We start from the raw sequence: 70258 nt of genomic DNA on the forward strand, positions 1-70258 counted from the left end.
TTGGGATACATACCATCGGTGTACATATCATCAGGGTACATACCATCGGGTACATACCATCGGGATACATACCATCAGCGTACATACCATCAGGGTACATACCATTTGGATACATACCATCAGGGTACATACCATTGGCGTACATACCATTAGGGTACATACCATTGGGATACATACCATCAGGGTACATACCATCGGGGGTACATACCTTTGGGGTACAAACCATTGAGGTACATACCATCGGCGTACATACAGAGGGGTACATACCATCAGGGTACATACCATAGGGGTACATACCATCGGGGTACATACCATTGGGGTACATACCATCAGGGGTACATACCATCAGGGTACATACCATAGGGGTACATACCATCGGGGTACATACCATTGGGGTACATACCATCGGCGTACATATCATCAGGGTACATACCATCGGGGTACATTGCACTGGGGTACATACCATCGGGTACATCCTATCACTTTACATACCTACAGGGTACAATGACCCTCAATCAATTAAGCCACCGAGTCTGACCACCTTATCCATCTACATGCATCTTACATGGAGGTTACATAAGTATAGGTTGGGACCAAATTCTTACCTAGAATCCCCACTATGTACACCAAAATAGTCTTCATCCTACACCAAATTACCAACCTTTTCCTATGAGGTACTTGACGACATCCTGTCTGGCGGCAGCAGTAGCGAGGAAGATGGGGGTCCGGTTGTTTCCGTCCCAATGTTCATGTCAGCACCATGGTAGCAGAGAACTGTTATCGCCTGACATGTCAAAACACTAGTATTAGACATCCATGACTGTTTTAATGTTACCTTCAAGAGTAGAAACGTCTGTAGCCTGTGTTTACATGTATTTTTTCAAGCTATTTTAGTTAATAACAATTCAGATTAAAATCTCTTGATAATAAACAGTCCCAGACTCATAATGTTTTAGCACAAGCTGTCATAGGAAAGTTTTATCATCGTTTCCTATAATTTAGGGCATATCATTTCTACACACCCCATTCCCCATAGAAATAGAAGTGGCACCAATGTGTCCTACAGTGAAATATTGTTTACTTCATGTCATGAAACCACCATTGTAAAGTTATGTTAGCGCTTCTATGAACAAGAACGATAGAGTTACATGGCAGAAAACATTACAAAGTTAATACAGTTACCAGTAAATGAGTAAATAAGACCTCCCTCTCTACACACCACCAATGCATAAAGAATAAGTACATTCTACATTCCTTCATCACTCATGAATATGGTGTAGAGGTGACATGTCATTTTTTCTTAACGAATGAAATGAGGTCTGGTATAACTCATAGAAGTAAAATGAGCTGTACCCTGTGTCTGAGTTCACAGGGCTATTGTACATGCTGCACTGGATTTAAGGCAGGAAATGATGTCATGCAAAGTATACCGAGTGATAACTGGTCTAATATAACCAACCTGTATTTGGATTCATTGGTTAAAAATAGGGCCTACACTGTATATTATCCCAATGTATTCACGGGCACTGGATGAATGTAGTACATCCAAAGCTGGAGTGAGTGAATGAGTATTGTTTTATGCCGCTTTTAGCAATATTCCAGCAATATCAAGGCGGGGGACACCAGAAATGGGTTTCACACATTGTGCCCATGTGGGGAATCGAACCCGGTTCTTCAGCATGAAGAGCGAATGCTTTAACCACTAGTCTACCACACATACCTGTAGGTATTGATAATACTGTACACTGCAAAGCATTTTATATTGGAGTCCTCACCTCCATGTTTGAGTGCAGCACAGCCACGTGGAGCGGACAGTACCTCTTCATCTGGATGTTGCGGAACAGGGAGGGACACTTCACCATGCACGCCTCACCTGCAGTACAGTACATGCTGTAGTATATGTCATCGTCATGGCTACCACCAAACATTCAGCACTTCACTAGCAGCCACTGAAGGGAACATGAAACAGGACTGAAATGTTTGGTAAAACAAATTCTGGAGCCAACACAAGCCTCTGAGTTTTGAATTATTTAGCAGTGAATTGCAGTAATCTAGTTGGTATATTATGATATATAAGTTACAAGAGACATTTGGTTGTTTGACTGTGCTGTTCAGAGCTGATTTTGCTGATATTGGGGATGTGAAAGAAATATGATTTGCAGGCATGCTCCCCACGTGACACGTTGCTTTGAACAAACGCTAATGTCTATTGCTGAGAGAGATATTTAGATGTAAAACAGTTCGAACATAATTTCCAGAGAGATTCAACATATTCCTCAAGTGATATGTTGGATAGAAAGATAATGCCAAGGTCTCTTGATTTTTCAATAGAAAGTCCCAAGGTAATCTTTCAGTGTTTGCCATGACGCAGAAAACCTGCGTATTTGACGCACAAATTATCTCAAATACTAGGGGTGGGTATTGCAGAGAATATTCATATTGCGATATATTGCGATGCAAAAGCTTGTATTGCGATATGCATTGCAATATATTGCATGAAGTATTTTTAAACAAAACACTACTTATAATCGAGTTACTGCTTGATTTATAGAGCAAAAACACAACAAAATCACTATGCTTGATTAAGCTTTAATAACAAATTTTAATCATGATAAATAAAAATGTGAATAATATTTGGCACAAATGAAACAAGGAAATATCCGAAGATTTCCGAGTGTTACGACGTTTTCCGAATGCATGTCAAAATACCGGTTTTCGATCAGCGTATCACGATACGTATCCTTTTCATGTCTGAACCGGTAAATACCGGTAAACCGGTTATATTGCGCAGCCCTATCAAATACACAGTGATTTTAAAAGCTCGCGTCATTGTTGATGCATTACTACTGGGCCCTTAGTTCTGATAATCTAAACTTCGGTTTCTGTGCAAGAAGTTTAATGTTTGCCAGTTAACTGCTCAGTTAGGAGATAAACATCATGTGTTGGCGAATTTCCGGGTGTTATTGAGTATTTGAAGCACGGGAATTCATTTGGAACCGACGGCGTCAACACAAAAGTAAACCGAAAGGTCCACACACGTTTTTTGTGTCTGCTCTCATTGACATCGAGTACGGGTACAGCAGTGAAATGTCATCAGCCGGCCGTTTCGGCTGTCTCCCATGGTAGCATCTGGAACTGCTCATTTGTGACGTCATTCGGACTTTACGTCACAATATGATTTTAATGACGTCATCACAGCTGATGACGTAACAATACAATGGTGTGAGCGATGTTTGTATGTATCAATACGCAGAGAATTTCCGGGAATCAAATACCATTTGATCACGTTTTTCAACCAATCAGATTAAAGAACACAGTGACTTTTGGTTTACAATGCTGATTAAATACCTGACCTGCTTTACCTTGTTTTTTTGGCACTAGGCCAGACCAAGTTTATTTCTTGTTTTGCGGATCTGCCTGTCGTATTTTTTCAAGAATAAGATAAAAAATAAAAAATAATTTTCACCGTTAAAAAAATTAAATCCTAATGTTTTTAGGGCCAAAAATGTAAACTTACAAGAAAATTGTTTTTAGATTGTTTTTTGCCCCATATACACTTCATAAACTGCCAAAATAAAATACTTTTGACTGTTACTTTGACTGGTGATTTTATTTTTTATTTTTTTTCCCTCCTGCCTTTAGGTTTTCTGAGGACAAAAATCTGCAAAACAAGAAAAAAATCTGCAAAACAAGAAATAAAATTGGTCTGGACTTATTAAATAATCACAGCTGATTTCTTCATGAAAGTGACAAAACTGAAGTTGACTCCCAAAAACATGTCCATGACTCCCTCTCATGACACCAGGGAGTCATGATGACTCCTAAACATTTATGCCTAGGCAAACACTGATCTTTAGCTCATGTAGTATTGGTTTTAATGCATGACCTGGCTGATCGTGTATTATGACCTCAACCTCGCTGCTCATGCTGTCAACAAATGTCTACTTGCATCCACAGGCAACTGAAGATTATATTTTCTTTTGTCTGATGATTATAACAAATTATTCATTTTCCAAAACCCTGTTAAAAAAGCACTTATTCAATCTGCTCTCTTCATGATGGCAATAAATCGATCAGTGAATGATTTAGATTACTACACAGGGTAAATATTAAAAGATCTACTTCTCAGCTGGGCACCAAACCATGAAAAAAGCATGTTTAGTCTCCCCATAACTATTATACCAACAGTGTTACCACATTGTTTTAATCATATTTGACAGACTTCCCCCAAACACAAGCAGTATCTACCATTAGATTCTCAATAAGTAGACCTAAATAACACAACATGATAAGTGATCTCTGTCTGAAGTGGGAAAAAGAAACGTATGACATCCTGTTACAGCCGACCTGTGTGTACCATGTTGACATCGGTTCCATGTCTCAGCATCAAGCTAATCTTGTTCACATCGTTAAGTCGGACAGCTTTGAATATAGTGTCTTCTTCCTCAGTGGGGAGTTTGACAAACTCATCACTGATTCCTTTTGAAGCCACAGAGTTAGCCTCGTCTTCATCTTGAAGCAGAAAGGGTGGAGGGAGTCGGTTCTGTAACTGTTTTAAAATGGGCATTGAAGATGCATTCAAGAACACACTGAAATTCTATATTATCTACATTCTATATGTATCTATATATACATTCTATTGATTGCATAATTCTTTGGGCTTAAATATATTTGAAGAAACAAAACTATTCAATTTAGACTTAATCACACCAACTGATGACATAACAAATTTTGTTTCATTTGTTGCATTAATACTTACAAAGTTTCCAAGATCAACCATTCTTGCAGGCTATTCCAGGAAGGTACCTGCAACAGAAAGTGTAGACTTGCACAAGTCGCTAAGGCAATAATTAACAGTTTAAATGATAATTTCTAAAAAATATAAATACAAAGAACACAGTGTCCATCAAACAGATTGGTGTCCTCAGAGTGCTATCTGCTTATCTAGACTTGCCTCTTTAAAGGTTAGAATTACTATGATATCCATAAATGGGCTTAGCATTCAGTACAGCTTTGGAGCAACGTTACAGAAAGTGTAACAGCTGTTCATGAGGACAATACACAGTGACAAGAGTCCACTGTCCGGTGCTGGTCTACAAACAATAGCTATTGTGGTAAAGGTGTGTGGATGTTGAACAAGTACTTTCATATTCCTTTTCGATTTGATAACATTTGGATAATGCTGAGAATACAATCACATCTTGTGTAACTGTACAGTTTGGGTTACTGTGTGTACAGAAATGTTAATGTTGTAACACTGTTTTAATGCAATGTACCTTTTCCTTACATGCTGACCATAGCACATCCTCAGTTTGTGCTCTTCCCTTCTTTATGCATATCCAGGGGTGGAAATAACCCATTGCCCGACGTCTGAGTCCAGTGTTTGTATATCACACTCTACCAGTATCCAGTTGACTTTCCAATGTTAATTATGTTGTTTATTTTAAAAAATCAACAAGAAAACGGCCGGTACAGTGGAAAAATTATCAGGGCAAGTGATTTTACATGTGCCACTGTACCAGAGTACACTAGCAATCTTAAAGTTATTTCCACCCCTGATATCTCGGAGCAAATAGCTGCAAAACTGCTGAGGCGGCATTAAACAATATTTACTGACTCATTCTTCATTCTCGTCAACAACCTATACATAGTTATTTACACTTTGTACATTTTCCTGGGATAGATGTTTCTTCCCAATTCTGGATATGTTACATTAACTACTATTCAAAAATAACTTGTGTATTAGCTTGATATGGTCAGTGGTGTCCTCAGTATACTAATTACATAACCCATCGAAATAATTAATAATCTTAGTACGTACAGTTAGTCAGTAGTATGTGTATTAAGTCACTTATCTTACACAAAATCATATCGATATTTTATTTTATTTATAACACTACATTGCAACAAAAATATTCATTCCTTCAAAATATGTACCCAACACAACAAATTGAAAGAATGCTATCTTCCATGAGTAGACCTTTTTTTTAAAAATACATGAAAGAACCTGTTGTAGTCAATATAAGTGCAGGTGTTTAGAAAGTATGATAAATCGTTATTTGGGAAACACCTTCACTTCAGCGCTGGATATCTATATTTAGCTAATCTGCGTCATTCAAGGCGTGGACACACCCATATAAGGAAATTGAACAACACATGAATGGGCGCTGTCAAACAGGCAACGATTACGTAAACAGGTTGTGTCTCACGTTGGCAAATGAATCGTAAACAAATTAAAACAATACCATCTACTGACAGTTGTCAGTCACGTAATGTTCCGCAATCTCCAGAAATTTGGACTTGAAAAGGCGGAAATTGGGCTTTCATAGTTTCGAGTTTTTTAATCAATTCATAAAATGCTGCCCACATCGGATGTATACTTGCTAATGGTTGTTTGATGGGCACGTTAGATGACATACTTACGTGACCATTTGTAGGTGGCCCCCGTGTAGGTGACAAACAGGTACAGAGTGAAAACTTCGAAGGTGTTCTCGTCTGCCGCTTCTGATAACAGTATTCTGAAACCGGATTGGTTCTGTGTACACAACCTAAACCCAAAGCAGATTAATAAAAAATAGTACTGATATAAAACCGGAAATAGTTTGGATGGGATTTTATGTGTGTTTCAATTTGCGGAAATAGTTCACCCTTCATGAAAGTTCCTTCCGATTATGCAAACACTGTAAGACTATATTGTATCTATTATATGTCTTCATTCCTAACTGTCTCGATATTTCAAGCACATAATCATTTGGCCCAACATTTGTGTCTGTAGCTAGATGTTTGGTTGTGTACTAGTGAATGGTAAGTTGGCTATCCGGCAACCAGTTTTTGATGATTTGTAAGTGATTGTCATTCATAGGAGGGAATCACGTTACCTTTACACGACCTTGTGAATAATATAATGTTGGCCTGCTGGTAACCAAACAATTTTGCCTATGAAGCCTTCAAAACTATGGCTTATATTTATGTATTTTACTGACGCTTCTTTCAGTAAGCCATAATTTCTATGTGATAAACATAAATGTTACTGGGCCCGTAAACTGGCTCGTTCGTTGGATCACATCACTGCTGAACGCGTAACCAGGTGAGTCCATTCCTGGCGGTTGTCTGCTTGGGACCACTTAAGCTGTTCACAGTCCATAAAGTGATGCTGTTTGCCCCTTTTCTGCCCCTGTCTTAGGAAGCCTGTCAGATCTTTTCATGTGAACATACCTTCTTATTTTCCGGGTTTTTTTCACACTGATCTGGTGTTCATTCTGTGTGTGCAGTCTGACAGGTTTCCTGACTTCTTCATTGTTTGAAAAAAAGTCTTCTGAAGAATTTCAGTTACCCTGCTTGAATCCTTGCCATAAATACGTAACTTTTACTAATCTAACAGAAATAACAGACATTTTGATGATCAATCCAGTTATCTAGTGTATAGATACAACAGCTGGCAGTCTGAACATGGATTCAGCCATCTGGTCTATAGATACAACAGCTGGCAGCTGACAGTCTGAACACTGATTCAGCCATCTGGTCTATTGATACAATAGCTGGCAGTCTGAACACTGATTCAGTTATCGAGTCTATAGATACAACAGCTGGCAGTCTGAACACTGATTCAGCCATCTGGTCTACAGATACAACAGCTGGCAGCTGACAGTCTGAACACTGATTCAGCCATCTGGTCTATTGATACAACAGCTGGCAGCTGAACACTGATTCAGCCATCTGGTCTATTGATGCAACAGCTGGCAGTCTGAACACTGATTCAGTTATCTAGTCTATAGATACAACAGCTGGCAGTCTGAACACTGATTCAGCCATCTGGTCTATTGATGCAACAGCTGGCAGTCTGAACACTGATTCAGCCATCTGGTCTATTGATGCAACAGCTGACAGTCTGAACACTGATTCAGTTTATAGATACAACAGCTGACTGACCACTGATTCAGTCTATAGATACAACAGCTGACTGACCACTGATTCAGTCTATAGATACAACAGCTGACTGACCACTGATTCAGTCTATAGATACAACAGCTGACTGACCACTGATTCAGTCTATAGATACAACAGCTGATGGTCTGAACAAGTAACCATAAGGTATTATCATTCTCATTGTGTTGTTACTCGAGCTGTATATAAAATGCTTTTACAAAGAAAGTGAGATCTATCTTTCATTTGTTATCTTAAATGAGACACGTTTAAATAAAAATGACAGGTTTACTGAAAAATGACATTTATTTTATATTATCACACATTCTGAAACTGTATTTTCCATATTCATTCTCATATATACAAGACATGATATAAGTACATGAGTTCACTGTACACACTTTCTACAGTTTGTACAGATTGTGATGAGTGCATGGAGCATGTGACGTAGGCTGAACCTGTCACTACTACATGTACTGCAAGTCCTCCTTGATAAAATCAGATACATTGTGATCACAACAACATGAATAGGTGGTCAGAAGTTATGTTATCAGACAGAAAAGTAAGCCTTTCTGGTTAGAGATTATAATCATATTCCCAAACATACCTACATCAATGGGCAATGACTTTAACATTGTACATAAAATATTGTGTCTGTTGTAAAAGAAATTTGAACCACTCACCATTATGAAATCATGCTTGATGAGAACATTTGCTACATGTTTTCAGGTATAAAATGATAAAAGTGAAATTTTGTTCATGCTTCAAGTACCATGATAACATATAAAATAAAACAATGATGACATCTTATTGTATTGGGTAAAATGAAACAATTTTGAAATTTTTTATCATATGAAACATTACAAGTGAAGGGCTCTTCCTCAAATACAGCAGATGTCTGTACAAAGTGTCTGTACAAAGTGTGGTGATAAGGAGTGGATGCTCCACACCTACCAGGGCTGGTCACCTCAGAAATGACCAGTCAAACTCAGTGATAAATGCCCTATGTCCCGCTTCTGGCACTGTAATGGCTATTATGTGCCCTACGAAGCTAAAGAAGTAAACAGTAAGCAAACCTAAATGCAAGTTTGAATCACCCTTAAGTTACATTTACATGTGCTGACTGACACTGTGAAAAAACACTCAGAAGAACATTCTGACGGATCAACTTACAGACTTATCACCGGCATAGAAAATATTTGAATACTTCATAGTGAAAACAGACTGTGACAAGAAAAATCAAAGCGAATACCTTCCTATAATGACAACTTGAAATGAATTAATGTCAGGCAAAGTACACCAGCAGCATGTCTGTATTTAACAATGCAAACAAGAGTCATCCTATCTGATATACGCTACACAACCTTTATATTATTTACATGACAGCACAAGGGATATCACTATCAAAGGCTGGGACATTGTATTCAGTCTTCTGACCATGTATCAAGTGAATGAGTTAGGTTTTACGCCGCTGTTACCAATATTCCAGCAATAGGCTACCCCACGGCCCCCTGTGTAAAGTGAGGTCTATAGAAATTAACAAAGGAGTTGGTAGCAAGTTAACATCAATGTATTTCCAGGATCACACATGAAGGAAAATTGCCCTAAAAGTCTTTGTGAATAACAAATTACAACAAAAGTTTCTTTAAATCAGGCAAACCCTTATGGCACTTCACACATAAACAGTACAGACATTAGTTCAATATTACCCTCATTTTCCCTGTCATAGTCAGTGTTCTGCAGACATCTGCTACTCATGAATGTCATGGCATGAATATATATGTACAAATCTGATAAACAATCTGATCCAAAACTGTCTATTTTGGTCACATTCTCTGTCATGTCACCGAAACCTCTTCCTATGGAGGTGTGAGCAGCAGGGACATCCTGTATACAGTCCCCAACCAGCACACGAAGACCCTAGGTTCACCAGGTGCACTGGTCTGGTATAAAGGGATGGCTTTATTGGGTTAAGGTTCATGAACACATGGTATAGAGTCTTGTGACCAATGGTTCCAGAAGAGGTAGAATCATCAGGAACATGTCACCCTGTCCCCATAATTGTCACGTATGTGTTATTCTGTTCACGAAGGCTCTGACAAATTTCAAAACCTGATTGATTAACATATCAAAATTAATAGAATCATGTGTAATAACAATTTGAAAATATTTTGCTTTCAAACAGTTAACTTGATCAGTCACAACTTCAAATTAACCCTGACACATTTAGAACATGTTTAAACAAGATATCTGGCCCCGATTTCTCGAAACAAACTTAAGTTTTTACTCAAACTTCAAACTGAGTTTGACTATTTGAAACAGCTGAATTTTAACTCAGCTGCATTTTTATAATGAAAAAAAGCCCAAACAACTTCAGTATTCTATTCACAAAACTCAAATTATCTACTATGTTTGAATTTAATATGGATTTCAGTTCATTCTGGGAAATGAGTTTTCTCAAATTTGAGTAAAAACTCTGACTTAAGTCAAAACTCAGACTTAAGTTTGTTTCAAGAAATCGGGGCCTGATTGATGTTCTTTATCAATAAATTCATTAACACTAGATGAATATGATACTCATTAGTAATGACAAATATAATAACACATAATTTTGTTTTGAGTATTTCCAATCATGATTATATTCCTCACTTCTGAGCATTATATTTGATATGGAAAATATTGTCTGGCATTAAAATCAGTCACACAATACACTTTATAATATCTCAGTTGTGCAAGAAACAGGCTTCTCCATGAGCGATCATATATATTCATGGTGTACACTGTTCTGCAAGTAGTATCCCACATCACAATACATACAGACACACGTGTCAGTTTTCTACACCTACAAGGGTAGATCTTTGTATTTCTATTTACATATATACATTTATTTTGTTCTAGAAATAATAGCAAGACTTTGTTATCATGAATATAATTAAATAGCATATTAACATTGGTTTTTATTCCTGCATGGCACCTTTGTAAATGCCCCAGCAACAAGCTGTTATCATGGAGAATTCCTATATTCCACAATTGACATGTTTTCCATAATGTAGGTATTGATTGTAAACTGTTTTAAACATATGCACCAAGATCTCCCTTGAACAACATGTTTACCCCCCCACCCCAATATATACATTCATGTTTAGTGAGAAAGAAGAAATGTTTCAGTTTCTTGTTTCATGGCAGGCGACGTAAAATTCTTTCAATGTAAATTAGCCATTTCAAAAGTCAAAACAGTTAAAAGTCTCTTCAAATTAATTGACAAACAAATTTGATTTCAATGACTATTTCTAAACATCACATGAGCAATTCACACCTATTAGTAACTTAATAAAATTGAGCATATTTTGGCACTTTTTCAAACTGATTATGTATTCCATTCTGTTAACATAATTACAGGATACTTTTGTGAACAAGAATGCCAAGTAACATTGCCGCATACACCTCATGCATATATGCTAACACATAATGTGTCCAAGCTCTCTCACAGCCTATCCCTAATAGTTGAATGATGAATACATGAATAACATTGCATATAAAATGGTGGTGGCAGAATCACGTCCCTAAATACAATTCACGATTTGAAATACAAGATAATTCTTGCATATAAACTCTTTTACAACAGCATAATTGTAGAAAAGATTATTTACAGACATATGAGACATAATGAAGTGTGAATATTTTCTTATGTAGACAGGACAGTGATAAAGAAGAGGTTGTTGTGTTGGGAGATCGACAGACCTGCCAGTGATTTCATAGCTTCTTTAGATAACATAGTATAGTAACTCCATCTAGGCTTTCTTGGTTCACATGGTTCATTCTTGCTTGGTCAGTGCCTCAAACAATCGAAACATAATATCTTTCAAATAAAAGTACAATTATTAAATTCAAAATCAGTATTCGAATGCTGTGAAAGTCGGTTAATCCAGAAGCTACCCAATCACATAATCCGTCAATAATAAATTTCTGTGTGAATAATGGGTATGGGGTAGTTACAATAATGGGTATGGGGTAGTTCCAATAATGGGTATGGGGTAGTTCCAATAATGGGTATGGGGTAGTTCCAATAATGTAAACACCATTCAGAACATTTCTGGATGAACTGAATTTCATGAAACTACTTACTTGAAAGCTGTTTATATATATAAAACTTGCAAAAGAAAGTTAATTAAAATATGTTTTGCATAAAAAAATACTTTTTTCAGAAAATCAGTATTGAAATTTTGGGTAAATCATCTAAAATATTAGGACTATTTCACATGTAAACCAAGAAGTATAAAGTGTGGCCTGAACATTCTGTCACACAAGGTTCAGCACCCTTGTAGTGTTGTATACAACCAGCAGTGCGGGACAATGGTTCTTCCTCTTAGTGCTGGTAGCTGTTGGTTGATATATCCCGTATCAGTCAGTACATTGTTTCGATTATGCTATGTGTTCCATAATATATCTTCCAACACACAGCAAGAGTCTGTCATTGTGAGGATCCAAATCTGGACCATCAACCACAGGATCCAAAGCTGGTCCATGAACCACAGGATCCAAAGCTGGACAGTGTTGGCTGGTGACTTGTCACAACAAGAACAGGACTTATACAGAAATTGTCACTATATTGCACCCAGTTTCCTGTGACGAGCTTGTGTCCTTGCACATTTCTGCATGTTCCCATCACCTCTCAGCGTTATTTAGGCTTTCCTCACCATGCTTCATATGACGTACGTGAACAAGCATGTCAAGACAGACTGTTGACAAACTCTGGTCGATCAGCTTCTGCGGCAGCCAGCCCTGTAAACAAACAACAGGGTCCATATGATTTTACTGCAAGTAAAACTATTAAACACCAGTATCAATGAACAGTTGCCAATGATGAAATATGATCATATATTTAACAAGGGCAGTTGTGAATATTGATAGCTCAGCACACATTCTCTCATTTCATTGAAGTACTTCTTTTTAATTCAACTGATTTCATTACACACTTGTTGTGCCTAAGAAAACTGTCATCATTTTAACCTAAGCATAAATGAAGTAATAATTATTCAATTGTAACTATTGAGATCTTTGTTTCAAAGAAAAGGTCTGTTTTGCTCAATAAAATAGGGATTTCATAAAATTGTTTATTGAATGCATAATGGGTCCCATGAAAGAAGAAAGAATTCAATATATTTCTGTGAGTCAAACTTCTAAACCTTTGCAATCTAAGCAAATTTGTTTCAGTTCAAGTACAAATAGACTCCATATCCCGATGCCACACTGCCCCCTTACAACAGGCATGTCCATTCCACCTGTCTAACTGGTCTAACGGGCATGTGGGTGTCTCCTGTACAACAGGCATGTGCTGCCCCCTGTCTAACGGTCATGTGGGTGTCCCTTGTACAACAGGCATGTGCTGTCTCCTGTCTAACGGGCATGTGGGTGTCCCTTGTACAACAGGCATGTGCTTCCCCCTGCCTAACGGGCATGTGGGTGTCCCTTGTACAACAGGCATGTGCTGCCCCCTGCCTAACGGGCATGTGGGTGTCCCTTGTACAACAGTCATGTGCTGTCCCCTGTCTAACGGGCATGTGGGTGTCTCTTATACAACAGGCATGTGCTGCCCCCTAACTAACGTCATGTGGGTGTCCCTTGTACAACAGGCATGTGCTGCCCCCCGCCCAACCGCTAGCATGTGGGTGTCCCTTATACAACAGGCATGTGCTGCCCCCTAACGAGCATGTGGGTGTCCCTTATACAACAGGCATGTGCTGCCCCCTGCCTAACGAGCATGTGGGTGTCCCTTATACAACAGGCATGTGCTGTCTCCTGTCTAACGAGCATGTGGGTGTCCCTTGTACAACAGGCATGTGCTGTCTCCTGTCTAACGGGCATGTGGGTGTCTCTTGTACAACAGGCATGTGCTGCCCCCTGTCTAACGAGCATGTGGGTGTCCCTTATACAACAGGCATGTGCTGTCTCCTGTCTAACGGGCATGTGGGTGTCCCTTGTAACAACAGGCATGTGCCCCCCGTCTAACGAAAGCATGTGGGTGTCCCTTATACAACAGGCATGTGCTGTCTCCTGCCTAACGAGCATGTGGGTGTCCCTTATACAACAGGTATGTGATGCCCCTGTCTAACGAAAGCATGTGGGTGTCCCTTATACAACAGGCATGTGCTGTCTCCTGCCTAACGAGCATGTGGGTGTCCCTTGTACAACAGGCATGTGCTGCCCCCTGCCTAACGAGCATGTGGGTGTCCCTTATACAACAGGCATGTGCTGTCTCCTGCCTAACGAGCATGTGGGTGTCCCTTATACAACAGGCATGTGCTGCCCCCTGCCTAATGAGCATGTGGGTGTCCCTTTACAACAGGCATGTGCTGCCCCCTGCCTAACGGGCATGTGGGTGTCCTTGTACAACAGGCATGGCCCCTGCCTAACGGGCATGTGGGTGTCCCTTTGTACAACAGGCATGTGCTGCCCCCTGCCTAACGAGCATGTGGGTGTCCCTTGTACAACAGGCATGTGCTGCCCCCTGTCTAACGGTCATGTGGGTGTCCCTTGTACAACAGGCATGTGCTGCCCCCTGCCTAACGGCATGTGGGTGTCCCTTGTACCAGGCATGTCTAACGGGTTGGTGTCCCCTGTACAACAGGCATGTGCTGCCCCCTGTCTAACAGGCATGTGGGTGTCCTTATACAACAGGCATGTGCTGTTCTTGCCTCCTCACCTTGAGGTTTGTGTTGAGCAGCCAGACGAAGATACACTGATCCGGCTCCCCTGGGACAGGTTTGAAGCCCCAGCCTCCTGGACCGTTCTCACCCCTGAAACACACACACACATTTTAAGCCAGCCCCTAAACAATGGGATTAATGAAACACACACAGCACTGTTAAAGCTGCCACTAACACAACAACATGGGATTGATGGCCGCAACAGAATTTCTAAAAATGTCAACATCTATCAACATGGGTGACATGCTGCCACTCAAAGTGAACCACAAAGATGTCATTTGTGTCCTGAAACTACACAACGTCTCATCTATCTTCTGAAACTGCCTGTATCTGGGAAATTCTTCACTCAGTGACTCACTCATTGTCCAGGGACCAAATTTCTAGCAGTGTATGATGAGTGAGTGAATTGGGCTTGACACCAACTTTAACTGTAATTTCAGTTGTATCACTGCATGCCAACTTGATATGAGAGGAAAACATGTTGTTATGCAGATCTCAAAGTTCTGCCCTGTCTAATATATTACTAACAACTATATAAAGCAACAAATAGTCAGGGCTTCCTGTTATGTCTAAGGGGCATATCTGTGCCAAGGAATCCAGGCAAGTATGACTGTGCAAAGCAAATTGCAGCACCTTATCATCCAAACAAACTTACATTCAGGCAACAACACCTTGAGATATATTCATCCCAACACAATCTAATTTCCAAAGATCTTTACACCCCATAATTCCAACAGAGACACGCAAATTTCCAAGCATTTCTTAATGTGTATTGCAAGAACTCACCTGACATATTTCTTTTGTGGTGGCATTTCTGGATGTGTGGTAGCAATGCCTGCTGACATGTAAGTGCCGTCCTTGACGCCCCAGTGTCTCACGGTGACGAAGTCCCTGCTGGTGATGAGGCCGCCACCACCCTCAGCAGCGACATTGTAAGAGACATCTGTGTTGTCATTTATGACTTGCAACGTCTGCAAGGAATGGGGAATCTTTAGCTAATGAAGGAGTTTATAATAATATTGGAAGATTGATTGTCTTGTGTACACTTACAAATGGTGACATACCTGAAAGTGCTGATTTAGCAGAAAACACCCACTCATTTAATCCCTCAAGGCCACCCATCACCTACACACATCTGATAGGGAGGGTCATAATGATAACCCCTGGTTTGCCTGGCCCAGGCCCAAACAAACATTCCCTCACTCACTCTTACCATAATCATGTCCCTGGTAGTAGTCAGTGAGTATGGTTTTCACTCTCAGCATTTCAGCAATATCACCAGAAATGGGCTTCACACGTCGTACCATGTGGGTGTACCATGACACTCCTGTAATGTAAAGGTTAAGTTGGTCCTCGTCTACTCACCCTGCACTCAATCACAGTGGGGTTCCAGTCCGGCTGCTCACTCTGATTGGTCACTATCTCACGAAACAGATCAGCTGGACTCAGCTCCACTAAACCCTGAAAAGCACAAATGTTCCGTTAGCAAAGATATCAGGAGAGTCCAGTAGAACAAGGCATCAGAACAGCCCAGTAGAACAGATAACAGACTAGGTTACCATAGTCTGATAATGGAGAATGTCTTTACACACACACACAATCCCACATTTTCATTCTTCATAGTACAAAGGGATTTTCCTCCCAAAGTGTTGATAACAGCCCTGAAGTGCTCTTCATATTTTGTGTAACACTCTCCAAGGGTTTTAAGAAAAGTAAGATTCTTTATGGAACATTCTGCGTTCTAAAATGCCAATCAAACAGATCTCCAAGTGTTTGTTTATACTTGTGTAACCTTCATTAAGTGTTGTCCATTTCCTTGTTTGACTCCCAAAGAATGTAAAGGACACCATAAATTATTTGCATCATGACAGTCAAACCAATGTCAACACTACACTATGCCTCATTTGCAGGCTTCAGACACCTGTACTTCCTGACTCCCTACACCCCCCATAAGTGGCCAAGCCTCACCTGCAGCCTGAAGACCTTGCCGTGTGTGGGCACAGTCCTGCTGTGAACGCACCCTCCTGTGGGGTCAGTCCCAGCTTCCTTCTTCCATTCTGAGTCGTCACTAGTGATCATGTCCCACATGTTGTTCCACGCACTCAGGCCGATACTCAGGTAGTCTACCTCCTGCAAAGTCAGCACACATTCAAACCTTTTGTCTCAGATTAACTAACCTAACATTAGTTGTATTGGACAGAAACTTCAAATCTCTAAGCTTCAGTGTTTACTAACTTCTTGGTATGTCTTATCTAGTTGACACTATTTGGGTATTTATTGAACTTTGTCCCTGTTTGTTTGTTTGTTTAACACTGCACTAAGCAATATTGCTGCAATGATGTTTGTAAATAATGGACAAGACAATCATATGATAGACATTATGAGCATTGATGTCAGCAACTTGGATACGCATCAACCAAGTCAGCAAGCCCCACCATTCATTCCTGTTAGTCGCCTCTTACAACAAACATGGTTGCTCTAGATCAAATCTAAGTAGGATCTTCACGGGGACAGTAGAAGTCAGCCTATTGTTTAAGGAAGTAAAAAATCAATGCATGCTGTTATGAACAACAGATGATATCATATTTTATTGTTTTGAACAATATATACTGGACAAAAATAGTTAGGGATATATGTAAATTTTGAAATTATGAATAATGATCTATTTATTCATTGACACACTGATAAAATATCAATCAGAAAAATACCAATAACCCTAACTTGACAACACAGCATCAAACTAAGGGTATGATATCGTATTTAACATACAATTTGGAGAGCTTGGTGCTTTAAACCAATATATATTCATCTGGATCTGTTCTAAGGACAAGTAGACATCATCCTAATTCATCATTCACTTGCATACTGTCAGCGCCACTTTACTTTAAAAAAACTTACCAAACTTTCAATTATTTCTCAACTTTTATTTTACTGTGAAGCCAAGATTCCCCCCATGTACAGTATAACTGGATGAAGGGTTTGCATAATTGTAGAACAATGTGATACTAAGGTACATATTTCCTTAAGGTTTGTAATATTCCGTTTGATTCTCTGATTCAACAGGTGATGATGTCAGCATATAGCTCTCACAGTGTAGTCAACTGGCAAAACTAACATCAGGGCTGACAGACTTGACGTGTGATATGTGGCTTATCACGCGGGGCTTCGCTGAGAAACAGGTCTTAAGGGGGAATTTCGTGCTGGAATGTTTAAATCAAATACAACTGCCCTCAGGATATGGTTGTACTACCAGATAAATTGTCATACTGTCTATCAAACTGCATAATTAACAATTTCCTGTATCAGGGTTGCTCATGATGTACTCAATACCCCTGACATTCCTGTCACCTTCACAACTTGTCACCTAGACACAGGCCTACATCACCATGACAACACACCATATAGACTGTCCTACATGAACAAATCCCTCCACAGCCTCAACTCATGAACAGCCCGGTTTTGCTGTACAGTAAACTCTACATAATGAGGTGACGTGAAATTGGGTTTAACGTCGTGCTTGAGAATATTTCGCTCATATGACGACGTGCATGCATGTGTATGTGTAGGTGCGACTGCTTGTACTAGCTCAGACTGAAGCTGGTTTTATAGTGCTAGCCCACTGAGATACCATGCCGCAGTGAAGCATGAATACCCCCACTCAGACACATTATACTGACTCCGAGCCGACCAGTCCTTGATGTACCCATTAATGCCGAGCGCCAGGCAGGGACCAACAAGTACCATATGTTAACGTCTTTTGGTATGACGCGGCCGGGGATCGAACCCGCGACCTTCCGCTCTCCGGGCGGACGCTCTAACCACTACACCATGGAGGCGGTCCTCTACATAATGACCCTTACTGAACAAAAGTATAATCATTGCAAAGACTGGTTACTGTATTAGAGACTTCATAATCCTTTAATGATACATAGACATCTTCCGATGTTTAAAAATACTTATTCTTCAAGTTTGTTGTTGACAAACTCTACGTCTCAACATTTGCTAAGGACATAAATAGCGTTCTCAAAATTACGGTCATAAGCAAATGGTAAATAGTATAATTTGCTTTTTGTTGTATTCATCATTAACAATCACTTGCTTTTATGCATTATTCAATGTTCCATTACAGGTCTTCGGAACAAATATTAGACCATCTAACATTCGCCAGTAATTTTGTGTCATATTTAAGCTGAAGTTCCTGAAGGTACTTAAAAGTTGGACACACATGAATACATGACACGGTTTTATGGATAACAACTTCTTTTTATTCTTTATACAACGTTTCAGAGCTAACTCTTGCTCCTTCAGGTGAATGAAGGAGCAAGAATTAGCTCTGAAATGTCGTATATTACGTGTCATGCAGTTTCAAATTTTAAACAGGTTGTCAATGGCACTATATAAGTATGTGAAGAGAAAAAGGAAGTCATTTGTTGGTTAATACAGGACGATACCTCCCAATACCCAAACACTAACATAGTGCCAGGACTACTCTCCAAATCTTCTCACATATAATTCAATTCCTACAAACAGTCCTACTATTTGTAACATTGCCCTACCTGTTTGTTGCTCTGTCCTGTGGCGGGGACGCTGTAGAACCGGTCACGGGCCTGCTTGTCAGTTTCTTCATCAGACCCTGTAATGAAACAACACCATTGATGACAAGCTCACTATATCCATCCAAGGGTTCAACATCAGGGCCAGTCCATGTCTTACAACTTCTCTCTCTATAATACAGGTGAAAGTAGGAGTGACAGTCAAGAGTAAGTGAGTAAGTTGAGTTTATAGCTGCTTTCAACAGTATTTCAATTATATCAGAGCAAGGTGCCCAAGGGACACAACTGTGCACAGCACCTCAGACCCTGGACCATCCATGCTGCTGTCAATCTCCAATGTTTACACTGATTGAACTCATGAGCAGGGTTGTCAAACAAACCCAACCGCATGATCAGGGTGAAGCTTGACTCATAGTGAGTGAGTGAGTGGGTGAGTATGGTTTTACGCCACTTTTGGCAATATTCCTGCAATATCACGTTGGGGGACACCAGAAATTGGCCTCACACACTCTGCCCATGTGGGTTATCAAACCCAGGTCTTCGACATGATGTGAAAGTCATGCCAAACATCTACATAAAAAACATTGGTGTACGTTGGTGTTTTAAGAGAGACTGGTTCTATGCAACTTTAAGCACATTCTAGTGTTGTCACAGGTGAAGAAAATCATGTGAGGGTTTGAACCATGGCCATTTCATGTTCTTTGTCTTTTTCAATCATAAATAAACTGAGCATTATTCTGATCTATGACATGGCACTGACTGTTACTTCTGATAGTTTGTTTATCTGTGCAACACCAGGTGCCTTATCAGGAAAACAATCCCTCCTCTGGCCACCAGTGGCAACAACATAAAGTCTGATCTTGACACAGCGTTTACCAGGAAGGAAATCCATATTTAATACGTTCAGAATTACATTCCTGAGTCTGGTGGATTTTTGGGAGGTACTAGGGCACACTTTGATCAGTGTTGGTCTAAACTATGGTTGACAGTAGTCGTTGGGCTAGCATTTCCATGTTAAGTTAGTGAGTTCGGTTTTACACCGAGTTTAGCAATAATCCAACAATATCCTAGCGGGATCTTTAGATATGCGGACACATCGTACTCCTGTGGGGAATCAAACCCGTCTCTAGGATACCCCAACACCGTTATAGGGCCTGGCACTGACAGTACAATAGTCTGTGACTTTAGCCACTGATCCCAAGCTAGATTCTACTGATTTCTGTTCAGTCTAATCAGCACAGCTACTAATGTTGAGATAACAACACTAAACTATATTGAAAAGACGCTAGGAGCCAAGTACAGGGTAGTGAGTTTTTGGCACCAACTGCAACAGGAAATGAAAGACTGGAAGTGGATCACTAGGGAAACATGACACCTGTGAACAACTTCCTGCTAACACTGTGGATTGTGAAGTTGGAGAGTGTTCAAAACAAATGCTGATAGGTATAGTGTGTCTGATAACAAGAAGTCCATGAGACAAGTGAAATCATCTCAAATGCTAACTCAGTCAATGATGCTGTTTAAGCCATTATGTTGATGTCTTGTTGCAGGTGATCCTGAGACTTCAGTAACTATTTTGAAGATGTACTGTAAACAAATAGAATTAATCCACAACTTGGTTTAGGTCACAGAAATCACTTGAATCTGTTTATTCCAGTTCCAGAATTAACAGATTCAACCCATTTCTTTATTACAGAGCAAAGAAAGTAGACCACATCAATTATTAATTCCAAAGCTAGTAAGTCTACCAGATATAAGAGCATCCCATTCAATATACTGTTTTGGTTCAAGCTCTAAACGAAAAGAAATTTTTGCGGAACATATGCATGAAATTGTCTTCAGACACAAACCCCACCACCACCACCCACCCCACCCCACCTCCCCCATATTCATGACTATTTCTTCTGTCCTGTATATTTAAGTGCGATACATTAGATCGTCCAAGTGTTGACAACACAGCAGTGGAACTAATTGCTATTGACAAGGCATTTTCCCATAGAGTAAAGTGTTATCAAGCATACAAATCTCTTTCCTGTGTTGCACAAGACCACCTGCACCATGCTAGATGATAGGGTAATAATAACATCCCTTGCAGCTGCAGCGTTATCCAGCGTATCACACCCTTGGGGTAGGGAGCTAAATCTATGTATCATGTATATGAGCCTTTCATCCATTATTCACATCTCCAACTATTATTATGACACTGACTCTGTGAAACAATAAATATCACATACAGTGATTGCTGTATACATGTATAGTAATTGTAATTAACTGAGTGGGTGACTGATTACTGCTGGTTAATACACCAGCAATCAGCAATCCACAAGCCTTTTAAGTGTCACTCAGTATCAGTCATGTTGAATGTCTAGCACCAAACAGAAAACAATTTCTCTTTTGGCTTCACAAAATTCATTAAACCCCTCACATATACTGAATTAAAAGACAGAGATCATGAATACTTCAGTGGACATTTTTAACATAATTGTGTTCACAGTCTTCACAACAAAAACATAACCTCCCAAAATAATTACAATCCCTAACTTTTTTATTGTCTGATATAGTAAAAGCATTTTCCAATGGATAAGAAATGCAGTGATTTCATTGAGGTCTGCCATAGACATACAGGACCCCACATGTGCTTCCAAGTATTGACTAGCAGATCAGCACGGAGGCCACGAAGTAATCACTGCTGAGGTGTTTGTTCCCGTGACTGACTGATTCTAATAAATATCTTATAACAAAGCAAGGTTTGATACAGCAAGGGCTTGGCTTCCCCCACAACACTGTCCTTTCAGAGAAACATAGAGCTCTGTGAGAGACTAGTCAGTGTATTGATACTGGGTGGGACAGTTGGAGCATAAAGAGATGGTTGGATGTGACGTAGTAATGCAACACTGGAACACTGGGAGCATGACGTAGTGTACAGTGTACAGTCACTGGTATACTTGGAGCATGACGTAGTGTACAGTGTATAGTCACTGGTATACTTGGAGTGTGACGCATCTGCAGTGAGCAGCACTGTCAACATTATTACCGGTAATGCCTATTGACACTGATAACACTTGGTGACTGACAGCGATACTGAAGACACATACTAGATGCTATCACTACAGGATAGTTTGGATGGATAGATATGTTAAATTTAAGTATTCCTACACCCCTAACACATAAAAATACAGACGTTTGAAATTGTATTAATATCTGAAGATATCTCATAGATAAATGTACTGAATCTAGAGTTGAATGTTAACTCTTATTGCTGTGTTTTGCTGTGCAATCTAACACTTTGATTACAACTGATAACATCATGGTTTCTTGCCCAGATCAGGAAGTTTTCAATCGAAAAGGGTCAGGGTGATATACAATCCAGTGAGTGAAAGATTTTTTAACAAGACAGGAACGCAATCCGCCCATAACGTACAACTGCCGCGACAGATGGAGGGGGATACATGTGGTGTGCTGGTCGTGGGGACACACCCACTTACTATACAGCTTATTTCGTGACAAGTCTTCATGTGCATACAACACACAATGCACAGTTTAGATCGTGGAGTGTTGAGGCACCTTGTAGCAAATAGATGTGGACTAAACAAACAACTTGACACTCACAATGATTTATATGTGAAAGGTGTAAACTATTCTGATAGTTACATATATCTAGGTATATCAAACTATCTTGGTTGGTAGTATAAGTATCTACCTGTATAAAACTATGTTGGCTGGTAATATAAGTATCTACCTGTATAAAACTATGTTGGTTGGTAATATATGTATCTTAGTGTAATAAACTATGTTGTTCAGTAGTATATATAACTGTATAAAACTATGTTGGTAAGGAATATGTATATAGAGCTGTATAAATCTATCAGATCAATATAGCTGTTGTGTGTCAACAGTGATTTAATGACTGTAAATACAACAAACTCAAACCTGTAATTGTTGTGTTTACCGCTGTATAAATCGTACCCAACCCTATGGTGTGGACATGTGCTCTCACTATCAACCACTGGTATGTGTTGCATGCCGTTCATCACTAACTACTTACTAAATTCCTTTCATACATCCACCCACACACAACACTGTTTCATCAGAACACAGGTAACAAACTTACTCCTAAATTGCAAGACAGTCAAAATCATTTTTAGAACATTTGACGTCAAATCAAGCTCGCATCCCACATACCATACTGTTGAACTAAGCTGATCCTAGCTGAGAGCTATCAGGATCAGTTTTCTGCAGGATTTATCACCTTCGTGATGGGAAGGTTGACGTAACAAAGACAGCTGATGTGGAGGAGTGACGGGAAGGGCAGCTTACTGGGGTGACCAAGTCCATCACTGCACCTGACAGCTGGAGAGCCTGTGTCTGGCAGCTAGCCTATACATCAGTTCTACTCTCACAGACTTACTCCTCTTTTCTTGATCAGACACTCATTTTTGCAATGGTAAGGATACAAAGAGAATTGTGATGACAATGATAGCTACAGTTGTCAAAACTGATTAAGGAACGGGTTTCAATCTTTCATTCGGATATTTGTAAATATACCAGAGCACCGCTTCTCAATGCGATCTTCGTGATAAGGAGATGATAATGTCCATACTTTAACCTAGGATTATGATCATCAAAGAGCTTAGATCACTTTGTGGAACAGGTTCCAGTATCCTAATAATCAGGTACTGATACTAACAGTCTGAGCTCCTTGCTATAATCATCAAATTTAATTTTCTTTAAGAAACTGTCCAATAAATCCAATTGGTCTTTTTTAATCCCCTTAATGCCTATCAAGACTTCAAGGAACATATACATGTCCCACTTATATAAACAGAGTCTTGGTTCCATTACAGGCACAGTTATTATCTATGACTAATTACAGGATTCCGTAATGCTATTTTCCTTCTACACTGTCTGGATTCACCTACGCATTACATCACTGAGAGCCATCAGTCATCAGAATGAGATCCAAAATAGTACTAATGATGCCTCAGTTTGTCCAAGCCTCAGGAAGGAAGGTGCATGGTGTGTATAAAGTAATTATCACCCCAGATATAACACAAATATTCCCCAGGGCAAAGCAGTCCATGCAAAATGATACATATCCACTTTTGGGGGATGAGTTTTTCAGTCTATTGTTATGGCCGCACTTCCTGATGCTGCCCGACAGTTTTATTAGAGCTGTCATATAATGACACCTCCTGGTGGGAGATTGGTGGCCAGTCTATCCTCCATTAATGAAAATTATACAGAGGGAAATAGTTCTACATGTCAACAAATATATGACAGAGAAAGAACAAAACTATATCAGTTTCTTTATCGGTGACAAACTGAGTGGTGAACGTAATGTGCATGAAGTACCACTGATATATCACAAGGGTTGAGATTCTGTTACGATTCTCCACATTGTGACACATGCCAACTTATCATGTTTTTGTTCATGACCCTCCAGCAACCTTTTCTAACTTTTTAAATAAAAATCACATTTTGTGAGACATATTACATAAATCTTTGACAAGTGAATCATCCACTGCTTCTCCAGCCCTTGCCCAAGATATGTTGATAGTTATATAATATACAACCCACAATGGGTTATTTCCAAAGACAGGGATAAAGTATATATTGCAAATAGTAACTTTTTGTTGAAATAACTTTTTCCGGAAAAGATACATCTGACACTACATACTCCATAAATAATACAACTATTTCATATCTTATGCATGGAAACAAGGAAAATGCTAATTAATTCCATCACAAAGTCAAATCTATAACTGTTTGGAAACAACCAACAACTTCAACAACCAACAACCAACAACTTCAGCAACCCAGGTTATCCTGTATAAATGTAGTGTTATTAGATTACACAATCTAACTTCGGCAACCTTGGCTTCACAACCAATGAAACATCTGAATGTTTTACTGAAAATCAATGCTTATGGCATACTCATCAATTATACGTGTAACCTGGCACAAGCCATCAAAGTTGAAGAGTGTAAATTATTTACCCCAATCACTTATCACCCACACAGGTCTCGACAGTGATACCATGGTACACTACGGCATTACCTGTATCAGAAAACTGGAAAAACCGTTATGTCTTCATGACCTTTGTGAATAATGACTGTATTGCCTGAGAACATAATGTGTGTGAAGGTGATGTGAGTGGGCGAGTGAGGGTTCAACGAAGGACGTAGTGCAATTACAGCAATAATTACGTGGTAGACACTGAAACTGGTCTTTTGTAATTGTCGACCCATGAAGATCCGGGTTAGAACTAGAATCTTCAGTAGCCCATGCTTGTCATAAGAGGCAACTAACAGGATCGGGGAGTCAGACTCACTGACTTGGTTGACACATGTCGTCGTATCCCAATTGCGTAGATTGATACTCATGTTGTTGATCACTGGATTGTCTGGCCCAGACTCGATTACCTACAGACTGCCGCCATATAGCTGGAATATTGCTGAGTGCAACACAAAACTAAACTCCCTCACTCGAACACTTATGTAATGCTGCAGTCTGAGTTGGGGTGCTATGCACCTGGATTCCCTTACAAGTTAAACTTACAAATTGATCCTTCACATGGGAATTTGAACTCCATCTTTGGCATAACCAGTACACACCTTAATAGGTAAGCACTTAGTATCTGAAAATATATAAATGTAATTTTGATAAAAACAAACAGCTATATCTAAACTGACAAGGAACCCCAGTGAGATAGGACATTTGAGGATAAAATCCAGATCAGTTCCATTAGTGCTTTTGCATAACAGAAGGTGAAAAGACTGTATGATAATCACTGCCTTCACTGCCTCTCTTGACATTTCAAAATTTGATATCATCATAGCAATTAACTGAAAGCTTAAAAGAAATGATATAATAATTCTTTGCTTTCAGTTTTTCATGATCTAAAAAGAATTGTAGTATATTTGTACCCTGACATTAAGAACTCTTATCAAGAACAAAACGATTGAATTTACGTTAGAAAAGGATTTTTCTGATGACAACATTGCCACAAAAGAAACCATTAATTCAAAGTGACTTTTTTCTTTCATTGTGTCTCAACAAAGTGGTGAAAGTAATGGTGCAGGTACATGAACCCAAGCATATATACAGATAGAAACCTCTCTTTACTGATCCCTGAACAAAACCTAATGTAAACATAAAGCTCAACCAAAGCCACATCACTAATAACTGATTAACCAAATAGTTTGTGTTCGTTTGTCGTTGTGTTATGGTAGAATGGTGATAGTGGTGTTCATAATTACGAGACAGACGTGTTGTGTTTCAATGTAGATGTTTAAAACGTTGATTTCATACCTGTCAAATTTTCAAAGTGGATTTGAAAGGAACAGACAGGTATCAAATCTACATTTGAAAACTAAATTGGTGTACTATATTCATATATTCTTTAAGTGATTTGTAAGGGATACAGCAAGATGTCCACATGATGGTGTTGAACTCCATGAATCCATCTTTTGACGATCAATACAAGAAGTTTTCCTACTCCCAAGATATCGATCCATTAATCACTAAAATAGGCTATGGCTCCATTGGTTGAGCTGCTACTCGCTCAAGGTCAGAGTGTGTTACCTTAGTTGTGATAATAGACAATACTTAGTCTTTGAATATATATAATTTTGACAGAAATAAACTATTCCTTTCATTTCCTTGTTGAAATCTAGACTTGCTTCATTTAGGGCTTTAGCATTGCAGAAAGGGCTGAGCGGAAGAGAAATTAATGAACTTCAGAGACTGTGAGCTGAGACAGACTATTGACAGATGTACCTAATTCATCTTCTTAGCCTAGAGAGCAGAAGTGCTGACTCAGGAGTAAAACTATGTCAAGCTTGTGGCTATCCAGGTCAGATCTACATATAACTGGGGCTGCAGACAACCAACCATCCTCAGCTTCTACATCACGCTATCATATTACCATGGATACCAAACTCACAAGGTTTTCTCAAATCAAGTATCATCTGGTTATTGACTGAGAATTCTTTTGTTTTAGTTCAACACAGCTGTAGAAGATATGTTGTGCTAAAATTGACTATTTCTATTCAAGCTTTGCTGATAAAATTATACATTTCTGATGTATCTGAGAAAGTTATCAATATATAATGTGCCAAGACGAAGTTTACATCTTGGAACTATTCATCTGTCATTTAATTCATAATAAAAAGCTTAGGGATTATTTTCCCCAAACACAATCCAAATTTGCCGAAGTTGTTGAATTTATGTATTTCATGTTCATTAAGAGAGACTATGGCTGACAAATGAAGCTGGGATAAAGAATGGTTCTCCTCTTTAGAAGGCAGAGACTGAGTTCAGCAAGGGGAGAATTTGCAAGCTCAATCTTATTGGCAGCAGAATGATATGAAAAACAATGCTTTGCAGGTCAAAAAAAAGTCACGAAAAACGTGTACATTGTTTCTTGAAACAATCCAGTGACTGCCCAATTACCTAAGAAAAACAATGCCTTCTTTTGGGCTAATATTTCCCACATGTCAGCAACACGAACAGGGGTGCAGAAGTCTGCCGAGGGAGTTATTTCCCCGCAGATCGGAACCCTGGAAGGTAAACGTCATTGTTGACAGGCCTAGCAGCCATCTAGTTAACAGGAAGCTGCTAGATAAACAAAGATTAAATCGGCAGTTCAGGAAATTGAGGATATGACCAACTGAGCACATTATGACGACATGTAAGCGATGAGGACATCTTACAAGTTTACATCATTCATGATGGTCAGTTTCTTGCAGTTTACACCAAACATGCCATCAGTATTCTAGATCATATTGTCTTACTCCTTCCTATTGTGGAATTATCTGCTCATTCTTTCTCACTCCCTCAAAGCAAACAGGAAGATCTTGGAGAAGACAAGAAATGACACATTCTTCAAAGGTGCCAATTTATCAATTTACGGCTTAAAACAACAAAACTTCTATATGTCATGGGCAGGTGATGGTGCTGCTCCGTACATCTAGTCCTATCGCAGACTTGTGAAACAATCTGAGATGAAACTTCAACTGGAGTGGCCTGAGTTAAACATTTAAAGAAATATGATTTATAATTGTTTGAGACATAACATGTTTCAGATAACACAGCAACAGTTGTTTAAAGACATTAAATCAAAATGACTGTCACATTACCATACCCCCACAAGCAACTCCTTTATCAAAATTCACAAATATTAAAAAACACTTATATACATGTAAAGTGATTTCTACAGGTTCTCTTGACAACTTGCTCAGTGACAGTCACAGCAACTAGTTCGCAAGTCTGAGACAAGTGAAAATCTAAAGGAACAAAAAAATTCTCCCTACATTTTTATGTTACATAAGCTAGTGGTCCAAACTGTCGAGATACATATGACCAATGGTATCTAGCCCTGCTTAGCTATTGATTTTGTTTGGGACATAACACAAGAGCCAGTTTCCAACATTGAAAGTGTTTTCAGTACAAAATATGAATCTTACAAATTCTATAATCAGTCACTGTGTTCTGAGAAAAGTTAATCTTCAGCTTAGATCTCCTTCTCGTAACAATAATAATCAGAACTGATATCGTCTATTTGTGTTACCAGAATAAACTTGGTACTCTCTGGTAGGTACTGAAGACTTAACAACACCAACACAAACTGAACATAAATCCCACATCGTGATATATTATATATATAACAGTGAGACCAACCCCCTCACCAGAACAGCCTAATAGCCTATATCACACAGTAATTAGCAGGTGTGTTAACAGTTAAAAATAAACTAATGACTGGCAAGACAGGCACATAAATAATGCAACATACTAAAATCCAAACAATGACTGTAAATAAAACAGAGGTAAAGCAAACAGGAAACTAAAAAGATGTACAATATCCTGGAGGACGTGATGAGGATGCCCATCCTGGAGGCCACACAGAGGGCCAGCCATTAATAATGCTAATGAAAGGAAGGAGATGGCTGCCTACCATGGACACAATCACAGTGATGGCCGGGAACGTGGATATGCACAAGCTTCTTCTTCAGATTTCTGAACAGAGATGTAACTCCTCCATATCTGCTGGTGGATGACATGGTCCGTGTATGGGTAATGTCCGTCTGCTCTTGATGTAAACACAGTGTGTTGAGTCTGCCTGACTCAGTAAATGTGGCCTGATATGGGGTGATCCCACACTGAATGTGCCTTCCAAGTCAGACGTGCTGGATCAATGAACTCAGTGAGGCTCCACACCAGGGGGCCACATCAGGCGAGGATAATAGGCTGTCAATTTTACCAGTCACCAACTTACCATACAGTGGTTTGGGATGATGAAGTTTTAAATAGCCCTCACTTAATAAAAGTTGATATAAAACTTCTGATGTCCTTCATATAACCATAACCCTGACACAATGATATGAGTTTGTATTTATAAATCTTTAAACATTAGCGGATAACAGCTTACTGTAGTGTTATAGATAATATCTTTAATGAACACAATGAACACAAAGATTTCTCACATTCTTAATATCTCTTATTTGGTTGTTAATTGTTAAGTATTATATAAAGTACAATTTGTAAACATAATGTTGAACACTCTTCTAGAGCCTCATTGGGAACCACTCACAGCAAAGCCACCAACAAATTATATTTAACTAGCGGTGAAACAGTCTTTCCAAACCTGAAGCATGTCTTTGTTTTCGTTTCCAGTTATATATTTGAGTGATAACTTTGTACACACTAAGCAGAATGCAGAAGGTCACAGTTAAATCCCAAGGTCCTTTTTCTTCTATTTTGGGACAGTCAGTTATGGATGTTGATACAACCATAGACTAAGGCTTAGTCTCTGAATACTAGTATATATAATTTTGATAGTAACAAACAAGCCCATTTATATTGAAAAGGAGCCCTAGGGAGACCAGAGATTCAGGAACCTGAGGAAATCTAGACTTGCTTTATTTAGGGCTTTAGCACTGCAGAGAGGGCTTGGCAGTAGGGAAATTAATGTGGTTCAGGGACTGTGAGACAGACTAATACAACCACTGTATCAGATGATGTGAAGCCATGGTGGAATAGGCCACTGTGTGAATTGAGAGCTCATGCATCCCAGACAAAAGTACATGTATATTTTGTTATGGACTGACTACAAACTGCAATAAAATATACAATTTGACATTCTTTTTCCCAGAGTACGACATCTTTTCAAAAGTGATAAGCATATAGCTGCTGGAGGCAGGTATGGGATGATGGTTTCAGTAAAGGTCAGATATCTTCAAGGGAGATTAATACAAATTACAATTTGACATTCTTTTCCCCAGAACATCTCATTTGCTTTCAAATTACACCCATTACTCCAGCAGGGATACATTAGTATCCCATTCTACTCATACATGTAACATCATATAGAATTGTGTTTGAACAGCTGTATGCAACATCTTGTCAACATGAACTGTCCGGAGAGTCCTGTGAGGTTGTGGTGGTTGACAGTAAATATCCTTTCCATATCTCCCTTGCCCAAAAGATGATATTTCTGTTTTAAGGAATTGACAATACCACTCATGATGGTTTCTAAATCAAAAGAATATTTTCAAATAATTCATTGCTAAATGCTACAATTGAATATGTCAACACAATTATGACACTTGTCAAAAAATAATCTTTAACAAGGTGATAAGAGCATGTAAATTGATATCAGCTGATCTACATTGTGCTACGGATGGGTCTACTCTATCTCGATACCATCATGGCCCTCATTTTATTAGCACCATGATATCTGCCCATCATCTGGAGCCGACGCCCAAAGGAGCTAATCTTATCATCTAATTCTGGGTTTAATATGATCACCTAGCAGCTCATCACAGATGTGGCCTGCAGATACCAGCGTGCTATAGGTGTTACATCCAGATTACTGCTTTTAGACAATGTACAGCATTCGTGCCCTTGGGCTATGTTACTTCCTTCTTCCGATAAATCTATCCACCAATATTTCACAAAAGATTCAAAGAGTGAAAGGTATCATAAACCGGACTGGATTAATTGACGGTCAGTTGCAACTAAATGAATCAGTGTCAAATGATTAACCAGTACATTCTTCATGCAATAAGTCCTAGGTTTCTAAATATTTCTATTCGTAGGTGTGTCTCTGGTATAAAACCGACATAGTTGATGCATCCCATGGGACATGCAGGTGACATCACACAGCATCCATTCTCAGTTCTTGTACATGCAGGATATAATACCTTCCATCCACTCATAATCTGCTAATGTTACTCCCTAAACAAAACTTGAATCTGGCCCTGATTTCTCAAAACAAACTTAAGTTTTTACTCAAATTTCAAACTGAGTGTGACAATATGAAACAGTTGAATTTTGAACTCAGCTGCAGTTTTTAATAAAAAGCCCAAACAACTTAAGTATTCTATTCACCAAACTCAAATTGTCTACTATGTTTGAGTTTAATATCGATTTCAGTTCATTCTGGGAAATGCGTTTTCTCAAATGTGAGTAAAAATTCGAACTTAAGTCAAAACTCAGACTTAAGTTTGTTTCGAGAAATCAGGCCCAGGCTCACAAGACCAACCATGCCTACTTGACCACACTTGTTCAGTTAATTTTTTTAATGTACACTGATTTTTAATGACATCAATATATTCTATAACATGTGAAGTTCTTTTTCAACAACATATTACTGATTTCTGAACATCAGAAACATCAGAATTTACTACTCAATTTAGTTAAGAGAGAGCATTTTTCAACTCATCCACTTACAGGTGTTCAAAATAAACTATGTAATTAAGGCCTAGAAGTGTAAGAAATAGAGACAAATATAATGCCCTCCTCAAACCATGTGTCCCTCAGTATCCAAATATCATATGTATATTCAGATGAATACTTGACTTGCTTTTGCATGTGTTTGTGACAGTGGCCACAGAAGAGGCAAAATATGCTCATATGTTCGAAAACACCAGGTATCATCATTAATTGCCTGTCAGAATTGTACAATGCACTCTGTAGAATAGAATGTTATAAATTGTTTTTATTTTATCACTGTGAAGAACAACTCTTGTCACATCAACACTACAAAATGCAGGACATCATCTGGTCTGTCTAGTTTCTTTATATATTAGATCATGCACTGCATAGATACAGTAGTCAATATGGTGACACACCCACAGCGGTTCATGGCCGGGAAGGCTAAAATCGTGATGCTTCTCGGTCCAATGAGCGTAGCCTTTGCAGTACTTGCAATGCAATGTTATGGCTGAATGAACACGGCGCCCCTCACATGGAGGCTCTGACAAATTAAAAAGAAAACTCTTAATTTGGGCACATATAAAAATATAAATAAAGTTATTTACACATTTTCACGTCTATTCTTCATAATTCATTTTCTTTAATTCGACATTAAATAGTTAATTTTGAAGAGTCTTTCCAAAGAGATAAATATATACCTTACGAGTTTAAATCTTTAAATATGTTTCTGCTTATGTATGCTGATAATCTTGTAATATTTTCTGAATCTGTTGAAAGGTTGCAAAGACAGTTGAATTTGTTGTCACCTTATTCCAGACGGTGGGAACTTGAAGTAAATATTGCTAAAACAAAGATAATGGTCTTCAGAAGAGGTGGTAAAGTTAAATCGTCAGAACATTGGTTATATATAATGGTTGTGTCCTAGAGGTTCTCGATACGTTTCCATATTTAGGAATAGGTCTTAATTATAATAACCGATTATCAAAGGCACAGATGCAGTTGTCTGACCAGGGTAGGAAGGCCCCTTTTTTCAATTTACAATAATATCAGGTCGCTCTCTCTCAACCTGGAATCTCTTTTATTTGTCTTTGATTGTTATGTTGGTAGTATACTATCTTATGCTTCTTGTGTCTGACAATAGCATTTTACGGAGTTGTTATGAGCAATGGATCGGAAACAATTAAATAATAATCAGCAACAACACATACGGCATGCACATCATTGTACAGGGTGGGCCTTTGCTAATAACATCAACCACTGGGCATCTGTTCCCAGTTCCCAGTAAACCACGATCTTGATTGCAGGCAAATTAATTACTTGGTACAACGTCCTGACTCAAAAGCCCTTTTCAATGTTCCAACATTGTATTTCCACTCGTCCCCAAAAATATCTGCTACACAGTTGCCGTGTACCAATTGATAGAAGTGATAGTCCACTATGAAACGTGGAACTTTCTTCCATCTTGAATCACATTACTCTTGGATTAGATTGTATTGAGTTTCTCCTTGCCTTTGGTGTTTAACTTGAAACGCTGAATTCCTACAGCTCTAACTGAATTACATAAATTAATATATGATTATGTAAATCAGTAATATTAAGACAATACATGATTGTATAATAGCAGGTAACTTTTAACCACAAATTATGAATCTAAAAACCTTTTCAAAAACATTTCAAATGGAGATGGATTTTAGGGACCCGAGAGAGTACATCACTTAACAAGGGAGTAGGGTGGTTGGGGTAGGGTGGTGGGAGTAGGGTGGTTGGGGTAGGGTGGTAGTACACGTGATACATGTAGTTGTATTTGATCGTACTGAGAACACGACAATTAACACCAGAAACACACCTGGAGGCAGAATTAGTCTATATCCAGAAATAGTCTATATCATTCCCATTCATCTTTCACAATAATATCCAAACACCTTAATTTTAAACTGTCCAAACAACTAGCATGAACTCGCCCACCCATCCCACAATTTCACATTCTTTATAAGGTGCATGCAGAAAACAATTAGGCTAAAAAGAACATTTCTCTCTTTTTGAAACATCTTCAATCATCACAAAAGAAAGAATTTTGTTTCTAAAAAGTAAAAGTTTCAGCAAATAATTGACAACTAGCTACTAAACTTTACATGAGAAGAAAATAAGGATGTCCACTCTGATTAATTTCTTCAAATATTGCCCATGAACTAAAGTTTTAAATATTGTAGCCTCAGTGTTGATTTTGTTCTCCCAAAGCAGAGCAGACGTCAACTCAACAAAACCTGCCAAAAAGCAGGTTTCTTTGTCACAACCATCATTGATTAATTATTTTAGTCTCCTTTCTATTTTGAGAACAATACAACTACAGCACAACTAGCACTGGTGTCAATGACATTAGTTCAGTTCACAAACTAAAACAATGACACCAATAAACATGACTATTTTGGGATTTTCTGCAGATGTTGCATGTCTGTAGCTATTACAAAGGCCCACTCTTTGTGTACTTTGTTATCCCAGACCGTCAGCACTGCAGGATTATGTTATGGTCGTTGCACCAAGCTGCTCAGCTCCCTCTAGTCTGGTGGGATTGACTTGTACACTACATCAACTGACATGCAAGTTAATGTCTTGTTTAATTAATTTGCACTGTTTAACTGTACATGATGTCATTTGTATATATGTGTAAACTTGAAGTCATGTTCTCTTTTGCTTAATTTTCACTGTCCTGAATAATATATATTAGTGTCCTGTAAGCCAGTTTATGACTGGGTCAGTTTTTAAAATCTTACCTTTCTCAGTGCATAACTTATTGTAACTGACTTTGACTCTCCAACAATCTATTTCTATCTGTCTGTGTGACTGTCTTTAATAAAGATTTTTACAATGATATTTTTAGAAACAACAGTCTTTGGGAAGAGTTGGGAAAATAACTCATTATTCACTGGGGGCCACTGTTGGGGTTATTTTCACTATCACATTAATATTATCATGGTATAATTGGTGTTTGGACACGTAAGAACATCTGGTGTTGTCGGGATTATCACATGAACAACGTTACTGACTTATGAAAGACAACTTTATCTTAAACACAGGCCATCATCCGAGTATTTACAATATCTGTGTGACACAAACCACTTTGTTATATTGAGAGCAAACACTGCTTTCTGACAATATGTGACGTCCAAATAATTCGACAATACACCAATCATATAACTTGACAATTACATTGAAGATTATAGTGGAAACAAAAAAAATATTACCCACAAGTAAAAGTTGGATACATCCCCAAATAGTTTTGTATTTGAAACAGATAAGGAATATGTGACTTCATCATTTTTACTTGGATATTTGAACATTTCTACAAAGGTTTCTCTAAAAAATGGCTGTGATATATCATGGAATGATTATATTCTCAACAAAAATTACAATCAATTTTTTCCTTGCCCTTTTGTGCTGCATTCAGTTAATGACAGTGGTTTGTAAATAATGTCTGAACCAGACAATCCAGTGATTGACATCATGAGCATCAAGCGACATCACTGAGAAACAATGATATATGCCTCAACCAAGCTGGCGAGTATGACCACCAAATCCTGTTAGTCAACTCTTCCAACATGCATGGGTTGAGTGCCAGGCCAAATGTTCACAGTGACACCTGTACTGCCTCCATAACCTGAGAACTGACTTATACAGATTTTCTCTTAACAATCCTGTCCAAAGTGGAGTAAAATAAATTAAAACAATGTTTCAAGGCATTGATTTATATTTTCATTAAAAACATGATCTCATGAAGTTATGTGCTATATTCTTCACGCAGGTACAGTGTAATGTAAGTTGCTTCAGACAACTAGTTGGTAATGAAAAGCTAAATTTGCAGTCACAACAAAAGTGAGACCAAGTAAAGTGTTGTTTCTATCAGAGACCCATAAATCAAGGCCCAACCCTTGCCACTTCCACACAAGTTGCTGCAGCATAACAGGCCAGGAGTGACCCAACACCTATTAAAAGAATGGGCACTAGCACAAAGCAGTCATAGTATAACTGCCATAGAAGAACATTGTTAAAATGGGGTAGATAGTTATCAAACTATATCACTCATGTAAGTGGTACCTGGTGGCAGAATTTCATATCCCAGGGGAGTTGTTTATGGGGTCAATGACACAGTTCCCTGGCAGCCCAGAGCACTGGATTACTATTGCTATTATTATTATATCTCACCACCACTCACTTACAAAATGACACTATGCTCCAGTTTGAGGTAGGCTAGCATGCATGATCACATCACCAAAGTAATGGCTTATAATGTTTAATCAAGTACTGCTATGTGTAACACACCTTGGAAATGTAGAAAATAGAATATCAATATGATAAATAGCTTTAAGCCAGTACAGTCCTGGGATTGTGCAAGCATGAGGAGATGCAGCAGATGATCAATAGTCATCTAACATGGTTATGGAGCCAGTGTTTTACATACTACAACAGTAAGGATTCCTGGGCTATAGAGGTACTGGCCAGCTGTCAACGGTCAATAGTGGTGTGACTGGTCATGTGTTTAACTTTGACCAATCACCATAACATCTACTGCTTGTAAACAAAAACCACACCACCTCCATGGTCTGATGGATAAAGCATTCCTTGAGATATACCCCAGGGAGGTTTTAAAGCCCTTTGCCCATTGATCCATGTCTCACAACATTTTGACAGAAACTTGTAATTGAGAGGGAGATAACCCAATTAGCAGTGAAAGGGTAGAGTTTGGGGTGGGGGATTTCTACTGAATCAAGGGGGAATGTATGAAAGTCATAGATAAGATCAAGGATGTCTGTCTGCATAAAATCTGTATATATGCGGATCTGTCTAAAAATTACATACAAATGATATATGAGTGAGTGAGCTGGGTTTTACGCCACTTTTAGCAATATTGCAGCAATATCACAGCAGAGGACACCAGAGATGGGCTTCACAAAATGTACCCATATGGGGAATTGAACCCGGGTCTTCGGCATGATGAGCGAACACTTAAACCACTGGGCTACCTCACTGCCCCTTTGATAAAAGTAACTAGAAATAATGAAAATATTCTTCTGTACTATTGTCCCACTGTGACCCGACATGTTTACAAACAAACATCGTTCAAAAACACTAGATTGAAATTAATCATTATGTCTTCATTATGCATTAGAAGTAACGACAAACCCTATCATTAACAAAATTCATATGGATCTCAATGTTTTTCCCTAGTTTTATTTACCGGGCGTCCAAACAGTAATTTCCACTAAACCCACAGTATAACAATGGAAGATACAAGATAATCAGCAACATTTGCATAATCAAATTTGATGATGCTTATGATATTTAATAAACATAGTCGTTCAGTTCCATATATTGTGTGTACAACTTCATGACAATATAAGCAGACACAAAAAATTACTGCACATATCCTAGTTGCAAATTGGGTGTGTGTCAGTATTTACATTTCGCCTGTGTAGCAATGTCTTTTGTGTCTTTAAACTGCTTAAATGACATTTCTCTTCACTAAAAGTGACAATGACAATTCTCGTCACGAATACTTTGCAACAGTATCGCTGAAAATACTGAGAAATTATTCTAACAACAATGTTCCTGGATATTTCTGTACTAAATATATGGCTTGTCGCCAGTAGTTGAGGCAGTCACTGGGCAGTCCTGTCTGGGTCAGTGAAGTGCCAGTGCAGCATACCCAGGTTAACATGCTGGGATAAGTCCTGCAACCACACGCCTTAGCATAGCACAATCTCATCTTAACATAACAGATTCCTACCACAGTAATCATGCTTGAAAGAAAAATGCTCACAGTTCCACCCAGATATATACTGAACTATCAGAACTACACTGATGTAAATCGGGAATACATGTCCCTAAAGACAGCAACCAACACAAACGGTCTGAATCAGAACATCTGGAATCTACAATCTGATTGGTTGTAAGGTTACCTACGTCCCACTGTTGATCAATCCAACTTGATTGGCTGCTATATTTAAGACAAGAGTCATGTTATTCTGTTATAAACATCCCATATATTCATTCCCTTGTATTCAATATGAGATAAATATAATAGGGCTGTCAACTTCTACATTAAATTTACCTCTCTCTGTTTCAGATCAATAGTGTCAATATTTTATTACTTCTCTTAAACAATCAACCCTTCAACCTATATCTTAACCTTCACTGTTGTAATTGTTAAAAATTAAATAGTCTGAAACTCAGTGAAAGGTGAAAGATATTCCCGAGACATGCATAACTTTGATGATTTACGAACAACATGACCATGGCACCAATACAAGGGAAGGCAGGTCAGATCATTCTGTTATGTAATGGACACTGAGAGACACTGCATGATCTCATCTTTCTCCAGCACCTACAAAATGTAATTATTTCCAATATTTACATATACAGTCATCCCTCGCCATAACGCGGGTCTTGGGGTCCATGGATCACACACACACGCACACGACACACGCACACGCACACACACACACCGCGTTATTAGACACCCGTGTTATAGTAACTATTACATAAAGCGGAACAAAGGCCAAGTAAAATCATATTTTCCATGGACATAACAAAACTGTTATTTCGGGTATTGTGCCCTGTCGAAACTATATCGTATTGTTGGACGTGAAAAAAAACAACTTTGTAAATGAAAATAGATGTATGTACAGGAACCTTGCAATCAAACTTCACTAGACATGATAATTCAATTGTTGTTCCTGTTATGCTACCTGTTATTCAACTAAGCCGGAAATAGCAATCAGCTGTGCACAGATGTTTTGGTCCAATGTACCGGTGATTCAGTTAAAAACGATCCGATAACATAACATCAAAGAATTTGTATTCCATTATCAGAATAATTTATATCTTAAGGAGTTATTTTACAGAGATATCATATATTGCGATCGTATAAGTATAATGCATGTTTTCTACGAACATATTTAACATAACAATTAACATAGGCTAAGCACCTTGGGTTACATGGCGGGATACATTTTGCGTAGGAGACATTTTGACAAGTCACTGCATACTTCCCGCAGTACGTGCCACTTTGATTGTAAAAGCAAACTGTTGGCAATTAAATGTCAAATATGACTTCAATGAGTCAATAACGTGGGTCTTGGGGTCCATGGATGACGAAGCTGTAATCTGTTTGTGATTGCTGAGAAATATGTGAAATTAGTGCTATCGTGGTAGGCGCAAAAAACCCTCACGAATGTGGTAAGCGGAAGTTGTATGAAATCAGGTAATGCCATTTCACTCACGGTTTCTTCGTTATTACTGTAAACAGTGTTAATGAATGAAAATGAGATTGAATTTAATCAAATAAAATGTGTTTTCTGACATCATACGTTCTCGGATGGCAGTGTTTACCCGCGCAATAACGCGGTGTGTTGCATCACAGCAGAAATTGTAAGTATTCGGTTGATGGCATGTCTTTATGATAAAGTTGTCGTTTATAAGTTATTATAATAATAATAATAATAATAATAATAATAGCATATTTGGACCGCGCATATATCCATGCTTATGCATGCTCAAAGCGCACAAATAAAAATGCAAGAAAGGCAAAGAGCTACAGGTCAAAGGCCATCTTGAACATGTGTGTTTTTAGATTGGATTTAAAGGTATGAAAGTCAGAACATTCTCTGAGACCGTGTGGGAGACTATTCCAGGCCATTATTACGATGTTTCGCTGTTCGTCTGATTATTATTGGGAAAACCCTGCATGTTTTATCATCTGAAAAAACCATGGATATGTACGATAAACACTGTTGATTGCAATCCGCACAGAATTTCACTAGTTCACAACGTGATTAACCAGAGCTCAACAGTGAATTTGTTGATGTGCTATTTTCGATGACGTGAAGATGTGTGATCGCTGGGCAACTTTTTATAAGGGAGCCATGGATTACCCCGTGGTTTATCCGAATCCGCGGTATCGCGAAGAGCGTTATTGCGAGGGATGACTGTATCATCTAGGTAAAACTGACGTCAAAACTGAAGTAAAACTAACACAAAACCAGCACAGTGGGGAGGCAGTCAACAACTCATGGCTGTTTCTGCACACTGATAACTACAGCATTGATTAACAGAAATCTGAGTCTAAGGGAGGTAACTCTACTTACCATCTAGTGACTCTACAGGAGAGTAGTATCTACTGTCATCTACTGAACGATCATCATTGTCACGGAGTAGAGGTGTTCGCTCATCAATATACCCTCTGGAAGCTGGGAAGAGAAGAAAAACGGGATATGTACTTCCTGAATGTCTACTTCTCTCTTTGACATAACTATTCGTATAACTAAACATGCATCACTAATAGAAAGGGAAGGAGACAGAGATATCTACGGCTTTGAACAGTATTGGCAATTGTACAATTGTATTAGATTAAATTATTAATACTTAAATAAAACAGCTGGTTTGTAGGGCAGCATTTCCACTTTTTGTTACAGAAATGAGACATGATACAAAGTGTGAGACAGAATAAGTACATTGAATGTACATTTTAATTATATTTTCACACAAAAGCCTTATATTGAAAGACAGGGTAACTATACATGGCATTAGTTAAAGATCACTTTTAAGACTCAGTACCAAATGGCATTAGTTAAACATCCCTTTTAACACTCAGTACCACATGGCATTAGTTAAAGATCACTTTTAACACTCAGTACCAAATGGCATTAGTTAAACATCGCTTTTAACACTCAGTACCACATGGCATTAGTTAAACATCACTTTTAACACTCAGTACCACATGACATTAGTTAAACATCACTTTTAACACTCAGTACCACATGGCATTAGTTAAACATCACTTTTAACACTCAGTACCACATGGCATTAGTTAAACATCACTTTTAACACTCAGTACCACATGGCATTAGTTAAACATCACTTTTAACACTCAGTACCACATGGCATTAGTTAAACATCACTTTTAACACTCAGTACCACATGGCATTAGTTAAACATCGCTTCTTACACTCAGTACCACATGGCATTAGTTAAACATCACTTTTAACACTCAGTACCACATGGCATTAGTTAAACATCACTTATAAGACTCAGTACCAAATGGCATTAGTTAAACATCGCTTTTAACACTCAGTACCACATGGCATTAGTTAAACATCACTTTTAACACTCAGTACCAAATGGCATTAGTTAAACATCGCTTCTTACACTCAGTACCACATGGCATTAGTTAAACATCACTTTTAACACTCAGTACCAAATGGCATTAGTTAAACATCGCTTTTAACACTCAGTACCACATGGCATTAAAACATCACTTTTAACACTCAGTACCACATGGCATTAGTTAAACATCACTTTTAACACTCAGTACCACATGGCATTAGTTAAACATCACTTTTAACACTCAGTACCACATGGCATTAGTTAAACATCGCTTTTAACACTCAGTACCACATGGCATTAGTTAAACATCACTTTTAACACTCAGTACCACATGGCATTAGTTAAACATCACTTTTAACACTCAGTACCACATGGCATTAGTTAAACATCACTTTTAACACTCAGTACCACATGGCATTAGTTAAACATCACTTTTAACACTCAGTACCACATGGCATTAGTTAAACATCGCTTTTAACACTCAGTACCACATGGCATTAGTTAAACATCACTTTTAACACTCAGTACCACATGGCATTAGTTAAACATCCCTTTAACACTCAGTACCACATGGCATTAGTTAAACATCACTTTTAACACTCAGTACCACATGGCATTAGTTAAACATCACTTTTAACACTCAGTACCACATGGCATTAGTTAAACATCGCTTTTAACACTCAGTACCACATGGCATTAGTTAAACATCACTTTTAACACTCAGTACCACATGGCATTAGTTAAACATCACTTTTAACACTCAGTACCACATGGCATTAGTTAAACATCGCTTTTTACACTCAGTACCACATGGCATTAGTTAAACATCACTTTTAACACTCAGTACCACATGGCATTAGTTAAACATCACTTTTTAACACTCAGTACCACATGGCATTAGTTAAAGATCACTTTTAACACTCAGTACCACATGGCATTAGTTAAACATCACTTTTAACACTCAGTACCACATGGCATTAGTTAAACATCGCTTACACTCAGTACCACATGGCATTAGTTAAACATCACTTTTTAACCTCAGTACCACATGGCATTAGTTAAACATCACTTTTAAGACTCAGTACCAAATGGCATTAGTTAAACATCGCTTTTAACACTCAGTACCACATGGCATTAGTTAAACATCACTTTTAACACTCAGTACCACATGGCATTAGTTAAACATCACTTTTAACACTCAGTACCACATGGCATTAGTTAAACATCGCTTTTAACACTCAGTACCACATGGCATTAGTTAAACATCACTTTTAACACTCAGTACCACATGGCATTAGTTAAACATCACTTTTAACACTCAGTACCACATGGCATTAGTTAAACATCACTTTTAACACTCAGTACCACATGGCATTAGTTAAACATCACTTTTAACACTCAGTACCACATGGCATTAGTTAAACATCGCTTTTAACACTCAGTACCACATGGCATTAGTTAAACATCACTTTTAACACTCAGTACCAAATGGCATTAGTTAAACATCACTTTAACACTCAGTACCACATGGCATTAGTTAAACATCATCGCTTACACTCAGTACCACATGGCATTAGTTAAACATCACTTTTAACACTCAGTACCACATGGCATTAGTTAAACATCACTTTAACACTCAGTACCACATGGCATTAGTTAAACATCACTTTTAACACTCAGTACCACATGGCATTAGTTAAACATCACTTTTAACACTCAGTACCACATGGCATTAGTTAAACATCACTTTTAACACTCAGTACCACATGGCATTAGTTAAACATCGCTTCTTACACTCAGTACCACATGGCATTAGTTAAACATCACTTTTAACACTCAGTACCACATGGCATTAGTTAAACATCACTTATAAGACTCAGTACCAAATGGCATTAGTTAAACATCGCTTTTAACACTCAGTACCACATGGCATTAGTTAAACATCACTTTTAACACTCAGTACCAAATGGCATTAGTTAAACATCGCTTCTTACACTCAGTACCACATGGCATTAGTTAAACATCACTTTTAACACTCAGTACCACATGGCATTAGTTAAACATCACTTTTAACACTCAGTACCAAATGGCATTAGTTAAACATCGCTTTTAACACTCAGTACCACATGGCATTAGTTAAACATCACTTTTAACACTCAGTACCACATGGCATTAGTTAAACATCACTTTTAACACTCAGTACCACATGGCATTAGTTAAACATCACTTTTAACACTCAGTACCACATGGCATTAGTTAAACATCGCTTTTAACACTCAGTACCACATGGCATTAGTTAAACATCACTTTTAACACTCAGTACCACATGGCATTAGTTAAACATCACTTTTAACACTCAGTACCACATGGCATTAGTTAAACATCACTTTTAACACTCAGTACCACATGGCATTAGTTAAACATCACTTTTAACACTCAGTACCACATGGCATTAGTTAAACATCGCTTTTAACACTCAGTTTTACCACATGGCATTAGTTAAACATCACTTTTAACACTCAGTACCACATGGCATTAGTTAAACATCCCTTTTAACACTCAGTACCACATGGCATTAGTTAAACATCACTTTTAACACTCAGTACCACATGGCATTAGTTAAACATCACTTTTAACACTCAGTACCACATGGCATTAGTTAAACATCGCTTTTAACACTCAGTACCACATGGCATTAGTTAAACATCACTTTTAACACTCAGTACCAAATGGCATTAGTTAAACATCACTTTTAACACTCAGTACCACATGGCATTAGTTAAACATCGCTTCTTACACTCAGTACCACATGGCATTAGTTAAACATCACTTTTAACACTCAGTACCACATGGCATTAGTTAAACATCACTTTTAACACTCAGTACCACATGGCATTAGTTAAAGATCACTTTTAACACTCAGTACCACATGGCATTAGTTAAACATCACTTTTAACACTCAGTACCACATGGCATTAGTTAAACATCGCTTCTTACACTCAGTACCACATGGCATTAGTTAAACATCACTTTTAACACTCAGTACCACATGGCATTAGTTAAACATCACTTTTAAGACTCAGTACCAAATGGCATTAGTTAAACATCGCTTTTAACACTCAGTACCACATGGCATTAGTTAAACATCACTTTTAACACTCAGTACCACATGGCATTAGTTAAACATCACTTTTAACACTCAGTACCACATGGCATTAGTTAAACATCGCTTTTAACACTCAGTACCACATGGCATTAGTTAAACATCACTTTTAACACTCAGTACCACATGGCATTAGTTAAACATCACTTTTAACACTCAGTACCACATGGCATTAGTTAAACATCACTTTTAACACTCAGTACCACATGGCATTAGTTAAACATCACTTTTAACACTCAGTACCAAATGGCATTAGTTAAACATCGCTTTTAACACTCAGTACCACATGGCATTAGTTAAACATCACTTTTAACACTCAGTACCAAATGGCATTAGTTAAACATCACTTTTAACACTCAGTACCACATGGCATTAGTTAAACATCGCTTCTTACACTCAGTACCACATGGCATTAGTTAAACATCACTTTTAACACTCAGTACCACATGGCATTAGTTAAACATCACTTTTAACACTCAGTACCACATGGCATTAGTTAAACATCACTTTTAACACTCAGTACCACATGGCATTAGTTAAACATCACTTTTAACACTCAGTACCACATGGCATTAGTTAAACATCACTTTTAACACTCAGTACCACATGGCATTAGTTAAACATCGCTTTTAAGACTCAGTACCCATCAAAACATGTGCACTGGCGTAGTGCCAACAAACCAAAATAAAAACCATATTGACTCTGGAATTCGAATAAGATCATAAGACAAGTCAATGCAGATTCTGTTACCTCTTTCCCTTTTCTCCCTGTCTTTGGTCTCCTGTGGCAGCACCTTGAAGTCGAGGAACCACGTCTCTACCCATGCCAGCACGAAGGAGATGATGAGCAAACAGTAGCTCAGGGGGTTCTTACTGCTCTGGGTGGAGCCGAACTGGACATATACAACCAGGCAGCTTATTAACATCCTATATTACACATTCCTATATAACATATTGCATTCCTATGACATCCAGTATAACACATGACATTCCTATTTAACACATGGCATTCCCATATAACATATGGCATTATTGTGGGAGCAATTTCCATTTTTTCAGTACACTGTAGCGCCAAATAGTCAATGTCATCATGGTCAGTTGCTGAAATTTTGTAGTCATGGAAGGGGAAAAAGAAAAGAGAAAACACTTAATCAGGATTATTGTGAAACAGGACTAAAACCAAGCAACTACACTAGAGGATGGAGAAGATTTAGTACTTACATCAAATAAAAATATTTTTGCAACCAAGAAGGCACAGGACAAAAAAGTTGTTACCTGAAACATGAAAAAGAAATATTTTTTACATCTTTTCATCAACTAAATATAAAGGGAAACATTTATATTAAAACTGTAAAGAGATATGCTTGAATACTGTTGTAAAAGTGGAAATCAAATATCACTGCATTTTTCGTAAATTTCACAAAAATTGTAATATAAAATCTCTTTAGCTTTCTAAAGATATAAGTAATTAAGCAGATGTTTAGTCTAATGATGTCACTTCCATTTTTTACTACATTTCAAACCAAGGAGTGCAATATCTCAGTCCAAAAGTTATATTCACTTCCTATCTGATGTTTAGTTTGTAGCAATAAGCAAATCAGGAACTGACAAGATGCAAATATTGCCAATTAAATCACACACTTGATGGAAAGCCCTGACTGGACTACGGATAGAACAGGTCCACAGTGCTCTTTGGCTATCATATGAAGCAAGTAAACGGGATTGGGTGGTCAGGCATGGTGATGTTACTTTACCCCTATAGTACAAGCCTTTGCCCATACTATCTCCCGGTGGCATTTGTATGCTCTGACAGGGCGATGGAATACACTAGTGAGTGGGTGAGTTCAGTTTTACACCGCCTTTAGCAATATTCCAGCAATGACACCAGAAAAAATCCTGGTTTTTGCCATCACAAACAAGTGAAGAAGTGAGCACAGCTCACATACCCCCGCTTCCCACTTTGTGACATGGAAATGACTGATATTGATATATATAATGTGACAAGGATCAGCAGCTCAAAAGACTTTCTCCTTGACTCGACTAAACTTTATATACATGTTAGATAATAGTTTTGCCATGTACTGATTACAGTAATAATTTATGGAAACATTATTTTTTTGTGTTTTCCGTGGAAACCTTACATACAATTGAACTTGTTGCACACAATGAAGTGGACGTAGATGAAGATTGTTAGTTTTTAGCACATGGCATATCTGTGGGTCATGATTAACTTGTGTATTAAGTTTGGTGAACCTAGCATGTATAGTTTTGATGATATGCTGTGGCCAGGTAACCATCAAACACATTTTGCACCAAGTCATGTTTCCATGGAAACAACAACAAAAGAAATTCTGAAAAACTTTAAAATAGCAAAAGGCACATCAATGGGTAAAGATTAACATGTGTGTGAAGTTTGGTGAACCTAGCATGTAAACTTTAAGAGATATGCTCCGGACAAAACCATCAAACACATTTGGCACCAAGTCGTGTTTCCATGGAAACAGCAAAAAAAAAAGAATTCTGAAAAAAATTTAAAATAGCAAAAGGCACATCAATTGGTAATGATTAACATGTTTGTGGAGTTTGGTGAACCTAGCATGTAAACTTTAGGAGATATGCTCCGGACAAAGTTTCGGGATGGAAGGAGGGACGGACACAGAATGAACGCTATATACCCCCATTACTTCACAGCGGGGGTATAACTAGGCTCTATAAGGCTCTCCACCCAAAACAATGTAGTGAGAACATTATACTATCTCCCTGAAGCATTTTCTTGCTCTCACCAGGGTAGCCTAGTGGTAAAAGTGGTTGCTCATCACATTGAAGACCCATGGGTACAATGTGTTAAGCCCTTTTCTGGTGTCTGCTGCCAAGATATTGCTGGAAATATTGCTAAAAGTAATGTAAAACCGAACTCACTCACTCTTGCCCTGTTTATGATGTACATAGTACCACTATTGCACAGTTTGAAGATTTCAACAAACAATACAAACAAGGACACACTATTAACCAAGTCACCAAAATTAATCTCTGTGTGTTTACAACTACATAGGTTTGCAGACCAATCTTGTCCTACAATGATGAAAAGGGGATGAGGAAGTGACTCCAGGTGCTTGGCGTCACGAAACCAGGATCCATAAAGCTTTCCACCCAAAACAATGCAGTGAGAACCTTGTAAACAACTCTCCTACATGTTGTAATACAAATACAGTAAACTACCTATATAACTAAGGGACCGCTAGTTCTAGTTCGTAATAACAGGAGCGTGTTATACACATTCCTACTAAAATATACAGCAAGTGTCCAGGGCCCAGAACACAGCTATTTATATCCTTCAGTTCATATTAAGTGTGTTCACTATAAATGTAGTTTCCTACAATTGATCAATTGTGAATGAGTGAGTGATCGAGTGATCGAGTGAGTGAGTGAGGTTTTAACGCCGCTTTTAGCAATATTCCATCAACATCACGGTAGGGGACACCAGAAAATTGATCAAATGCAAAATAACAACCTTATAGTATTACCAATGTAGGGACCATCTGTGTATACAACGTAAAAGAAGTTTAAAATCAACCTATTTAATCATCTGACTACAGTTAACATGTCACGGGTGGTGGCTACTGCATCACACACCCTCCAATCATGGTGACCTTCAAAGATCTTCAGCAACCCATGCTTGAACAAGGGGAGGTGGTGGACAGGCTTACTGACTTGTTGACACGTCATCGTTTCCCAATTTCACAGATCAATGCTCATGATCACTGTATTCTAAGATTGTTTACTGCCTCCATATATGTATGGAATATTGCTGAGTAAACAACAAACAAAATCCAATCATGGGTGTTGTGTAAGTTGTTTTGAGTGGTATACACTAACATGTAATTTTCTGAATAAAATTGATATTTTATACTTATCCTGACTCATGCTCTTTTGCTTGTCTTCTTCTTCTTGCGAACACAGTGGAACACTTGTATCTCCCAATTGAAGCTCCCTTCAATGTAAAATCACTAATTAGTACTCACCAAGAGTTGTCTCCTTCCCAATCATTTGCGCGGGAACGAGGGCGCCACCTTCCGCCACATGCCTCACTCTCTCCTTATATAGCGAGCCCAACACTTGAATTTTCAGGGAAATCCAAAGTGTTATGTGGGGAGGATGGGAGGGCTTACTTCATGAGTCAGGATAAGTATAAAATATCAATTTTATTCAGAAAATTACATATTTTTCCTTATCCTGACTCATGCTCTTTTGCTTGTAGAATCCTACGGATACGGAGGTGGGAATACAGAATACTTTGGATTTAGATAATTAGTGATTTGATAACTGTAATAACTGTAATAACCCCTATGGGAACTTCATAAAGGCACTGAATTGATAAATTCCTGCTGTTAAGCTTATCAGCTGCCATATATGGGTTACTACAATATATAGATATTATGATAAACATAAATAAACTACTCCTAATGGAGAAGTTAACTAAAGTATTTACAACATAAATACTAGGCTTAAGACTAAGATAGACTTAAGCTTGATAATATAATAGCATAAACTTCATAGAGTTGTTAGCTAATGATACTGTTATGATATAACAGACATAGTACTGAGCTTAAGATTATGATTGGACTTAAGCTAAAATATATAATAGCATAAACTTCGTGGAGTTATTAGCTATATAGTACTGTTGTGAAATAAGCAGTAAAAATCTCGTAAGATTGACTTATCTTCTCCGAGGGACTGTCAACTGCTGTGCGAGGACCATGGGACCGAAATGGTGATATCTCTCAGATAGTGGTTGGCAAACACCATATCGGATCTCCAGAAGCAGCCCTCCATGATGGTATTCAAAGAGCAATTGCCGTGTAGAGCAAGTGTTGAAGCTAGCTCTCTAATTTCATGTGGATTAGATGCTCTTGGAGGGTCGAGTCCTGCAGCCTTGTAGGCGCGTAGTATGACAGTTCTGATCCATATCGAGATACTTGTACGTGAGACTTCAGTCTGTGTAGCTGTCGATAGAGGGATGAATAATCGTTTGAGTTTTTGTCACCTTGGTTTGGATCGCCAGAGATATATTTTCAGTGCTCTGACTGGGCATAATGATAGATCCAGTGTATCATGAGGTCCGAGAATTGATGAGAGAGCTGGGACGGAATAATCTGTCTGGTTGACCTGGCAACTGGTTCTTGGCGATGAAATCCCAGCCGTAGTCCCATATGCACGATGTTATGATTGTCATCAAAGCCGTTCTCTCTCGTAATCTAGTGCGTGAATCTCTGACATCCTGGCTGCTGTTGCTAGGGATAACAGGAACAAAGTTTTCTGTGTCAGAAATTCAATGATGTTGATTCCAGTGGTTCATATGCCTCACTTGTGAGGTGTTGGAGCACTATATTTAGATCCCATGCTGGAGCCGAAATCTCTGTTTCTGATCCTCCAATCGAATGCACGTAGTAAGGCCAGTAACTCTGGGGTCTTCGCCAACTTGACACCCGCTCTCATAGTTATGACGGAGCTTAAAGCTGCAAGATATGTTGATAATGTTGAGCCTTTTAGACGCTTAGTCTGTCGTAGGTAACATAAGTAGTCAGCCACTTGTGGATGTGTAGCATATCTAGCTGTAAATCCTTTCTTTGCAGCATAATTTTCAAAACTGTGCCACTTGTCATCGCATTGCAAGTTGCGAAAGTGGAGTTGCGTAATGCAAGCGCGACTGCTTTCTACCGCCTGGCTGAATAACCTCTCTTGTTTAGACACACCTTTAATACAGTCCATACGCGAAGTTGGAATGCTTCTGGCTTTCCGCGCGCTTTGTTTGGTGAGGATGTATTAGTAGATTCGAGCTTTGGAAGTTGTAGTATTGGTTGTCCGATTTCTTGAATAAGAGTTGGAAACCACGCTCTGCTGGCCAGTAGGGCGACACAAAAATCATTTGGAGGCTCCGAAGTTTGCTTGATTTTCTGTAACACCTGTGGGATTAACGCTGGTGGCGGAACGCTGCACGCCGCTGAGTCCTTCCCACGATATGCTTAGTGCGCCCGCTGCCCATGCTAGTGGGTCTGGGACTGGTGATACTGAATGTTGTCAGCTGATTGTTGAAGCGAAAGTGGCAAATAGGTCTATTAGTGGAGCTCCTATTTTCTTGATAATTTGTGCTAATATCTCTGTATGGAGCATCCATTCTGTCGGGCGATGGTAGGTGTGGCCGAGAGAGAGCCGCCTGCTATTACATTCTTTGCTCCTGAATGTGACATGCTCTGACATGTATGTTGAGATTGTCGATTAGATCGAACAATTGAAAACATAGAGTCAATAGGTTCGGGACCTGGTTGAGCCTTGTTTGTTCACATAAAACGCCACTGTTGAATTGTCTGTGTGAATCATCAATTGGGCATTCTTTAGTAAGTTGCTCCAATGATGTATGGCGCTTACTACTGCTTGCATTTCTAGCAAGTTTATGTGTAGTTTGCTCTCTTGTTGGCTCCATAACCCTGATGCCGCCCTGTTGGCGTGTGTGTGCTCCCCAACCTTGGAGCGAACGCTGCCTACATAGAGATGTGTTTTTCAATTCCGCTCTATTAAACAGATTCCATCGCAAACATTCGATCTCTTGGTCCACCATAGTAGGTGAGGTTTGACGCGGATTCGTAGACTGAATGGTTGAGGGTCGCCGAGATGAGAGTTGATGAGGACCTGTAACGGACGAAGCTGTAGTCTGCCTCTGACTGTCATGTCTTGAGCTGACGTGAGTAGACCCAACAGGCTCTGCCATTGTCGTAGTGGTAGCGGAGAGAGTAAGGCTTGAGGGATTGTCTGTTGATCTTGATCCATCGGTCCTCCGGGTACGACGATACGATTCTGCACCGCGGAGAAATCGAATGCCTAGAAATTGCAGATCTTGGCGTAGGTTCTAGGTCCGACTTGAGTAGATTTACTAACCATCCTAGCTGTGTTAGTAGCTTGATGATGAAGTTTAACTGTAGTCTGAGACGCTGTGGATCTGGATCCACTTGTATCCCGTCGTCGAGATAGAACGCACTGCGTAGTCCTTGACGATGTAGGTAAGAGACGATAGGTTTCGTCACTCTTGTGAATAACCAGGGGGCCGATGAGATTCCGAAAGGTAGTACTTTCCATTGGTAATGCAGCCCGCCTAGTGTAAACCGGGGTATTTCCTGGAGTCGGGATGTATTGGGATGTGTAGATATGCGCCTTGCAGATCTATGCTGGCCATGTAGTCTCTGGGACGAATTAAGTGCCAGAGTTGTGGTAGGTGTATCATGCAAAACGCTGGCGGTTTAATGAGATAGTCTCTGTTGAACGTGCTCATATTGTAGATGAGACGAAACTTTTCCTTGGAATTTTTCTTGGGCACTAGGAAAACTGGGGAGTAGAAGCCTGGTTCGATGTTTACTTGGTCCAGTACTTCTATGGCCTGCTTGGTTAGGAGCGTTGATACCGCTTCTCTTAACTTTGGTAGTTGTAGAGCCTGGAAGTCGAACCTCGGAGGGATGACTGTCAGCGGGGCGGCCTGTAGTTGTATTCGATATCCGTGCTGTAGGATGTTGGAGACATATGGATCCTCTAGGAATCCCCAGTTTTCCCAGTGCAGTTGAAGGCGCCCACCCACTTGTGATGGTTGTACTGGAACGGCTGGGGTGGAAGACTCCAGTCGCTTCAACCTGTCCTTCATCGCTTATAGTTGCGGGAGCCTCTGGATGACCTGCCTCTTCCAGATCCTCCCCTGTAATTGCCGTGATGGGCGGCGAAAAGACTCTTTTGCTCCTCTTACACTTGCCATCTTCCTGTCCCGCTTTCTGTAGACCGGAGAACTTCGATTTGCCTGAGTACCTCTGTAAGTTTGTCTGATGACGCTTGCTAGCGTATCCATAGACTTTATCATGAGTACCTCTCTTGAGTCTTTAGAGACTTCTTTAGAGACTTTGTCTATGTTTCCATCGAAGATTGACGGTGATGACCACGGGGCTGTGTGGAGTGATGCGGTGAAGTTATCACCCCAATTACAGGAGGCGAGGGAGACCTTGACGACGCGAGCCATAGTTATAGCTGCGGATAGTGCTGTCAAGTGATCCGTTAGGAACTGCTGGTCCTTCTTCTGCATGAGGAGGGCCGAGTAAATCATCCTGTCGTCCTCAGATGTAGAGTCTCTGAACTTCGTGAGGAGAGTTTCGTTGACTGTTCTTGACCTGTTCAGACCAAAGAACATCCTCCTTGCCATGGTTTCCATCTGGACTAGCTTGCGGTCATCTATTCTGTAAGTCTTGGACTTGGCATCGCTGATCATCTTATAGTTATCATCGATATCTTGTGCCTTGTAAAAAGGGTCCATGTTGTGACCTGCAAACTTGTTAGCTTGAAATGCGCACATGTGGTGTCTGTGATTTCGCGGGTTTTACTAAAGGCTGTATCCAGATTAGCTGGCACCGCTGCTATCGGGTCAATCGGAGGTAAGGTGATTGTGTCAGCATCATCTTCCTTCATAAGATATGTGTGGGCTGAGTTCTCGTTCTTAGACGGGGAGGATAGTTCCAGACTATTCACCATCCAATATCTTATTTCAAGGCCGGAAAATACGATACCATCTTCCATCTTCAGACATCGGGTCACAGATAATGTGTTGATGCTCCTCCGATAGTGACTGAGGTGGAGTCCTTGATGATCTGTACGCGGATCGACGAGGTGATCGATGAGGCGATCGATATGGAGATCGGCGAGCAGAATAACGTGGTGAACGGACTGACGAGTGTGGCGTCTATAAGGTGACCTTCACGGAGACTTCCTTGGCGAACGCTGGTAGCTTCGCGGAGCTCTCGGTGAATCCCTTTAATGATCTTCTAGATGAGGATGACTTGGAGCCACTTAACCTTCGTGGAAGGCCTTGAGAGGTTGAGTCTGAGTCGGAGTCATGGGATGAGAGGATCTTGCTTCGCGAACGTCCTCTCTCATCAAGGTCCGAGGTAGGTGATATAGTCGTCCTCCGTGAAGCCTTCCGTGAATGCTGAGGATCAGGGTCCTTCGTGGAGGCGGGCTGGGTCGCCCTTCGCGGAGGCTTTGGAAGCGGGCTGGGTCGCCCTTCGTGGAGGCGCGTAAGCGGGCTGGGTCGCCCTACGCGGAGACGTGCAAACGGGCTGGGTCGCCCTACACGGAGGTATGGGGGTGGGCTGGGTCGCCCTTGGCTCTAGAGGCCTCTGTAGACCGTAGCGATCTTCCATCAACTTCATAATGTGGTTCATCAGGTCGTCTGGGACGGTCTGCGCTGAAGTAGTTGCTGCCTTTTCTACGATGGTAGCGACGGGACCCTCAGGAAGATTCTCTGACATCAGTGTAGGTGCCTCAGACTGCGTGCTGATCTGCGCTGATGTTATAGTTGCCGACACTGGCCGCTTCTTCCGCCGTAAGTCTGGTATGATGATCGGTTGATCATCATCATACAGGCCCAACTCTGCAACGGGAACAATCTCGGCTGAGAAAGTACTGCTGGACTTCGTTGATTTCCCCTTAGACGTGGATGTAGCCCTGGGGGTGCGGAGTCTGCGTTGTGACGACGTGGAAGCCCTCCTAGTCTTTGGCTGCGACGACGGGATGTCCGGGGATGCAGGTCGCTTCTTGGAGATAGCGGACTGCGTCCCACGCCTCTCCTCCGAGGGTAACTCTAGCGGAACACCAGACGGGAGGGGGTCGTCCGACAGTAGTTGACAGGGTAAGGGCTCTGGTGTATTAGCCATGGCTAAAATCTGTTTACGTGACCTATCTGCTGCGCGTCTCAAGACGCAAAATAAATATTTATCAAAGGCAGAATTGGATAAATTAGTACAATAATTGCAACGTGAAACAGTAGAGCATGGCGTAGTACAACTAGGGCATATTAAATGCGGGTCAGCAGCAGAAAAAACGTAATTTACAAATAGTGCAGATTTTCATCAACGCAATCTATCTGAACAAACACGGAGTCCCGTGAATAAAACAGTAGAAACACGAATAAATATCAATGCATTATGTTGAAGGATACTAGCTACACCTCTATAGAAGCCTATGAGAGGTAAATAACTAAGAATAAACAAAGGATATAATGTGTAGGGAGACACAGGCGCTCTCACATCCTGCTCACTGGGCGAAGAAGGAGAGAGTGAGGCATGTGGCGGAAGGTGGCTCCCTGTTCCCTGCCAAATGAAATGGCTGGGAAGGAGACAACTCTTGGTGAGTACTAATTAGTGATTTTACATTGAAGGGAGCTTCAATTGGGAGATACAAGTGTTCCACTGTGTTCGCAAGAAGAAGAAGACAAGCAAAAGAGCATGAGTCAGGATAAGGAAAAATACTCTGCTACGATACAATTATCAAAGCTGCTATAGGTTTGCTGATAGCATTATGTAATGTAAGGATGTATTGCTGCAAAAAGTTGTAGGAACATGTGCACATAATCTTGAAGCAGCAACAGTTTGATGACTTGAGGCCAAACAATGCATAATTAATGTCATAAAATAGTGATTCAACATGGTCAATACATAATGGAAGTTTTATGCTCAAATATTGAAGCATAAGACTAATAACTATGGATGTCAACTTCTTCGTTATTGACATCCATAATAGTTTGTCTTATACTTGAATACAAAAGTTTATATGCCTCTCAAGAACATCATCAAATATTGAAGTTTTGTGGTCCAGTATTGGTAAGTCAGACATTCAAAAAGAAAAATTCAGATTTGAAATGAGGCAAGTAGACATACATATTAAGCTACACTTCTCATTAACAGGTTGCATGTTGTATAAAGCTAAACGAGGCAAGTAGACATACATATTAAGCTACACTTCTCATTAACAGGTTGCATCTTGTATAAAGCTAAACGAGGCAAGTAGACATACATATTAAGCTACACTTCTCATTAACAGGCTGCATGTTGTATAAAGCTAAATGAGGCAAGTAGACATACATATTAAGCTACACTTCTCGTTAACAGGTTGCATGGCTTGTATAAAGCTAAATGAGGCAAGTAGACATACATATATTAAGCTACACTTCTCATTAACAGGTTGCATGTTGTATAAAGCTAAATTAGACATACATATTAAGCTAAATTAACAGGTTGCATGTTGTATAAAGCTAAATGGAGGCAAGTAGACATACATATTAAGCTACACTTCTCGTTAACAGGCTGCACAAATGAGAGCTTCTACATTAACAGGTTGCATGTTGTATAAAGCTAAATGGAGGCAAGTAACATGCATATTAAGCTACACTTCTCATTAACAGGTTGCATGTTGTATAAAGCTAAAATGAGACATACATATTAAGCTACACTTCTCATTAACAGGTTGCATGTTGTATAAAGCTAAACGAGGCAAGTAGACATACATATTAAGCTACACTTCTCATTAACAGGTTGCTTCTAAAAGGCGAGGCAAGTAGACATACATATTAAGCTTAACAGGTTGCATGTTGTATAAAGCTAAATGAGGCAAGTAGACATACATATTAAGCTAACAGGTTGCTTAAAAGCAAGCGAGGCAAGTAGACATACTATGTTAACAGGTAAAGGTTGCATGTTGTATAAAGCTAAACAGGTTGCATGTTGTATAAAGCTAAATGAGGCAAGTAGACATACATATTAAGCTACACTTCTCATTAACAGGCTGCATGTTGTATAAAGCTAAATGAGGCAAGTAGACATACATATTAAGCTACACTTCTCACTAACAGGTTGCATGTTGTATAAAGCTAAATGAGGCAAGTAGACATACATATTAAGCTACACTTCTCATTAACAGGCTGCATGTTGTATAAAGCTAAATGAGGCAAGTAGACATACATATTAAGCTACACTTCTCATTAACAGGCTGCATGTTGTATAAAGCTAAATGAGGCAAGTAGACATACATATTAAGCTACACTTCTCACTAACAGGTTGCATGTTGTATAAAGCTAAATGAGTTCTACAAAGGTCCCAACACATGGAACAGTCTCCTGAATGTCTGCCTTGAGGACAATGAACTACAGTCTGTTTTGAGACAGGGTGTGTTCTCACCTGAGTATAGATGACCCACAGGATGAAGGTGAGGATCAGATCGAAGGCCACGAACAGACAGAAGGTGCGCCTGACGGCAGACATCTTGCCCCGGCTTTCATCCATCAGGGAGCTGTTGCTGTATGTCCCACTGATTTCTGGCCATCCACTGAAACAGAGTGAGTGAGTTTAGTTTTATGCTGCTTTTAGCAACATTTCAGCAATGTCACGGCAGAGGACAACACAAATGGGCTTCACACATTAGTGCCCATGTGAGGAATCGAACCTTGGTCTTTGGCATGACAAACAAACACTTTAACCACTAGGCTACCCCACCGCCCCTCCACTGAAACAGAAACATTCACAGAACTCGCTAACACAAAAAGAGGCAAACATCGAGAACAAACATAATGCTCATCTGAAGAAGGCAGAGGTCATTGATACCACAATCTAAGATGGCACACTCTATAGAGTTGAATAAAGACTCTTCTCAAGTATAATCTCTGTTCTGCTCAAACCCTGTGCTGCTTGAATTAAGTAAATGTCAATTTTGCCATTCAGGAAAAGAAAGAGCTCAGTGATTACTTGTTCCTGCCACAGATTCACATTCACAAAGATACAATATTACTGGTTGGAACAGATTGTACTGAATGCTCCACTCATTATCACAGCTGACAAAATCAGAATTACTTTCACAACAAACTCATGCATGTAAAATTTATATGTTGTATACATGCAACAAGTATATTAAAACTGGTTGCCATGACAGTTTTGTTGCTATGAGTCTCAAACGTCAGCAATATATATCCTAATACTCAACCTATTACAGTTTCCATATTGACAAGGCAATGTCATGAAAAGTATACCACAGACTGAATAAGCAGCATATCATGACCAATAACATTCATTGGCATCATATTGTATACATATATAGACATGTATATTATATATTGCACTAACTATAGGCAATAACTGTTGTGGCATCACACTGTACACCAATAATGCACATGAAACACAAAATTGAAAACTACAGTGATTCATATTACAATTTATACAATTAAGAATCACAGAAATTGACAATTTCACCTATCAGGCTCGTTTATAATGGGTCACTTTGTACATGTTATTTCTGTGTACATTGTATATGCTGCTGACAATATAACTAAGGATCACCTGAGTCTTTCATGTTAACACAGTTAATTTGTCATAGCACATAACCAAGTTACTGAGGAGTCATCAAACAGTGTTTGGTTTGATCGAAGTACCTCTCACAACAATATTATTCTGAAACTGAAACAGATGAGCAGCAGCTGAACCAGTCAGTGTTGCATGATGAGGAGTGCTCTTGGCTGGAGCTAGTGGCTGACATGAAACTAACAACTTGGTCTGGTGACCAAGTTGTTAGTTTCATGTCACCCACTAGACCTGTCAGAACAAAATCTGTACCAGAACAGTTTCAGGACTTTGTGATGAAGTGAATAGTTAGAATTAAGCTCTTACAGTGTTAACTGTTTGTTTTTAAATTGGTTCTTAATTGGTTCCATTTTGGATATCTAGTCAAGAGGTGACCCAGAGATTATGTTTTTGTTAGCTAGGAGAGAATGTTTTTTTAGTAAAAGGTATCCTGTTGTAGTTATAATCGTGAATGTCATGTTGTTTTGGTAATTATAAAATCTGACTGTTTCCGTATTTTATCCAGATTGGACTATTGTAATTGTCTACTTGTCAATACCGCTTAAGAACAGATTAAAAGACTTCAAACCCTTCAGAACACTGCTGCCAGAATCGCATCCAGAGCGTCAAAGTTGGACCACATTTCCCCAGTACTCAATGAGCTCCATTGGTTGCCAGTGTCTTTCCGCATTGACTATAGGGCGCAGACAACTAGACCCAAAAGGCGAGTGTACTGCTTGGTAGTGTGTATGTTTGATCCAGGGGTGTGGATGGAGAACCCTGAGGTGATCACATTGACTAGCATGGCTATAGGACACAACACACAGTCTCACTGACTCACTGGTAACCATAAATAAGTAGGATTGGAAACATAATTATGATAGCATATTCAATACAAAAAGCAAATTGAAACTTTTCTTCTTATGAGAACCATGACTATTACAAAAACAAGACTGACCCTTTCTGAATTTTCAAAAAGCAATCATTGTATAAGCAGTGGATATTTCCTTGATGATTCAAAACCTGATACTTCCTGATCAACGTTATGTGTATACGTTGATCTGCTTGTGTGCTCTGGCTTGTTTACACTAACATCATCCTTGTTCCCATAAACAGGTTTAGGATACTGACAAAAAAAATAACCTTGCACAGTACATGTCAACATAAGGAGTAACGACAACCAATGCTTAGAATTGCACAGTTACCATCAGATGTAGGTCGCTGTGACTCGTGCGAGTAGCTGGAAAATTGCTGATGCTGTGTAGAGCATCATTCATTCATTCATTCATTCATTCATTCATTCATTCATTCATTCATTCATTCATTCATTCATTCATTCATTCATTCATTCATTCATTCATTCATTCATTCATTCATTCATTCATTCATTCATCCATCGATTGACACCATGAGCATCAATATATGTAATTGGGATACAATGACATGAGTCAACCAAGTCAGCTAGCCTGACCACCCAATTATGTTAGACACCTCTTACAACAAGCATGGGTTGCTGAAGACCAATTATAAATTCGGTGTTCACGGCTTCACATGTTCACATCAAGGAGATGACCAATTTTCAAACAGAAACTGCTATGGAAAATGATGCTATATATCATCCTTATTACATTTATGAAATCAAACAGGATTTGAAAATATTACAAAGATTGATTTGTGAGTTTCCCCATGTTCTCCTACAGTCAGGGTGTCAGACAATGATACACAGCGGACTGCTTCTGGAAAGTGGGGAAGAATTTGAGGACATTTTACCTGGTTTACAATTACCTGGTTTACAATTACCTGGTTTACAATTACCTGGTTTACAATTACCTGGTTTACAATGTTAATATTGTCTGTGGGTTCCAGGCTCGACTAAATTTAGATCAGGTGTTAAGACATGAATGACTATCGATTTTGGCTCCTATAATGTGGAATGTTATGATGTGTCATTTTATACCATTTCAATGATTTATTCGTATGTCTTGCCCAGCTGGAAGATTGCTGAGTGCAGAATTAGATAACAAACACATACTTACAACCACACTGATACTAGCACCAAATTTGTACTATAGTCCATCTGGCTCAAAAACGGACCGATGAATTGCAATCTAACTCAAAAACTAATAAACATATAATACCAATGAAGTGAGTGAGTGAGTTTAGTTTTACGCTGCAATATTCCAGCTATATGGCGGCGGTCTGTACATAAACAAGTCTGGACCAGACAATCCAGTGATCAACAGCATGAGCATCATTCTGCGCAATTGGAAACCGATGACATGTGTCAACCAAGTCAGCGAGCCTGACCACCCGATCCTGTTAGTCGCCTCTTACAACAAGCATAGTCACCTTTTGTGGCAAACATGGGTTGCTGAAGACCTATTCTACCCCAGATCTTCACGGGTTTAATACTCAATGAAACATTGACCATAACCAAAACATCTGACCAACTCTATTTCCTAAAATAACAAAGTTATTTAACAAACTATCTTTAAAATATTTATACAGTTCAATATTTGTTACAAGGGAGGAGTGCAAAGAGAGGAACAGCCAGGTGTGCGAGAAAGGATGGAGACGACACAGCACAAATAAATGAATCAATAACTTTGTCGGCACATGTGCACGTGCCTGGTATACACATGGCTGTTCCTCTCTTTTCACTCCTCCCTCATAACAAATAGTGATCTGTGTCAAGATTTTATTGATAGTTTGTTTAATAACCTTTTTTATTTTTATTATTTGTTTAGTAGTTTTCGAGTTAGATTGCAATTCATTGGTCTGCTTTTGAGCCAAACAGACTATAGTAAACCTAAATATCAACCACAACAATGTACCATAAACACAAGAGGCTTATTTACCAAAACAAGGTGATACTTATCAGAACCATACACATCAAATGTGTTTGAGGGTTTGAGTAATTATACAGTTTTAATAACAGTTGCTAGTAAACCAATGATGAACTATTGTTTTCTGTAAACAAAAATGTTCTGTTATGTTTAATTTTGTTTTGGTAGTCAGAGTGTGCAATTACACTGAATACAGTAAATGTGCTGCAGTAAGAAGGGTAGTTGGATTTGATACCAATGAGAAGACTTTTTCCAGTTAAAACCACTCCATAAGAGTTGGCTGTGGGGAAAAGCCCAACTTACCACTTGACACTTTCATATGATTTCAATGAATAGGACTCCCTGGTCATACCAGCAACGCAGGAAAGATTTGAAACTCATTTCCCAGTTTTTGAGGAAATTAATTTCAGATCTATTTTCTATTTTAACAATGCACACCACATCATTGTGTCAAACAAGGAAGTCTAAACGTGACCTGTCAGTGTGTCACCAGCATGTGCTTGTTATTCTCACCATACTTCACTATTGTTTGTCATGTGTAATGTATATCTAAAAAGTGGGTCGACATGAACCATGTTTGCAGATATCTGCAGGGCAACAGTTACCCCATGGAGTATTTGCTCATATGTTATCATTTATCAGATAGTCAGTATACTGCTATCCCCTTCTAAGGTCCAGTCTATTGGATATTCTCTAATTCATCAGCAGACGTTATTCAAATATTTCTGCTTTAAATCCTGTCTCAGGTAACAGTTTAAACTTCTAACTTACTTCTGTTCAGGTGCTCATTTTCAGGCCTGAGTGAGTCATCCGTCACATAAGCTCTCAACACTGATTCAGGTCTCACTTATAAACAGGGAGACAGGGTCATTTTTTGTATTATCCACTGCTGTGGAGTTTATAGGTGATAGTGAATAGGTGATGTCTGCATAAGATCAGCAAATCAGCAAGATAATCAGGGATGCACGCTAGGAAAGGGTACATTTCCAAACTTTGCCAGGTCTATGTTAATCCAAGCAAATCCAAGTGAATAGCGTGAAGGTGATATATTTTGAATAATAACTACCACGCCTATCTGAGGCTAGCTGGTTGGGTGACCCTTGAAAACATCTCTGACTTCTCACCTCAGTCTATCAAGTCGGCTGTAAACTATGTTATCATACTGAATGTGTTGTACTAGTCTGGCATTGGTTTTGACTGCTGTTTGTGTGCATGGATGTGATACTCTGGTCCTTGGGCCAGGTATGTTCTGAAGGGGACCCATCTACAACTGGATTACCCACACCTATGATTACGGTAGCTTTGTGACATATTGTTTAATAGAAATACAACATTACAAGTTGCTGGGTTTTTTGACACTATGCACACATTCCTTTTTCCTTTCATATGTTCAAATAATGAAAACGGTGAAGTCAGCTTCAATGTGACAGTAATTGCCAAGGTTCATGTAACTATAAATCCCAATCAGACATTTTGTGCCCAATTCCTGTGATTTGCAGCAGGTGAGTCGGGAAATAGGGAGTCAGGTATTCGAGAAATAAATTTATAATTAGTCCATCCCTACTGATTTGCTCAGCTAGAAGTTTCACATCTTCACACACATTTTTTAAGTAAATATGCATATTGTGACCTATGTATCATGATATGTATCGCATCACGACTTTGCTGTTTTTGTTCATCTCTATCTCTTAGTCAAGCTAAGAGAAATCGCCTTGAAAAAGTATAAACACGTAAATGGAAACAAGCTGTGATGAACAAAATCATATATGTTTACTAACATCTCACAACACTTCACGGTAGGAGACTACAAGGAAACAGTTTGAGACATTATCTAATATTATTAGTCTAATCACTGGAAACTGTTCTTGCCCTATTGAACCCTTACACAGTCACTATATCTTCATTAATCTGTGGAACCCTTACACAGTCATTATATCTTTCATCTTGAAACCCTTACACAGTCACTATATCTTCATTAATCTGTGTATCATTAAATCTATCATTAAATCTGTCATTTTGAACCCTTACACAGTCACTATATCTTCATTAATCTGTGTATCATTAAATCTATCATTTTGAACCCTTACACAGTCACTATATCTTCATTAATCTGTGTAAAATCTATCATTAAATCTGTCATTTTGAACCCTTACACAGTCACTATATCTTCATTAATCTGTGTATCATTAAATCTATCATTAAATCTGTCATTTTGAACCCTTACACAGTCACTATATCTTCATTAATCTGTGTATCATTAAATCTATCATTAAATCTGTCATTTTGAACCCTTACACAGTCACTATATCTTCATTAATCTGTGTATCATTAAATCTATCATTAAATCATTTTGAACCCTTACACAGTCACTATATCTTCATTAATCTGTGTATCATTAAATCTATCATTAAATCTGTCATTTTGAACCCTTACACAGTCACTATATCTTCATTAATCTGTGTATCATTAAATCTATCATTAATCTATCATTTTGAACCCTTACACAGTCACTATATCTTCATTAATCTGTGTATCATTAAATCTATCATTAAATCTGTCATTTTGAACCCTTACACAGTCACTATATCTTCATTAATCTGTGTATCATTAAATCTATCATTAAATCTGTCATTTTGAACCCTTACACAGTCACTATATCTTCATTAATCTGTGTATCATTAAATCTATCATTAAATCTGTCATTTTGAACCCTTACACAGTCACTATATCTTCATTAATCTGTGTATCATTAAATCTATCATTAAATCTGTCATTTTGAACCCTTACACAGTCACTATATCTTCATTAATCTGTGTATCATTAAATCTATCATTAAATCTGTCATTTTGAACCCTTACACAGTCACTATATCTTCATTAATCTGTGTATCATTAAATCTTATCATTAAATCTGTCATTTTGAACCCTTACACAGTCACTATATCTTCATTAATCTGTGTATCATTAAATCTATCATTAAATCTGTCATTTTGAACCCTTACACAGTCACTATATCTTCATTAATCTGTGTATCATTAAATCTATCATTAAATCTGTCATTTTGAACCCTTACACAGTCACTATATCTTCATTAATATCTTCATTTAATCTGTGTTTGAACCCTTAAATCTATCATTCATTAATCTGTGTATCATTTTCTGATTTTGAACCCTTACACAGTCACTATATCTTCATTAATCTGTGTATCATTAAATCTATCATTAAATCTGTCATTTTGAACCCTTACACAGTCACTATATCTTCATTAATCTGTGTATCATTAAATCTATCATTAAATCTGTCATTTTGAACCCTTACACAGTCACTATATCTTCATTAATCTGTGTATCATTAAATCTATCATTAAATCTGTCATTTTGAACCCTTACACAGTCACTATATCTTCATTAATCTGTGTATCATTAAATCTATCATTAAATCTGTCATTTTGAACCCTTACACAGTCACTATATCTTCATTAATCTGTGTATCATTAAATCTATCATTAAATCTGTCATTTTGAACCCTTACACAGTCACTATATCTTCATTAATCTGTGTATCATTAAATCTATCATTAAATCTGTCATTTTGAACCCTTACACAGTCACTATATCTTCATTAATCTGTGTATCATTAAATCTATCATTAAATCTGTCATTTTGAACCCTTACACAGTCACTATATCTTCATTAATCTGTGTATCATTAAATCTATCATTAAATCTGTCATTTTGAACCCTTACACAGTCACTATATCTTCATTAATCTGTGTATCATTAAATCTATCATTTTGAACCCTTACACAGTCACTATATCTTCATTAATCTGTGTATCATTAAATCTATCATTAAATCTGTCATTTTGAACCCTTACACAGTCACTATATCTTCATTAATCTGTGTATCATTAAATCTATCATTAAATCTGTCATTTTGAACCCTTACACAGTCACTATATCTTCATTAATCTGTGTATCATTAAATCTATCATTAAATCTGTCATTTTGAACCCTTACACAGTCACTATATCTTCATTAATCTGTGTATCATTAAATCTGCCATTTTGAACCCTTACACAGTCACTATATCTTCATTAATCTGTGTATCATTAAATCTATCATTAAATCTGTCATTTTGAACCCTTACACAGTCACTATATCTTCATTAATCTGTGTATCATTAAATCTATCATTAAATCTGTCATTTTGAACCCTTACACAGTCACTATATCTTCATTAATCTGTGTATCATTAAATCTATCATTAAATCTGTCATTTTGAACCCTTACACAGTCACTATATCTTCATTAATCTGTGTATCATTAAATCTATCATTAAATCTGTTTTTGAACCCTTACACAGTCACTATATCTTCATTAATCTGTGTATCATTAAATCTATCATTAAATCTGCCATTTTGAACCCTTACACAGTCACTATATCTTCATTAATCTGTGTATCATTAAATCTGCCATTTTGAACCCTTACACAGTCACTACATCTTCATTAATCTGTGAATCATTAAATCTGCCACTTTGAACCCTTACACAGTCACTACATCTTCATTAATCTGTGGATCATTAAATCTGTCATTTAAGTGCTTCAGATAATCAGACGGAAGAAATTCCTGAGGAAACAAAAAACGTCTGTCCAATATGAGTCCCTGAGCAATACATTTCTGATGCAACAAGTGTACTTTGACCATCATGGTTGTGGGTCACCGTGCCCTTACTTCACATCAAACGACATGAGACTGGATTTCACATCACATACAGCGAGGTGCATGCATAAGTCTGTGTGGCTGCTTGCTGGACTTGCGCTGGTTTTATAGGGCAAGCCCACTGAGATACTATACAGTTAATGGGTTGGTGGGGGTAGCCTAGTGGTTAAAGCATTCGGCCATCACGTCAAAGATCCAGGTTCGATTCCCCACAGGGGGAAAATGTGTGAAGCCCATGTCTGGTTTCCCCCACCGTGATATTGCTAGAATATTGCTCAAAGCGGCGTAAAACCATACTCACTCACTATACAGTTACAGATGCCCAGTCTAAGAACTGTTTTTTAACAATGAACATGGCATGGGATAATACAAATTCTAATTGTCTTATAATGAGAGGTACTTTAACATTGCTTTCATTAACATGATGGGAATCAAAGTAATAATGTCATTTCCTCATTACATCCTCTGCCATGTTTGAAAAGTGGAAAATATTATAAAATATAATATCCTGACATCATGAATCTTTCACGTTGCAAAATTCAATTTGGGAGTTTACAGATATTGGGGACATTTCAAGTAGATTGAGGATAAGATATATTTACCTGGATTATAGTGGTACAGCCCATCCTAGTGACAAGCCATATATACCTGGATTATAGTGGTAGAGCCCATTTTAGTGACAAGCCATATATACCTGGATTATAGTGGTACAGCCCATCTTAGTGACAAGCCATATATACCTGGATTATAGTGGTACAGCCCATCCTAGTGACAAGCCATATATACCTGGATTATAGTGGTACAGCCCATCTTAGTGACAAGCCATATATACCTGGATTATAGTGGTACAGCCCATCCTAGTGACAAGCCAATTATACCTGGATTGTTGTGGTACAATCTTCCTAATGACATGTTATATTTACCTGGATTGTTATGGCACAAATGACAAGCTATCCTAGTGACAAGCTTACATTTATAAATGCTGGATTTTTGTGGTACAATCTTCCAAGTGAAAATCTTATGACATGTTTGCTCTGGTATGGACCCTGATTATTGAGCCTGCCCTGCCTGTTTACAACCTGTCCAAGTGAAAAGTCTAAACAGGATTTAGACCTGGTTTGCAGCATCTTGGTATGGAGCTTGTGTATGTACAGAGCCTCAGCCCTGCCTGTTTAGCAGCCCAGTCCTACATGTACCTTGGTCCTGATAATGCCATCAGTATAAGATCACCTTCAGTCTGAAACAGGATGTAGACAGGGTCAACTGAAGGTTTAGATGTGATGTAATCCAGTGAAGTATTTCGCCCTCAATGGACAAATGATGGAGATTTAATGTTTTGTTTAAGAATATGTCCTAAGCAACCCATGTTTGTTGTTTGACAACTAGATTCAGTGGAAAGTCTTGGTGACTTGCATGTCACCTGATGTCGACAGGAATGGATGTTGTTCATTGTATCAATCACTTGTTTGTATGGTCCAGACTTGATTATTCAATCTCATCTGTTGCATAATGAGGAATATTTCAGAGTGCACCATGAAACAACAAACAAACAAAGTATCCACAGTAAATAGTGTAGCTGTCAACACACCATATCTCTGACCAATGTTGTAAGATATCAACAAACATTAGGCATCAGCCTCTCCTATACATGCTGAACAAACATTCATGAGCCAAAAGACATTCTAGCTCTGCATCATGCCAGAACCATCTGTAATCTGAACCATACTGGTGCAACAGCTTGCTGGGAAGACATGAAACCTCATGGGTCTATCGGCAATGACAAAACTCCTTTGAGATAACAGTCATCAGCTTTTAACATGTTTAAGACACCATTTGCAGTGTGCCACTTCATGACCCAGTCTGAAGCCTGTGTCTAGTTAAATTCTGTTCTTCTTCTATATACCAATAGTCCATACTAACATCTACTGGAAATAATGCCAAAACCCAATTTCAGGCCAGTAGTTTTAAATGTTTGGGGCACAGTCTAGTAGTGTTCCGATTAATTGACATAATCGAAGATTGGTTGCAGTGACCAAACGACCAAGCAATCGATCATATTTCTCATGATAACACAAACCATTTTGGACCTACTTTTTTTAATCGTTGAAACACTTGGTAATGGAACTTATCTAAAAAGTTGTCAGGGCCTGAAAATGTGTTTAATTCTTAGAAAACTCACTTCACTTACTGAAAAGTCATGACTCAACATTTCTCCAAGAGGTTTATGTTCATGATAGATTAGTTATCACTTTAAAGTAGCAAGTTGCATCATTTCACAATGGATGTGAAATTTGCAAATGCAATTTGTGCAGTTTCTAAAAACACAAAAAACAACAACAGAGAACCATGTAATACTGCAATAACAATCTGAATTGGAAAATCTGAAGAATGAAGCTAACCAATTGTTTTCGATGATTGCTCATTGGTAATGAACCAATCATCAATTGTGAGATTTCAACCAATTCCCAACACTAGCACTGTAGCACAGACAGCGTTTGTGAAATCATTTAGCTTATATCATTGTGACCGTGCACTGTGATCATGGTCAGGGATATCATCATATATCACAGTATCACTACCAATCCAAATGCAGGACCATAGGTACTAAACATGCTAAACTGATGATTCACTGTTACATAAATGTGCATAAACAATATGATTACCATGCTTTAAAGAGACAATGATAGATAGAAAACTAAATTTGAGACCTTTAATGTACCAGCCTAGTTCAAATACTAAGATATATGGCAAATGTTTACACACAGGATTTATAACAATAAAAGTAATAATAATAGTCCACTTTTATAGCACCAATTGCTTCCTAATAAATCAGAAATTCCAAGGATTGGTATGTTAAACTCTACTCTACAAAACAAAATTTGACAAAATTGGTTATTGTGGTGTTCATTTGAAGATGAATTGAAGTGGTCAGTGAAACTATGATAAGCTTGGATTGGTGAAGAGAGACCCACTCCTGCCTAAATGCACCAATCGCCAATAATGTAACACAAAACCTTATACAGAAGAAGCAAATTTGTCATGCTCATTTTTATGAATGAATAACGAATAAAAGCTGTTCATGAAATAAAGTAATGTATCAGCTAGACCATCAGTTTCATTTCACCGTGTCTGTAATAATAATAAAGTAATAATAATAGTCCACTTTTATAGCACCAATAAAGGATGAATATCTTGCTCAAAACGCTATTATTTATATTAGGCCAAATAAAAAAAATGTTGTGGTTCCGACTACACCTCTTTAAAATTTAGGGTAGGTAGGCATTTTACCTGTTACAGCTTTCGTGTTAATTCCCTTTCTCACATGACAGTCATGGTGACAGAAACTAAAAAAGGTGGGGTATGGTCATATTTAGATCTAAATTGACAACTGACTTTAAAGATGGTGGCACTTCCTAAATGTGGAAACGCCTGGCTTCCAGTTACATTTGATGTTCAATAGAATGGCAGAGGATTCGAAGACCACTGTTGACATGGCAACTAATACTCAGTAATAGTCACATGAAATCAGTTTATAAAATAATTCTAGATAGGTGTCACATTGGTCATTTCAGGGAATTATGTGAGTGAGGTTATGGCATTGTGTATTTCATAGGTTATGCATGTTAATCAAAATTTAACTTTGTGATTTTTAGTGCAACATGATTGGTTATTGTAATAACATGTTGTGAATGAGATGTTTACTGTATGCTAAAACTGGTTGTGAATACTGACTTTTAATACTTACTTGGTGTTAAAAATCAAGCTGTGCCAAGAATGTAATTTCACCCAAAATAGGCCCCTTGAGGTCAAAACTTGTGATTTTTAGTGCAACATGACTGGTTATTGTAACAACATGTTGTCAATGAGATGTGTACTGTATATTTGCAAGAATGGTTGTAAATACTCGAGTTTTAACACTTTGTTAAAATCAAGCTATGCCCAAAATGAAATTAGACCCAAAAGCGGGCCCCTGTGATTTTAGTGCCACAGGATTGGTTATCATTAGTACATGTTGTAAAAGTGACCTATAGTTTATATTTGCAAAGAAAGTTGTGAGTAATGAGTGTTTTGGTAAACAACTGGCAAGTAATTGAATTACTGTCCACAATGTATTGCAACCCTAATTGGGCCCCTTGAAGTTAAAACCTTGTGATTGATGTTGACATGTTTTTTCATCATGAATACCTGTTGTAAAACTGATACTATTTGTATGTAAATAAAATGATAGTTGTAACTAAGTCATTATGTCACACTGATATTTCAGACTTCTTGCTATTTTTCAAGGGAACTGATAAAACCCATTTTGGGCCCCTCTGCATTGAAATTACGCCTCAGATCATCTAAAAAATAGTAGTTTTATGCAAAGCAATCTTGTCTCTAAACAAATAACATGTGTTCAACCAATTCTGTTTGTGGGCCAAAAACCTTGTCCTTTGCAAATGCAATTTGCGCAGTTTCTAAAAAACAAAAACAACAACAACAGAGAACCATGTAATACTTATCTGCAATAACAATCTGAATTGGAAAATCTGAAGAATGAAGCTAACCAATTGTTTTCGATGATTGCTCATTGGTAGTGAACCAATCATCAATTGTGAGATTTCAACCAATTCCCAACACTAGCACTGTAGCACAGACAGCGTTTGTGAAATCATTTAGCTCATATCATTGTGACCGTGCACTGTGATCATGGTCAGGGATATCATCATATATCACAGTATCACTACCAATCCAAATGCAGGACCATAGGTACTAAACATGCTAAACTGATGATTCACTGTTACATAAATGTGCATAAACAATATGATTACCATGCTTTAAAGAGACAATGATAGATAGAAAACTAAATTTGAGACCTTTAATGTACCAGCCTAGTTCAAATACTAAGATATATAGCAAATGTTTACACACAGGATTTATAACAATAAAAGTAATAATAATAGTCCACTTTTATAGCACCAATTGCTTCCTAATAAATCAGAAATTCCAAGGATTGGTATGTTAAACTCTACTCTACAAAACAAAATTTGACAAAATTGGTTATTGTGGTGTTCATTTGAAGATGAATTGAAGTGGTCAGTGAAACTATGATAAGCTTGGATTGGTGAAGAGAGACCCACCCTGCCTAAATGCACCAATCGCCAATAATGTAACACAAAACCCTTATACAGAAGAAGCAAATTTGTCATGCTCATTTTTATGAATGAATAACTAATAAAAGCTGTCTCATGAAATAAAGTAATGCATCAGCTAGACCATCAGTTTCATTTCACCGTGTCTGTA

At 38.4% G+C, this 70258-nt stretch overlaps 1 protein-coding gene across 1 annotated transcript; it reads right to left on the minus strand.

Moving 5' to 3' along the window:
• Positions 1-12588: 12588 nt before the first annotated feature.
• On the minus strand, positions 12589-45547 carry LOC124283349 (stAR-related lipid transfer protein 3-like). The gene is made up of 9 exons (XM_046719388.1): positions 45443-45547; positions 44973-45114; positions 40042-40143; positions 19187-19263; positions 16599-16760; positions 15996-16091; positions 15417-15601; positions 14627-14720; positions 12589-12705 (listed from the first exon to the last, which is right to left on the minus strand). Exons 1-9 carry the CDS (start codon positions 45533-45535, stop codon positions 12589-12591), a joined length of 1068 nt encoding a protein of 355 aa, XP_046575344.1. The 5' UTR covers positions 45536-45547.
• Between the last annotated feature and the right edge of the window lie 24711 nt (positions 45548-70258).

This window comes from Haliotis rubra, unplaced genomic scaffold (genome assembly GCF_003918875.1).
Source record: "Haliotis rubra isolate DU_JTF1 unplaced genomic scaffold, ASM391887v1 Scf313, whole genome shotgun sequence".
Lineage (NCBI taxonomy): Eukaryota > Metazoa > Mollusca > Gastropoda > Lepetellida > Haliotidae > Haliotis > Haliotis rubra.

Bases quoted from the DNA above. Each gene is read 5' to 3' on its own strand.
- LOC124283349 (XM_046719388.1), bottom strand. From the start codon at position 45,535: ATGAAAAGATGTAAAAAATATTTCTTTTTCATGTTTCAGGTAACAACT. The intron at 40,144-44,972 runs GTAACAGAATCT...TTCTCTTCCCAG, and splicing joins CAGGGAGAAAAGGGAAAGAG to CTTCCAGAGGGTATATTGAT. The intron at 12,706-14,626 runs GTGAGGAGGCAA...GTTTGTTTACAG, and splicing joins TGCTCAACACAAACCTCAAG to GGCTGGCTGCCGCAGAAGCT.